The sequence below is a fragment of the Pleurodeles waltl genome, chromosome 3_1 (assembly GCF_031143425.1).
Source record: "Pleurodeles waltl isolate 20211129_DDA chromosome 3_1, aPleWal1.hap1.20221129, whole genome shotgun sequence".
NCBI lineage: Eukaryota > Metazoa > Chordata > Amphibia > Caudata > Salamandridae > Pleurodeles > Pleurodeles waltl.
In genome coordinates this window covers 236,719,057-236,791,145 of record NC_090440.1, presented here as the reverse complement: position 1 = coordinate 236,791,145, position 72,089 = coordinate 236,719,057, and positions in this window count along the sequence as shown.

Here is a 72,089-nt window from a genome sequence, read left to right as displayed (position 1 = left end):
AAAAGGGCAGAAAAACAGAAATATACTGTTAATCAAAGACCGAAGGAAGCAGAGAAAATAGTGGCCAATATAACCAGCGCCCCAGTGTCGTTTAGAGTAAGCCAACGCGAAGATCCCACCCTTGAGCACGCCTGGAGAAGTGCCAAAAATGACTCTACCGGAGAGGTAGGTCCCCACTTTATAGTACATAAGAACCTGTTGTATAGAGTGACCACGACAGTAAATGGCGAGAAGAGACAACTAGTAGTCCCCGAGCCTTACCGGACTCAGGTACTGTTCCTAGCTCACAACCAGCCGGAAGGAGGCCATTGTGGCCGTGAGAAAACAGAGGAATACTTATTGAGGCGGTTTTACTGGCCGGGTGTCTACGCACATATTCGAAGGTACTGTACTCACTGCCCAAAATGTCAACTAGTGGAACCGGGAACCACCAGAAAAGCCCCGTTACATCCACTACCGATTATAGATACGCCCTTCAAAAGAGTAGGCATGGACTTGGTCGGACCACTTTTACCATCTACTAAGGGACATACCCATATCCTCGTTCTGGTTGATTATGCCAGCAGATATCCAGAGGCAATTCCCCTTACTAGTACCACTACCAAAGCCGTTGCACAAGCCATGATTGCATTTTTTTCTCGGGTTGGTTTCCCCGAAGAAATTCTCACCGATCAAGAGACACCATTCATATCTGGGCTTATGAAACAGATATGTAAAACCCTAGGCATTACCCAAATAAAGACGTCGGTATATCATCCGCAAACAGATGGTTTAGTGGAGCAATATAACCGCACCATCAAAACCCTCTTGCGGAAAATAGTGGGCGATTCGGGTAAAGACTGGGATCAGAAACTACCCCTAGTGCTTTATGCAATAAGGACACATGAACAGTCCTCTACTGGGCATAGTCCGTTTGAACTAGTATTCGGGAGACAGCCCCGTAATTTACTGGATATGGCGGCAGAGTTGTGGGAAGAAGAAAACAATGAGGAGAGACCCATCCTAGATTATATCCACAATTTAAAGACCCACCTCCAGACGATCTGGGAGGATGTAAGGCACCATTTAGAAAAAGCACAAGAAACTCAAAAAAATGATTATGACCAGGGCACCAAACTGCGGGTGCTTCAGCCCAACGATAAGGTATTAATCATGCGACCCACCTCTGAACATAAATTACTGGCGAAATGGCAGGGACCGTATCGAGTAGTAAAAGCAGTCACCCCTGTTACATATTTGATTGAACTAAATGATCACCCGAAACGAACCCAAATCTACCACATCAATTTGTTAAAGAAATGGGAGAATCCTGAGAACGATAGTGATCCTCCTGCTAGGGGATACCTGGTAACACCGACAAACTCGCTAGGGTTAGAACTATGTCCCACCCTCCAACCAAAAAAACCAAAAACACCCTGTGTCAATGATTCCCTACCTGATACAGAGAAACAACAATTATTTGAGTTAATTCAGAACCATGCCGAATTCTTCTCAGAACTTCCCGGACGAACGTCTTTGGTCCAACATCATATTCGAACACCTGAGGGCCAAACTGTCCGCCTACGGCCATACCGAATTCCCGAAGCAAGAAAGATTCTTATAGAGGGGGAGATAACAAAGATGTTATCTCTAAAAGTCATTGAACCATCCACAAGTCCGTGGTGTTCCCCGGTCGTTTTAGTACCGAAGCCGGATGGCTCGGTCCGGTTTTGTATCGATTTTAGAAAGCTCAATGAGATATCACTCTTCGATACCTATCCTATTCCCCGAGTAGATGAGGTTCTAGAGAAGATCGGACAGGCGCGTTTTATGTCCACTATTGATCTAACAAAGGGATATTGGCAGATTCCCTTAGCCCCAAAAGACAAAGAAAAGACAGCGTTTGCGACCCCTTCGGGTTTATATCAGTTTACCGTCCTTCCCTTTGGACTTCACGGTGCCCCTGCTACATTCCAACGCTTGATGGACCGATTCCTACGGCCCTTCCAAGCGTTTACGGCCGCCTATCTTGACGACATTGTCATTTTTAGTGCAACCTGGACAGACCATCTCCTACATCTAGAAAAGGTATTCTCTGCCTTAGCAAACGCCGGACTCACCGCCAATCCTACAAAGTGTGTCCTAGGGCAGACCCAAATAGCATATCTCGGATATGTCATTGGTATGGGAGTTTTGCGTCCTCAGAAAGATAAAGTAGACACCATTAGACGGATACCACTCCCCAAAACGAAGAAAGAACTCCGTTCCTTCCTGGGGTTGGTGGGGTATTATCGAAGGTTCATTCCACAATATTCTACCATTACTGCCCCCCTCACTGACCTGCTAAAGAAGCAATATCCTACCACCCTTCCTTCTTTTTCACCTTCACAACTTCAAGGCTTTCAATTACTTAAAGAAGCCCTCTAAACCGAACCCATGTTGAGATGTCCTGATTTCTCCAGGCCCTTTCACCTTTTTGCCGACGCTTCCAACGTCGGCCTGGGAGCTGTCCTAGCACAACCTGACGATCAAGGGTATGACCACCCCATTGTCTACATCAGTCGTAAGTTATTGCCTAGAGAAACTCACTATCCCACTATCGAGAAGGAATGCCTTGCCATTAAATGGGCGATTGAGTGTCTCCAATATTATCTCTTAGGTCGCCCTTTCGTCCTCTATACCGATCATGCGCCGTTGACTTGGTTGGCCTCCCATAAGGATACTAATTCCCAGGTGTTGCGCTGGTTCCTTGAACTACAGCCCTTTACCTTTCAGTTCCGTCACATCCCTGGGTCCAGCCAATGCCCCGCTGACTTTCTCTCCCGCTGCCCGGATTCCACGGTCCTCTACCAGTCCCGTTCATGGGATGGGGTATGTAGGCGGGTGTCGTCCACCTCGCCTACCAACGTACCTTCATGGCGGCGACCGTGCACCTCCTCCGTCCCCATTCCGCGTTGTCAAGGAGACGCGTGGGGGCGGAACATCCGATCGGCACCGGACTTCCGGGTTGCCGCATCGAAAACAAAAGAGGAGACCACAGACAGCGGGGGAGCCGAACCGGAGGAGCAGGAGGCGAGCGGAGGAGCCGAACTGGAGAAGCAGGAGGAGGCGAACGAGGAGACTGAACCAGGGGAAACCACCGGACCTGAACGAAGTGCGACCAAGACGAGGACTGAGGCACGGAAGCCCAGCCCAGGCGCTGGAGCTGAGGAGCAGCCGCGAGGAAGAGAGAAATCCTGCCACGACCCAGGAGGGTCGTGGCTGCACAAGGTACGGGCCATATTCAGAGGCACGCACATTAAAGGGGCAAGAGGGAGGTGGAAGGAAGAACAGAAGACTGGGGAGGGCAGAAAGGGAACAGGGCAGGTTATTTTGGGTGCCGGGGACGTGGGAGCCACAGACCACCCTCCCACCCTATCACTAGCCTGACATAGTCATTGTAACAGCCTGCTTTTCCCCCTCTTCTTTTGACCTAACCCCAGTCAAATCACCACCTCCTGTAATTCTTTTCCTCACACCCCCCCCCGCACTAACAAGATAATAGAGATAATAAGCTACCGTCCTACTTACCTGGGCATATCTTCTTGTTCTTCCGAGAGTCCACGGGAACCCAGAAGAAGCTACCTGGAGATCACCACCTAACAGGAGGAAAGAAAGACCATTAAAGACTCGTATAAGACAACCCACGCCTACAACAGAAAAACCCCAAGAAAGATCAAGAAGACATACAGCCATTATTATTACAATATCTTTCCTATAATAAATAAACCGTGTATATGCCCTTTTAGGGCCCTGAAATCAGAGTCCGAGTCCTCTGTACCACCGAGCCCAACCCCACAATTTCCTAAAATTGTTTACATTTATTTATCATTAATATTTGTTTATAATTTGAATTTTATAATATTTGTTTATATTTTTTTGTTTCTAAATGTTACAATTTTTTGGGTAAATGTCTTTTTTATTTTGTTTAGTAATTTATATAATGTTTTGGAATTGAATTGTTAATTTGTGTATGTTTCGCAGCGGGATATATATATATATATATATATATATATATATACACACACACATATATATATAGATATGTATGTGTGTGTGTGCGCACATTTTATAATAGCAAATTTAAATAATTAAATAAAAAATGTATATAATGTAATAATATTTTGAAATACTTGTGGTTATCTCTCTCTCTCTCTATATATATATAGTATATTTATACATAAATATTTATATGTATGTGTGTTTATATAAGTAGATATTTGTATATAGTATTAAGTATTGGTGAGATTTAATTAACTAACTTCATTTTAATGGTATATATTAAAATATTTACTACTTTAAACTATATATATTAAGAAACATTTTTGTATGTTTTTATTGATAATAGTATGGAAAAATATTTTTTCCAATATTTTTGTACTTACCATTATAAGTACAGGAGAACAATATTTCTGTTAACAATATTTTTGACACAATATTTTTGTTCCACGATATTGTTGGTTACCATATTATGTCACTGATCCCCACCCAGAGTGGAGAATGCAGTTTTCTCTCCGTCTTCCTTGTTTAATGGGATTTGCCAATACCCTTTACACAAATTTAATGTGTTTACGAATCGGCCTATCCCAAGCATTCAATAATTTTGTCAATTTGAGTAATGGGATATGTGTCAAATGTATATATTTTATTAGCTTCACTAAAGTCTATACAGAAATGTACAGACTCGTCTGGTTTTGTAACTAATATTGTAGTGAATCCTACTTTGTTTTAATGGGATAACAGGAGTTAGCTTAGCCTCTGGCTTGCAGACTCGTGCCCCCGTCACCTAGTGACTTTTAACCTACTTAGCTTGCTCTGTCTTAGCCATTTAATTATTTAATTCATCTAAGATGGCTGCCTTGTTTATAGTTAGGCCACTTGTTATGTATTGCATTATCAGTGCCACCGCGCTAAGACGTCAAGATCAAGCAGTAAAGACAAACAAACAGTAGGTGTTCACATTTAGGGATTTTCCCTCTCTATACTTTTGAGGGATTGTTTATAATAATTGCCGTCCCAAGCATGTCTGTTATCTATTGTTTAGGAACACACCTACGTCAGGGGTCCTGGTAGATCTGTATAAATACATTGCACCTTAGACAGATAATCAGAGGGATTCCGACCAGAGGGCATCGTCACCATCGCTGATACCGATGCTGCACATCGTCTTGACGCTGACCCAGTCTTCGTGTCCCTGCGGAGTCTGAGATAAAGACCGCATTCCAAGGTAACGAGGGTTGGGTGCTCCTCTCATGGACCTGGCATTGGCAGATTAGGTTTAGCAAACCCAGCTCTCCTTTAGGTAGGAGGTTAGGCCTATCACATTAGGGTATTAGGGCATATTACATCTCGTATTTCTTTTACATGCATTGCAAGATGGTGGGGGTCTTTGTAGTAATGACTCTCATCTTCACAATTCTGTTCCTTGCATTATTCATTATCCTAATCTTTGCCGCCCATGCAACATATCGCAAATTGCAGTTGTGTTAAATAAAAACGTTTGAAACTTTACTGGATCTTTGTCATCGCCTGTGTTTGTATGAGACATGATATATCTGTGAGAAAGGGGTAATCTCCGTTTAACCACAACACTCCCTGACATGTGTTATTCTCGAGTCCATGCGTAAAGGCTGCCACAAATCACATTTTACTATTGTGTTTCTGGTGAGGTGCTGCTAGTGAGCTGGTAAGGTTAAATTAGGTTGGGACAACAGTTGCAACTTGTAGGTTAGGCATAGTCACCTACAAACAAAAGTACTGTCATCCTTTAACCAGCAATCTTGCCTAGAGCAAGAGTCCAGACTACGACATGCCGCCACCAATGATGGTGTTTAGGCACTAATTTACGGATACCCCGACTATCACCGTCTCACAGACAACAGGTACCCTAAGTACCATTATACAGAGATGTCTGTGGTCTTTGGGAAATTCCTCCTCAGCTGAAAAGGTGTTACCTGATTAAGCTGTAGGTTGTTCGAGCTTGAACTCATAAAAGGACTTATACTCCCCATTTTTGGTGTTCCCTTTTCTAAACAAAAATGGCTGCTGCTATTGATATTCCTGAAAATGCTAGACAAGCTCTAACGCAACATTTATTAACGCGTGGCCTTACAGATGAGGGCGGGGATGTTACTCTTATAATAGAGGCTAATGAAGCATACCAAACAGAAACATTTTACTGTTGGGTCACCTTTCCTGAGGTGGATCAAAGAACACATACATTTCACACATATGAAATTGCAAACGTACCTCAACGGTACCAAGCATACCAGTATCATGAAATATCGCTCACATAACAAGAGCACCAGAACTGGTTTGAAGGCGCCCTAATACATGTACTACAAAGAGTGAGGCTAGGTCCCTTAAGTAATGACGGACCAACGTGGCCTATGTTTGCCACATACACACCTCACCCAGGCATTCAAAATATGACAATAGCAGATCTGCAAGATTTATATAATGAATTAGTGACATTTTAAAGAGGATTAGTTCAGTTCGTAATGAGGACTTTGAACACCACACCAGCGCGTCCAGCACCGCCAGTACCTGGTGGCTACTGGGATTAATACACAAACAGTGCATACTATCATGGGTAAGGTATCCACAGAATGGGAAAAAATACCGTTCTGGATTGCCCAGAAAACTAATCAGCTGGAAGCTGTGTTTCCCCATACGGGACCACAGGAAAAACATAGTCTGCTCACTATGTGCTTGCCCTTTGGGATGGTTCCCTCAGTGGATGACTGCGCCACCTGGGGTACAGTCTTCGCTGCCATATATACTACCACACATGGTACCCTGACACTTGCCAATTTACCGGAAGTGTTAAAACAAATACAGAAAGAACACTGGGCTTGCCCAGCCTTGGATTTGGGGATGAAATTAATGTGTAACTTTGATGCGGTTTCCTCAATAATACTTAGTAATATTAAAGGGGAGGCGGTAGCACTGGCAATACCCCAGCGTCTCCGGGAAACTCCACACCTGGAACAAGAGAGACAGCTGCCGAAAATTATTCCCGACACCTATACTAGTATAGGCCAGGATAGTTTGGGAGCCAAGCCAAAGAAATTGGAGTTACAAGGTACCGCCCATAAGGCAGGCACAAAAAGGCTCTAAGAAGCGCTGGGAAAAACAAAAAGATTTCAAAGATAGAAGAAATAAGAGAGCTGATTCTCCACACCCGAATAACTCCGAACGAAGATACAATCTCAGAAATAGGGAGAACATTAAAACTCCAGACAGATATACTGATTCATGTCACTCTCGTTCCTTTCAGGATGCACCGGATAGACGTAGTGAGAGAGGGGGCCATCCAGACCGACGTCCTGAATACGTGAAACAAAAGAAAGATTCGCCGCAGTCTACCATTAAAAAAGAAGAAAAGACTCCTCAGAAAAAGCCACAGTTTAAAAAGAAAAAGGTGGCAGCACTGACAGCTAAAAATGCCAGTATACTTGAGAACACTGTTGAGGAACAAGACGTGGGCAGTGACTCTGGTAGACAGCGCAGCAGAGGTCACGATATGTTGCCAGATTCTCAAAGATCATCTGGAGGTGACAGCAACTAGCGACTTTATTGCAGTTGAAACTGCGGACGGTCGCGTTCTCCCACCCAACAGGGTTTTTGATTTAAAAATTCAGATAGAAGGAGACATGGAGCGCATGATTAGTGTGATATTTTGGGATGAACTTACAAGTGATATCCTATTGGCCGAAAGAGACTGCCCACCTGAACACGTCCGTAAGCTCCTGCATGGGGAAGATGTCATTTTGCCTTCTTTCTCCGATCTTGTTCCTGAAGCAGAAAAAGAAGCATATGCTGTTGAATGGGCTTTAGAGCAGGCACCTGCGTTATACCGCAATCATGTAGGTTGGGACGAGTCTCCTTGTCATGTCATTCCCGTTAGGTCTACACCCCAACCGCAGCCACAATATCCTGTTAAACATGAAGCGAAAGCTCTGGTGAGGGAGATCATCACCCAGCTTGAATACCAGGGAGTAACTGAGCCCTGTACATCTGCAATGAATAACCTGTTGTTCCCTGTTGCAAAGCCGGACCATTCATACAGAATAGTCATGGATTATAGACTTTTAAATAGTCATACACATACATACGCTATACAAAATTCACATAGCACAACACTAATAAACAATATAGTGCATGAAAAATATAAAACAACATTAGACATATCTAATGGCTTTTTCTGCCAGAACTTAGCACACGAAAGTCGGGACCTGAGTGCATTCTCATTTGGCTCTCAGGAACGCTTTTGTCGTTTACCTCAAGGCTATAAAAACAGCCCGAGGCTGTTTTCAGCCAGTGTAACATCAATATTGCATGATATTGATTCCGAGGCGTTATCCTATGTGGGTGACATATATCTCACAGACGACGACCTCGACATTCATCTTGCAAGGGTCGATCGGATCATTTTGGGATTTGCAGACCTCGGTTACAAATTCAACTTTAAAAAAAGTAAGATTGCCTTTCTCAGTGTATTGTTCCTGGGAAATGAGCTATCAGACGAGGGTAAAAGCCTGGCCCCACACTTTCTAGAGAAATGTGCTCAACTGCGCCCCCCTAACACGCTTAAGAAACTACAGTCATTACTAGGTTTCTTTAATTCTGGTAGAACATACATTCCAGAATATGCACAACGTATCAAGCCACTTTATGACTTGATTGAGCCCAATTTTTCTAGCAGACACTGGACGGTTGAACACACACGCATCCTTAGGGAAATGCAACAGGACATGCTAGAAGCTAAACACTTACACACATGTGATAATAAAACAAACGTGGTCATCAGAATAATTGCTGATGCCATTGGATTTACTTATGTCACCTTCAACGAGGGTGACACGGTACCCATAGCATATAAATAACATTTATACTCGAATGCAGAACATCGTTTTGCACCTACAGAAAAGATTCTGACCGCAGTTCAGATGGCCGTCATAAAAGAGAGGCCACCTGCCCAGGGGAAACGTATTATTGTTGTCTCCCCGGTGCCGTCCTTAGAGGCTGTCACCAAAGCAAGCGTTCCTGACCGCCACTGATGTCGATTACATTTTTGATCCAAAACTTCAGACACAAGAGTTTCTCCAGTACAAACAAGGGTACCCCGCTCCTCTAAATATCTTGCCACTAGACAGATACCATACTGCCATATACACTGATGGTTCAGCACAACCGGCTGTAGGTACTAAACATCAATACTCCGCAGCTTGCGCAGCCGTGAGCGGAGTGATGGAAGATGGAGTCTTCCACCCTCACAATACCTACACGCAGACCCTGGGGGAATGCACAGCCCAGTTGGCTGAACTTAAAGCTCTTATACTAGCGCTCGAACATACTGAGTCAGGAAGACTGACTTTAATAGTCTGTGACTCATACTACTGCGTTCAGTCATACAATGACTATCTCAATCATTGTAAGCTGAACGGGTTTAGAGATTCTAAAGGGAACACCATTAAACACAAAATATTGTGGGGGAGGGTGGCTGATCTTAAGGATAAGCTACTGTGTCTCCATGTAGTACATACATTGGGCCACCAACGTGTAGGAGTACACATTACTGGCAATACATTGGCTGATGAAGCGGCCAAAGGAGCAGTAGCTAAGGCTTCTGTGGCTGCAGTGACTCGTTTACAAACGAGATTGGATAATGAAATACTGATTGCCATGAATGCTTCGGCTGCAGGAAAGCGCCTTCCAAAGGGATACCCTACAAACTATACTTACCATATCAGTGCACAGAATGTTGCCTACGCAACAATTCCAGGGGTTGGAGATCATGTGATCCCCAACGAAGACCAGAGATTAGATCTAGTAAAAGCAGCACATGAGTGTGTCGCTTCAGCACATGCTGGCATATCGGCCACAATAACACTCTTACAGAAACGTTTCTGATGGCCTGGTCTATGCAGACGAACAAAGCAGTATGTCCTTTGCTGTGACATCTGCCAGCAGATAAAGGGCTCTAATATCAAACGCCCACCACAGACATCCCTCCTAGTGTCCAACAGGCCACTACAGTGTGTGTACCTGGATCATTGTGGTCCCTTACAGCCTGGTGGTGCATACAAATATATTCTACTCGCTGTAGATTCTTGTTCTAGATTCCTGTGGGTATGGCCACAGCGGTCGGCTGACGCCCGGACTGTTATGAAAGACTTGCTGATCTTTATCGGTACATATGCGGTTGCAGCATTCCATTCGGACCAGGGCCCTGCATTTGCCTCTAAGGCATTCAGGGACACAATGGGGACGATGGGTGTTGAACTCCATTACCCCTCACCATACCATCCGAGGGAAATTCAGTTGTGGAGAGGCGGAATCGTGATCTAAAGCAGTCCTTAACCCATTGAGTGCGGGCGTCGTAGGCCGCCCCCCCGGTCCATATTTTTTTATTTGAAGGTTTGTGCCCCCTGGTGGGGGGGAAGGTGCGATTGTGCGCGATCGCGCCACCCCCAGGGGCTCATTAAAAAAAAAAAAAAACATTGACTGGGGCGCCCGTGGAGAGGGCAACCCCCTGTGGGGGCAATACTTTTTTTTAGTAGTTGTAGGGTTTCCCTGGGGGCTATTTTGGCCCCCAAGGAAACCCTACAACTACCCAAAAAAATATAGATCTATATATATATATATATATATATATATATATACATATATATATATATATATATATATGTAGATAGATATATCTATCTACATGGATATATCTATAGATAGATCTATATATATATATATATATATAGATCTATATATGTATATATATATATATATTATATATAGATATATCCATGTAGATAGATATATCTATATATATATATATATATATATATGTATATATATATAGATCACTTTTGTCAATGCATGTGTGGTTTCCCTGGGGGCTGCCATTGGCCCCCAGGAAAACCAGACCCACATATAAAAGTGATCTATATATATATATATATATATATATATATTTGCCACCAGTTGTCTTGCAGTTGCAGCTTGCGTCTTCAAAGCAATGCACATACTTCAACTGACGCATTTCAACTGTAGCTTTTAGGCAGCAATAAAAAAGTCAAGTAAGTCTTGTGATTATGTTTCTGCTACAAAAGTATCAGACTTTTGTCTAGTGGCAGTATTAGTGCCATAAAGAAGCGCAGAAGGTTTATATGCCTACTGCAAAGAGCAAATCTGTACTTTATGTAAATAGCTGAGTACATTAGTAAAGTCAGCCACTACCTGCGCTATAATACAAATTAAATGTATGTGCGGGAGGAGGACATGGGAGTGGGAGCACCAATAATGATTGTTGGGCTGGGCGCAGGAGGTGCTAAAGACTGTGATGAATGGTATGTGACAAGGTGTTTGAATGAATGTGCTGATTGGGGGAAGAAGCGCAGGTAAGGTGGCCTCTACTGTTGCACGTATCACACACACACACACCAGCAATTTTGTGACTGTCTATGTAGGCTAGGTTGTCAGTTAATTTTGGAACAGTGTACCTTATATATATTCACTATAGTTGGGAGACTGTACACTGGACCACATAACCTCCCGGTCCCTCCCCCCCTTTTGATTTAGACTAGTGTTTTAGAGTAACAGTTTAGCCAATAGCAGAGATGGCATCTTGATGGATGACTGCTGCTGACGCCGTCACTCGGGGTATCGAGGACAGCTCTGACATAGGATCAGAGACTGAGACAGCAGATACTGAGACAGCATCTGAGGGATATGACAATAGCGCAGACTCTGGGAGTGATCTTTCAGTTGGAGGAGTCCCATTGGATAACTCCTTCCAGTAAGTTGTGAGGGAGGTGATGAGGGCAGTCCTGTTGTCCCTTCACAAGTACAGTCTGTGCAACGGGGCAATAGTGGGTTAGCCCAACCCAGAGAGCAGGTGAATGCGGCGGCAAGCACAGAGAGGGTGCTCTCTTGGGAGCTCCCCAATTTAGTTCAGCCCCAAATTCGACTGCCCAAATTGTATTGTGGAGACATCAATATTATCTATCACAAAACAAACAGGTTTTGTAAGGCAGGCACCTGTGTTTTTGGTCCTGGGTTCGGCGGCCATATAGGGAAACATACTAAACCCAAACATTTCTGGAAACTAGACATCCAGGGGAGTCCACAAAGGTGTGACTTGTGTGGATTCCCCAAAATTTTCTTACCCGGAATACCCTGCAAATCTGAAATCATGAATAAAAACTCTATTTTACATGCATTTCTGTCACACAAACTACAGGAATATGCTGCAATCCACAAAATTCCTACCACCCAGTGATTCCTTACCTGTCCTGATAAAAACACTACCCCACTTGAGTGCCTATACCTAGTGCCTGCGTAAGGAATGGATCACCCCAGGGTCAACAGTTGCCTCATGTAAGTACCAACATTGACCGTTGTGTGATCTATTCCTGTCGCGGGCACTAGGCCTACCCACACAAGTGAGGTACCATTTTTATCGGGAGACTTGGGGGAACGCTGAGTGGAAGGAAATTTGTGGCTCCTCTCAGATTCCAGAACTTTCTGTCACCGAAATGTGAGGAAAAAGTGTTTTTTTGGCCACATTTTGAGGTTTGCAAAGGATTCTGGGTAACAGAACCTGATCAGAGCACCACAAGTCACCTCATTTTGGATTCCCCTAGGTGTCTAGTTTTCAAAACTGTGCAGGTTTGCTAGGTTTCCCTAGGTGCCAGCTGAGCTAGAGGACAAAATTCACAGCTAGACACTTTGCAAAAAACAGCTCTGTTTTCTTTGTGAAAATGTGATGTGTCCACGTTGTGTTTTGGGGCATTTCCTGTCTCAGGCACTAGGCCTACCCACACAAGTGAGGTATCATTTTTATCAGGAGACTTGGGGGAACGTTGGATGGAAGGAAATTTGTGGCTCCTCTCAGATTCCAGAACTTTCTGTCACCGAAATGTGAGGAAAAAGTGTTTTTTTGGCCACATTTTGAGGTTTGCAAAGGAATCTGGGTAACAGAACCTGATCAGAGCCCAACAAGTCAGCCCATCCTGGATTCCCCTAGGTATCTAGTTTTAAAAAATGCGCAGGTTTGGTAGGTTTCCCTAGGTGCCGGCTGAGCTAGAGGCCAACATCTAGAGCTAGGCACTTTGCAAAAAACATGTTAGATTTCAATGTAAAAATGTGATGTGTCCATGTTGCCTTTCCTGTCGCGAGCATTAGGCTTACCCACGCAAGTGAGGTACCATTTTTATCGGGAGACTTGGAGGAACACAGAATAGCACAACAAGTGTTATTGTCCCTTGTCTTTCTCTACATTTTGTCCTTCTAAATGTAAGACAGTGTGTAAAAAAGAGGTCTAGTTGAGAAATGGCCTGCAATTCACCTGCTAGTATGGGCACCCCGGAATTCAGAGATGGGCAAATAACCACTGCTTCTCAATACCTTATCTTATGCCCAATTTGGAAATACAAAGGTTTTCTTGATACCTATTTTACACTCTTTATTTTTCAGCAAATGAATTGCTGTATACCCGGTATAGAATGAAAACCCATTGCAAGGTGCAGCTCATTTATTGGCTCTGGGTACCTAGGGATCTTGATGAACCTACAAGCCCTATATATCCCTGCAACCAGAACAGTCTAGCACACGTAACGGTATATTGCTTTAAAAAATCAGACATTGTAGGAAAAAGTTATAGAGTAAAATGTGGAGAAAAATAGCTGTTTTTTTCAGCTCAATTTCAATATTTTTATTTCAGTTGTTATTTTCTGTAGGAAAACCTTGTAGGATCTACACAAATGATCCCTTGTTGTATTCAGAATTCTGTCTACGTTTCAGAAATACTTAGCTGTCCAAGATCCAGTGTTGGTTTCACACCCATTCCTGTCACTAACTGGAAGGAGGATGAAAGCACCAAAAATAGTAAAAATGAAGTATGTCCCAATAAAATGCCAAAATTGTGTTGAAAAATGTGGTTTTCGGATTCAACTCTGCCTGTTCCTGAAAGCTAGGAAGATGGTGATTTTAGCACTGCAACCCCTTTGTTGGTGCCGTTTTCAGGGGAAAAAACACAAGCCCTTTTTTCCCATTCTTTTGAAAAAAAACTAAATTTTAGGTGTATTTTGGCTACTTTCTTCGTCTCCTCCAGGGGAACCCAGAAACTCTGGGTACCTTTAGGATCCCTAGGATGTTGGAAAAAAAGGACGCAATTTTGGTGTGGATAGCTTATGAGGACAAAAAGTTATGAAGGCCTAAGTGCAAACTACCCCAAATAGCCAAAAAAGGGCTCAGCGCTACTGGGGGGTGGGGGGGCGGGGAGGCCCAGCAGCTAAGAGGTTAACAGCTCGAATATTAGGTTCAGGCTGCAGTTGGTTACATCACCTATATGGGGTCCAGAGAGCACTGAACAATCTGCCAAGACGGTCCTTGGAAGGACGCACTCCTTATGAGGTTCTCTTTGGGATACTTATGTATGTCCCAGATCTTGATGCCTCTGGTATAGTGGCAGCAGAAACACCATTTGACATAAATGAACGTCTCTCTGTCTTACAGGAGCTTCAGCAATTTTGTGATGATAAATCATTTACCAGTGCTGCCACTTTAGGAATAAGGGATTTAGCGAAAACTTTGACTGGCTGGATTCCTAAAGTTGGGGATCTGGTACGTGAGAAGATCGCTGTGAAGAAGGAATTCGGTCCATCATACAGAGCACCTGTACGGGTCTTAGGAATTCAAGGTCCCAGGACTGTCATCTTACCACGCTGTCTGGTTCTCGAACGAACAGATTAATTTCCATTGATGACATCAAACTACACCATGTGGCCGATCCTTCACAATAGACAAAGAGGTCCCTTGGGTGGTTCCCGATCCCCTCTCACTATCCAACAGGACATACTGTCACGACTTAGGTGCTGCTTTACCCTGGAGGCAGCAGAGTGAGTGGCGTGGATCCTGTTCTTGAATGTGCGGCCTTCGCCCAAGTAGGGGCGACTCTTTCTGGTAGCCACGGTGCTGCAGGCAATGGGTACGCCAAGAGGAGGCCGTGTCCCTCAGAAGTAGCGCCAGAGGGAAAAAACCTGTGAAAGGGGAAAAAACCTCCACAAAGATATGTTCCTAAAACAGGAACAAAAAGAAAGAGATTTCAGCAAGCGCAAATACAGGAAAAAGTATTCTGAACTGATGAGAACCAGCACAAGAATACGAGGAAGCAGGAGCGAAGACACCATCCAAACAGAAAGTGTTGCAGCGCAAGGAGAGAAAGAATCACAGCCCTTAAATACCAACAAACAGGAAACGACCAACAGGAAGTAAAAGGACACCATCTTAGATAGGGAAAAGCACATAGAACAGAATGGACTAGGAACCATAGAGAATAGGGAACAAGGAATGCTGGAAAGAGAAAGGTAACATGGGAAGGGGGAAAAGACATAAAGGAAGGCACAACCAGATGTCCCAGAAAAGAAGAAAAGAAGAAAGAAAAGAGAAGAAAGGAACAGGTGAGTGGGGGGTCAGACATGCCTGAAAACGCGGTGCACAGCAAAAGAACGAGGCCCCATGCCCAATTTGGGGCCTCTGACAGCACACAGCAGACTGGGGGCGCGTCGCGTCTGGGAAACGCGTGCTGCGGCACGAGCTGAATGTTCGACTCGTGTCACGTGCAGCGGCGCAACAGTAGGTCCCCCCCGAAGGCCCAGGTTTGTGCGGAAACAAGCGGTGAAAATGACGAATCAGAAGAGGTGCGTGAACAGAAGATGCTTCTTCCTAAGAGCATTCACTGAGAGGGTAACCCTTCCAATGAATCAAGTACTGAAGACGTTTGTGAAAGATACGAGAATCACAAATCTCCTGTACCTCATATTCAGGTACATCATCCACTAACACAGGAGGAGGACAGGGAAACTGACAAGAGTAAGGATCAGGTACATAGGGTTTTAGCTGAGAAACATGAAAGACCGGGTGAATCCTCCAGGTACGAGGCAAGTGAAGACGGACAGTGACAGGATTGATCAGTTGAAGGATTCGGAAAGGACCATAGTAACGAGGTGTGAACTTATTCTGAGAAAGGCGTAAAGGTAGAAATTTTGATGGAAGGCAGACTTTATCTTGAAGGTGATATTCTGGAGCATCCCTCTGTTTCTTGTCTGCTATTCTCTTCATGTATCTCTTGGTGTTCAACAAGTTAGAGCGAATCAATCTATGAATCTGTAAAAGTCGTCTGGAGAATGAAGTAACAGCATGAAGAGAAGAGGTAGACTGAGGAGTAGTAGGAAAAGAGGTAGGATGATAGCGATAAGAACAGAAAAAAGGAGTGACCTTGGAGGCACTATGGACAGAGTTATTGTAGGAGAATTCAGCGATAGGGAGGTAAGTGTTCCAGTTGCTCTGAGTAGAATTACGAAAGCAGCGAAGGTACTGCTCCAATCCTTGGTTGAGACGCTCAGTCTGTCCATTGGTTTGAAGATGGAAACCCGATGAGAGTGCTATGTTGATATTCAGTGTCCTACAAAAAAGTTTCCAAAACCGGGAGATATACTGAGGTCCTCTGTCCATGCTGTGTGGAAGTCCATGGAGACGGAAAATATGATGGATAAATATCTGACTTAGTTCGTGGGAATTGGGTAGTTTTTTCAGAGCAGTGAAGTGAGCCATCTTAGTAAAGGAATCTATGGTGACCATGATAACCCGGTTTCCTGCTGATGGAGGTAATGAACACATAAAATCAGTAGAAATGGTGTGCCAGGGACCCGGTGGAACAGGTAATGGTTGTAGTAATCCTGCAGGTCTGGTACGGGAAATCTTTACTTGAGCACATATGGGACAAGCCTGAATGTATCTTTCGACATCTGATTTCCAGGTAGGTCACCAGAAAGATCGCGAGAGCAGTTCCTGTGTGGCCTTAATGCCTCTATGACCAGCAACCGGTGAATCATGGCAAATTTGTAGTGCCTTTTCTCTGGCTCCATTAGTAGGGAGAAACAACAAGTTCTTATAGTAATAATATCCTTGCATCTTACATATGTTCAGTTTCTTTGCTTCTTGATCAGTCAGATTGGAGTATTCCAGTTGTACCTCATCTAGGAAAGACTGAGCTACTCCAATGATTTTACTGGGCTCAAGAAGATACTGTGATGGGGTAGAAGTACAATCTGGATAACGGCGAGATAGGGCATCAGCCAGAATGTTTTGGGATCCAGGAATATAAGTGACATAAAAGTCAAACTGACTGAAGAAGAAGACCCAACGAGCCTGACGACTGTTCTGGCATAAAAAGTTACGCAAACATTGTAGATTGCGATGGTCTGTTCTTACCTCGAAGGGCTCTTTGGAACCCATAAGAAACTATCTCCACTCATGGCAGGCTGTTTTCAGGGCCAACAACTCCCTTTCAAGTACTGAGTAATGTTGTTCTGACGCCGAAAGAACATGGGACAAATAGAACACAGGATGTTCAAGACCGTCATCTTCTTGCTGTTGGAGTAAGGCAGCTCCGATGGCTCTTTCGGAAGCATCTGTAACAATAATAAATTGTTTGTTGGTATTTGGGTGCCTCAGTATCGGTGCCTGAGTGAAGGCCTTTTTTAGACTCTGAAAAGCTTGTTCAGCCGCCTTGGTCCAGACAAAGCCTTTCTTTAGATTTTCCTTTATTAATGTTTGTGTTATGTGGCTGGTTTGTTCTGCAAAGTCCAAGATAAACTGCCGATAAAAATTAGCCAATCCTAAAAAACATTGTGTTTCCTTAATAGAGGAAGGAGAAGGCCAATTTAGAATGGCTTATACCTTTTCTTGGTCCATAGCTATGCCAGTGGGACTAAGGTAATATCCCAAATATTTGACTTCAGTCTTGTCAAACTCACACTTTTCGGGTTTACAGGACAGTTGATGTTCCCGGAGTCTTTGGAGGACCTGTTTAACGTGAGAGGAGTGAAGTTCAGGACGTTTAGAATAAATAAGAATATTGTCTAAATAGATGACAACCGTATGGTTCAAGAGATCAGAGAATACTGAATCCATAAATCTCTGGAAAATGGAGGGGGCATTAGTAAGACCAAAAGGCATGACTCTGTACTCATAATGACCAAATGGGGTCCGGAAAGCAGTTTTCCACTCGGCTCTTTCTTTAATACGCAAAAGGTGGTAGGCTCCACGAAGATCCAGTTTGGTAAATCGTTGAGACCCTCTGACTGCCTCTAGTAAATCCTTAATGAGAGGCAAAGGATAATGGTCCTTTATAGTTATTTTATTTAGCCCGCGAAAATCCAGGCAGGGACGAAGATCCTTTGTTTTCTTGGGTACAAAAAAGAGAGGAGCCCCAGCCAGAGAGGACGATGGTACAATAAGAATGCTATGTAAGTTTTCTTGCAGATATTCTTTTAGTACTTCTCTTTCAGATTCAGTGAGTGAATACATCCTCCCAAAGGGAACGATAGCTCCGGGTTCCAAGGGAATAGCACAATCGTAATCGCGATGTGGGGGTAACACAGGTCTGGTTGGTTTTTGGAACACATCTTGAAATTCTAGATAGTGATCAGGAACTCCTTGAACTGTATTGATGGAACATCCAGTAATACTTTCAGTAGGCATCAACCTCTTGGGTGACCAATAAGTGTCTGATGCAAAGCAGTTCTCATGACAAAACTGGGAGGACAGTCCGGGTCTCCCAATTTACATAAGGGTTATGTCTTATGAACCACGGAATTCCCAAAATGATAGTTTGACTGGGGGATGATATTAGATCAAAAGAGATGTGTTCTTGATGATTTCCAATTTGTAAACTCAGTGTCATGGTGGTGGTATCAACTGGACCGGAGGATATTAAAGACCCATCCACTGTGTGAACTTGTTCTGGGGTTTCTTTGGGTCGTGTTGGTATTTGTTGAGTCGTGGCCCAAGTCTTATCCATGTATATGCCACTGGCACCACAATCAAGTAAAGCCAGTGTTCTCTCTTGACGGCCGTCCGGTAAATGTCTCGTCACAGGTAACATAAACAAAGTAGTGGTATTGCCCTTGAAGGAACTAATGGAAGGTATAGCTGATGATCCCTTCCCCTCCCTTCTTACAGAGGACGGGAAGTGGCGTTTCCCGATGGCCTTTGAGGACGAACGAGGCAGGTCCAGAGCATGTGGCCGGCAGCACCACAATACAGACATAATCCCCTCCTACGTCTGTCTTCCCGCTCACTAACGGAAAGTGGTCCTCGAGTGGTATCCACCTGCATAGGTTCACCTTTTGCGTCTCTGGCGGGAGGACGAGGTTCCTCGGGACGATGCATAAAGACATGTGAAGTGCTTGGCTGAGGTGATCCTCTACTCTTTCTCTTCTCTATACGTCGCTCTTGGGGATGGTATTCGATGGAAAGAGCCTGATCCATCAGACCACAAAGATCTTCAACTCGGGTGGAGTGTACTAACTCGTCTTTGATTTCTTCTTTAAGTCCTCTACGGAATAAAGTCACCAGAGTTTGTTCCACTCAAGTGGTCTCAGCCGCTAGCTGTCGAAAGTGGGTAATATATTGGAGGACATCTTGTGAGCCTTTTTGGATGTCACATAAGGCTTCTTCCGCAGAGGGCCTCCAATCCTGGACGACTGAACATCTGTTTAAACCGACTCACGAAGGCAGGATAGTCTGATAATACTGGGTCCATTGGGGTTGCCCAGGCCAAGGCAGGACCGGATAAGGCACTGATAAGATATCCCACCTTTGTCTTGTCGTGGGAGAATTGGGTAGGTCGGAAGGCGAAATACACAGTTAATGCATCGATGAACTCTCACAGCTTAGTTGGTTCACGGGAGAAAAGAGGAGTAGAGGTGGAGACGGCCGGAACATCCGCACTGCGAAAGGCCAAAGCTTGTCATAAAGCATCATTCTCATTGCGTAGTTGTTGCAGTTCCTGAGCCTGTTGCTGAATGGTTGCCAGAAGAGATTGATCAGGATCTGCAGCAGCCGCCACTGTATCATCCATGATGTTTGACGACGTCAGGAGTATTGGGCGCTGCAATCTGTCACGACTTACGTGCTGCTTTACCCTGGAGGCCGCAGAGCGAGTGGCGTGAATCCTGCTCTTGAATGTTCGGCCTTGGCCCAAGTAGGGGCGACTCTTTCTGGTAGCCACTGTGCTGCAGGCAATGGGTACGCCAAGAGCAGGCCGTGTCCCTCAGAAGTAGCGCCAGAGGGAAACAACCCCTGAAAGGGGAAAGAACATCCACAAAGATATGTTCCTAAAACAGGAACAAAAAGAAAGAGATTTCAGCAAGCGCAAATACAGGAAAAAGTATTCTGAACTGACGAGAACCAGCACAAGAATACGAGGAAGCAGGAGCGAAGACACCATCCAAACAGAAAGTGTTGCAGCACAAGGAGAGAAAGAATCACAGCCCTTAAATACCCACAAACAGGAAACGACCAACAGGAAGTAAAAGGACACCATCTTAGATAGGGAAAAGCACATAGAACAGAATGGACTAGGAACCATAGAGAATAGGGAACAAGGAATGCTGGAAAGAGAAAGGTAACATGGGAAGGGGCAAAAGTCATAAAGGAAGGCACAACCAGATGTCCCAGAAAAGAAGAAAAGAAGAAAGAAAAGAGAAGAAAGGAACAGGTGAGTGGGGGGTCAGACATGCCTGAAAACGCGGTGCACAGCAAAAGAACGAGGCCCCATGCCCAATTTGGGGCCTCTGACAGCACACAGCAGACTGGGGGCGCGTCGCGTCTGGGAAACGCGTGCTGCAGCACGAGCTGAATGTTCGACTCGTGTCACGTGCAGCGGCGCAACAGTAGGTCCCCCCCGAAGGCCCAGGTTTGTGCGGAAACAAGCGGTGAAAATGACGAATCAGAAGAGGTGCGTGAACAGAAGATGCTTCTTCCTAAGAGCATTCACTGAGAGGGTAACCCTTCCAATGAATCAAGTACTGAAGACGTTTGTGAAAGATACGAGAATCACAAATCTCCTGTACCTCATATTCAGGTACATCATCCACTAACACAGGAGGAGGACAGGGAAACTGACAAGAGTAAGGATCAGGTACATAGGGTTTTAGATGAGAAACATGAAAGACCGGGTGAATCCTCCAGGTACGAGGCAAGTGAAGACGGCAGTGACAGGATTGATCAGCTGAAGGATTCGGAAAGGACCATAGTAACGAGGTGTGAACTTATTCTGAGAAAGGCGTAAAGGTAGAAATTTTGATGGAAGGCAGACTTTATCTTGAAGGTGATATTCTGGAGCATCCCTCTGTTTCTTGTCTGCTATTCTCTTCATGTATCTCTTGGTGTTCAACAAGTTAGAGCGAATCAATCTATGAATCTGTAAAAGTCGTCTGGAGAATGAAGTAACAGCATGAAGAGAAGAGGTAGACTGAGGAGTAGTAGGAAAAGAGGTAGGATGATAGCGATAAGAACAGAAAAAAGGAGTGACCTTGGAGGCACTATGGACAGAGTTATTGTAGGAGAATTCAGCGATAGGGAGGTAAGTGTTCCAGTTGCTCTGAGTAGAATTACAAAAGCAGCGAAGGTACTGCTCCAATCCTTGGTTGAGACGCTCAGTCTGTCCATTGGTTTGAAGATGGAAACCCGATGAGAGTGCTATGTTGATATTCAGTGTCCTACAAAAAAGTTTCCAAAACCGGGAGATGTACTGAGGTCCTCTGTCCATGCTGTGTGGAAGTCCATGGAGACGGAAAATATGATGGATAAATATCTGACTTAGTTCGTGGGAATTGGGTAGTTTTTTCAGAGCAGTGAAGTGAGCCATCTTAGTAAAGGAATCTATGGTGACCATGATAACCCGGTTTCCTGCTGATGGAGGTAATGAACACATAAAATCAGTAGAAATGGTGTGCCAGGGACCCGGTGGAACAGGTAATGGTTGTAGTAATCCTGCAGGTCTGGTACGGGGAATCTTTACTTGAGCACATATGGGACAAGCCTGAATGTATCTTTCGACATCTGATTTCCAGGTAGGTCACCAGAAAGATCGCGAGAGTAGTTCCTGTGTGGCCTTAATGCCTCTATGACCAGCAACCGGTGAATCATGGCAAATTTGTAGTGCCTTTTCTCTGGCTCCATTAGTAGGGAGAAACAACAAGTTCTTATAGTAATAATATCCTTGCATCTTACATATGTTCAGTTTCTTTATTTCTTGATCAGTCAGATTGTGTCGCGGTTTTCAATGGTCTTACCGTCGCAGCTGAGAGGTGAAGGGGAATGGTCCTTGTTCTGACGGGTTCTGCTCTGGCCGAGGTAGGGGCGACCCCTTCCGGTAGCCATGGTGCTGTTTGGTATGAGCGAACCACTACAGTCCGTGCCCTCCAGAAGGAGTCCCAGAGGAAAAACCCCAGTAGGGTAAAAAACCTCCACAGGAACTCCCTGAAACGAAAAGGAGGACACCAGGGTATTAGGACCGTAGATCAGGAAGGCAGGAAAACAAGGCAGATCAGGAACAGACAAGATTCGCAGAAGGAAATCAAATAGGAGCGTGACTACCACCAAGAAGTGTTGCAACGCAATGGACAAGCAGTTGGAATCCCCTTATATACCCCTGGACAGGAAATAGAAAACAGGAAGTAGAACACCACCATCTTGGATTGGGAAAAAGAAAACAATAAAGAATTAGGTATGTGTGTTTAACAATGCATGCTGGGCAGAGAGGAAGTGGTAAGCATGCTGGGAAGAGAAAAAGGCGAGTATAAAGAACCCCAAGTGTAAGGGTTCGGTTTGTCCTAGGAACATCGGTAAGTGGTGGGCAGGAATGACATGCAGGAAAAATAAATGTTAAGCGCATGATGCGCTGTGTGCGGCCATGCCTGAAACCCCCTCGGGGTTTCAGGCTCTGCCGCGTCTGCCTTTATGGCAGAATTTGAAAGAAGGGAAGCGGCAGGCCACGGCAGAATTAACGTGCCGCGGCAACCTGAGCACGCGGCGAGCGCCGCGGCATGACAGTATGCCCCCCCGAGGCCCCGAGTTTGTGAGGGAAGAGCCGAAAAAAGCGGCGGATCAAAAGAGGAGCATGGACTGAAGAGGCATCCTCCCAGGAACACTCACTCAAAGGGTATCCCTTCCAATGAATAAGGTATTGGAGGTGACCATTGAAAAACCGAGAGTCACAGACTTCCTGCACTTCGTATTCAGGCACATTGTCAACCAACAGAGGAGGGGGACAGGGCAACTGCCTGTGAAAAAGATCAGGACGGTAAGGTTTCAGTTGTGAGACATGGAATACTGGGTGGATCTTCCATGTCCGGGGTAGGCGAAGACGCATAGACACTGGGTTGATTTTCTTGAGAAAGGGACCATAAAAGCGGGGTTTGAATTTGTTTTGGGTGAGTCGGTGAGGTAGGAATCTAGAGGAGAGCCAGACCTTATCATGGACCTGATATAGAGGAGCCGCACAGCGTCTCCTATCTGCTATCTTCTTTATGCGGGACTTGGTGGACACAAGGTTGGAATGGATAATTCGTTGTATACCCCGTAGCTGTCGAACGAAGGAGGAGATGGCGGGAAGATTGGAGTTGTCTCTCAGGGGAGTTGGGAAGGCCCTGGGATGGAAACCATAAGAGCCATAGAAAGGAGAGACTTTAGAGGCACTGTGTAGAGAGTTATTATAGGAAAATTCTGCAAGCGGTAAGTAGGAAGCCCAATTACTTTGTGTAGCGTTACAGAAGCTACGTAAGTACTGTTCGAGCCCCTGATTGAATCGTTCCGTTTGTCCATTGGTTTGAGGGTGGAACCCGGATGATAAGGCCACCTGGATCCCCAAGGTCTTGCAGAATTGATTCCAGAAACGGGAGATATATTGAGGACCCCTGTCCGATATAATAACTTGGGGTAACCCATGTAGCCTGAAGATTTCTTGAGTAAAGATCTGACTTAACTCCTTTGCCGTAGGTAACTTTCTCAAGGCCGTGAAGTGGGCCATCTTGGTGAAGGAGTCCACAGTTACCATTATGACGTGGTTCCCATTGAGGAAGTAATGCGCACATAAAATCGGTGGATATGGTATGCCATGGGCCTGGGGGAACAGGTAATGGGCGGAGTAACCCCACAGGTCTGGTTCGGGGTGTCTTGGCTTGAGCACATGTAGGACAGGATAACACATATGCCTCAGTGTCAGCTTTGAGAGTTGGCCACCAGAAAGAGCGAAGCAAAAGATCTTGAGTCACTTTCATTCCTCGATGACCTGCAATAGGGGAATCATGGCACATGCGTAAAGCTTCGATTTGCACTGTTTTAGTGGGTAAAAACAGGGCCTTATCATGATAATAGTAGTCATGATCTATGTGCAGCTGTGGACGTAACTTTTTTAGTTCTGTTTCGTGTAGACTGGCATATTCGGACTTGACTTGATCTAAAAAAGTCTGTGCTACCCCTATGATTTTATTGTTGTCAAATAAATTTTGAACCGCGGAATCACCGCACCCAGGATAACGTCGGGACAGGGCATCCGCCAGGATGTTCTGAGAACCAGGGATGTAGGTGATATAGAAATCATATTGGCTGAAGAAGAAGGCCCATCGAGCCTGCCGGCTATTTTGGCACTGGAAATTTCTTAAGCACTGTAGATTTCTGGGATCGGTCCGGGCTTCAAAGGGCTCCTTTGATCCCATCAAAAAGTGTCTCCATTCGGTGCACGCGACCTTTAAGGCGAGTAATTCGCGTTCTAGCACGGAATAGTTTCGCTCAGAATCAGATAGAATGTGTGATAGATAAAATACAGGGTGTTCTAGGTCATCATCGTCTTGTTTTTGTAACAAGGCAGCCCCAATGGCTCTTTCTGAGGCGTCTGTGACAACAATGAATTGTTTGCTGGTGTCTGGGTGTCGAAGAATAGGGGCTTGAATAAAGGCTTTCTTTAAGTCCTGAAAAGCTGACTCAGCGCCTGGTGTCCAACAAAAACCTTTCTTTAGATGTTCCTTTTTGAGGGTTTGAGTAATGAAGCTGGTTCTCTGGGCAAAGTCTGCTATGAACTGTCGGTAGAAGTTGGCTAGTCCCAGAAAACATTGAGTCTCCTTGATGGAAGAAGGAGATGGCCAATTCAATATAGCCTGTACTTTGTCTGAGTCCATGGCAACTCCGGTTTGGTCTATACAGTATCCCAAGTATTTTACATCTATCTGATCAAACTCGCATTTTTCAGGCTTACAGAACAAATGATGTTGTCGGAGTCTCTCTAAGACTTGGCGAACGTGCTTGGAATGTTCCTCTGGATGAACCGAATAAATTAGGATATCGTCAAGATACACTACCACTGTTTGTTGCAAAAGATCAGAAAAGATAGAATCCATGAATCTTTGAAAGATGGACGGGGCATTAGTTTGTCCGAAGGGCATTACTCTATATTCGTAGTGACCAAAAGGTGTTCTAAAGGCGGTCTTCCACTCATCACCTTCTCTGATTTTTAGTAGATGATAGGCTCCTCGGAGATCCAGTTTGGTGAATCTCTTGGCTCCTCTGACTGCTTCTAAGATGTCCTTGATGAGGGGTAACGGATACCGGTCTTTGATAGTGATCCTGTTTAACCCTCTGAAATCGATACAGGCACGCAGATCTTTGGTTTTCTTTGGTACAAAGAAAAGAGGAGCCCCGGCGGGTGAAGAGGAGGGAGTTATCAACCCACTTTGTAGATTCTCATCTAGGTACTCCTTTAAAACTTGTTTCTCTGGTTCTGTGAGGGAGTACATCCGCCCAAAAGGAACTACGGTGTCTGGTTCTAAAGGAATGGCACAGTCGTATTCTCTGTGGGGTGGCAATTCAGGTCTTTCTGGCATCTGGAATACATCGATATAGTCCTGATAATGTCTGGGAACTCCCTGTAGGACATTAATGGATCCTCCCACCTGAGAAGGTGCTGTTGAGAGACTTTTTGGGGACCAGTAATCCCCGGCCGGATAGCAGTGGTGTTGACAAAAATGGGAGGATAACGAAATGGTTTTTGTTTCCCAGTTGATGTAAGGATTGTGCCGTGTAAGCCATGGAATTCCCAGGATCATGACATGGTGTGGTGATGAGATTAAGTCAAACGAGAGAATTTCCTGATGTTTACCAAACTGTAAACAGAAGGTAGGGGTGGTGTATTGTACAGGTCCAGAGGCCAAGAGTGACCCATCAACGGTATGTACCTGTTCTGGTACTTCTTTGGGTATTTGTGTTATCTGTCGTTCTTTGGCCCAGGTTTCATCTAAATAGAGGCCACTGGCTCCGCAGTCCAATAAGGCCAAAGTTGTTGCTTCGCGGCCATCAGTTAAATGGAGGGTAACTGGTAAGAGAAAAAGAGCAGTTCCTTCCTCCCTGGAAGAGCAAATAGAAGGTATATCACGATATCCCGTCCTCACCCTTCTTACTGGGGACGGGAGTTGGCGTTTCCCAAGGGCTTGGTTGGACGAATGGGGCAGGCACGAATTAGGTGACCAGCTGCACCACAATATAGGCAAAGCCCCTTCCTTCGTCTATGTTCCCTTTCACTGGCAGATAGAGGCCCGCGAGCTGTGTCAATCTGCATGGGCTCTTCCTCGGTATTCCCTTTGGATTCAGGACGGACTTCCTCGGAACGATGGGCGAAGGGACGAGATGGTACTGAGTGAAAAGGCAAACGACTCTTCTTTTTCTCCATTCTTCGTTCATTCAACCGATATTCTATCGTTAGTGCCTGGTCCATCAATCCTTTGAGGTTTTCTATCCTGGCAGAATGTACTAGTTCATCTTTGATGTCCTCTCTGAGACCTCTACGGAAGAGTGTCACTAAGGTACGTTCCACCCAGGTTGTTTCTGCAGCTAATTGTCTGAAACGGGTGATGTATTGTAATACATCTTGACTCCCTTGTTGGACTTCGCAAAGAGCCTCTTCTGCTGACGCCTCGAGTCCAGGGCGTTCAAACATCTGTTTAAAAGTAGTGATAAAGGTGGAATAATTAGATAGACAGGGATCGTTTCTGGTTACTAGAGGTGTGGCCCAGGCCAAGGCTGGTCCTGATAAGGCACTAATCAAATACCCCACCTTGGTCTTATCTTGTACAAATTGCGAGGGGCGAAAGGCAAAGTACACCGTCAAGGCATCCAGGAATTCTTTTAATGTGGTGGGATCCCCGGAAAATCGAGGTGTAGAGGCGGCTACTGCAGGGACATCTGTGGTCCTGGAGGCAAAGGCTTGTCGATAAACAGTATTCTCAGTACGTAATTGCTGGAGTTCTTGAGCCTGTTGTTGTATCGTCGCCAGTAGGTCCTGGTTAGTAGGTTCCGTGTTTGCCACTGGGTTATCCATAGTTCCGGACTGCAACTGGAATTTTTGGCGTTGCAATCTGTCGCGGTTTTCAATGGTCTTACCGTCGCAGCTGAGAGGTGTAGGGGAACGGTCCTTGTTCCGATGGGTTCTGCTCTGGCCGAGGTAGGGGCGACCCCTTCCGGTAGCCACGGTGCTGTTTGGTATGAGCGAACCACTACAGTCCATGCCCTCCAGAAGGAGTCCCAGAGGAAAAACCCCAGTAGGGTAAAAAACCTCCACAGGAACTCCCTGAAACGAAAAGGAGGACACCAGGGTATTAGGACCGTAGATCAGGAAGGCAGGAAAACAAGGCAGATCAGGAACAGACAAGATTCGCAGAAGGAAATCAAATAGGAGCGTGACTACCACCAAGAAGTGTTGCAACGCAATGGACAAGCAGTTGGAATCCCCTTATATACCCCTGGACAGGAAATAGAAAACAGGAAGTAGAACACCACCATCTTGGATTGGGAAAAAGAAAACAATAAAGAATTAGGTATGTGTGTTTAACAATGCATGCTGGGCAGAGAGGAAGTGGTAAGCATGCTGGGAAGAGAAAAAGGCGAGTATAAAGAACCCCAAGTGTAAGGGTTCGGTTTGTCCTAGGAACATCGGTAAGTGGTGGGCAGGAATGACATGCAGGAAAAATAAATGTTAAGCGCATGATGCGCTGTGTGCGGCCATGCCTGAAACCCCCTCTGGGTTTCAGGCTCTGCCGCGTCTGCCTTTATGGCAGAATTTGAAAGAAGGGAAGCGGCGTCTACCGCGACCCGGGCGCCGGCTGCGGCAGAATTAACGTGCCGCGCCGCGGCAACCTGAGCCCGCGGCCGCGGCGAGCGCCGCGGCATGACAGATTGGAGTATTCCAGTTGTACCTCATCTAGGAAAGACTGAGCTACTCCAATGATTTTACTGGGCTCAAGAAGATACTGTGATGGGGTAGAAGTACAAACTGGATAACGGCGAGATAGGGCATCAGCCAGAATGTTTTGGGATCCAGGAATATAAGTGACATAAAAGTCAAACTGACTGAAGAAGAAGACCCAACGAGCCTGACGACTGTTCTGGCATAAACAATTATGCAAACATTGTAGATTGCGATGGTCTGTTCTTACCTCGAAGGGCTCTTTGGAACCCATAAGAAACTATCTCCACTCATGGCAGGCTGTTTTCAGGGCCAACAACTCCCTTTCAAGTACTGAGTAATGTTGTTCTGACGCCGAAAGAACATGGGACAAATAGAACACAGGATGTTCAAGACCGTCATCTTCTTGCTGTTGGAGTAAGGCAGCTCCGATGGCTCTTTCGGAAGCATCTGTAACAATAATAAATTGTTTGTTGGTATTTGGGTGCCTCAGTATCGGTGCCTGAGTGAAGGCCTTTTTTAGACTCTGAAAAGCTTGTTCAGCCGCCTTGGTCCAGACAAAGCCTTTCTTTAGATTTTCCTTTTTTAATGTTTGTGTTATGTGGCTGGTTTGTTCTGCAAAGTCCAAGATAAACTGCCGATAAAAATTAGCCAATCCTAAAAAACATTGTGTTTCCTTAATAGAGGAAGGAGAAGGCCAATTTAGAATGGCTTATACCTTTTCTTGGTCCATAGCTATGCCAGTGGGACTAAGGTAATATCCCAAATATTTGACTTCAGTCTTGTCAAACTCACACTTTTCGGGTTTACAGGACAGTTGATGTTCCCGGAGTCTTTGGAGGACCTGTTTAACGTGAGAGGAGTGAAGTTCAGGACGTTTAGAATAAATAAGAATATTGTCTAAATAGATGACAACCGTATGGTTCAAGAGATCAGAGAATACTGAATCCATAAATCTCTGGAAAATGGAGGGGGCATTAGTAAGACCAAAAGGCATGACTCTGTACTCATAATGACCAAATGGGGTCCGGAAAGCAGTTTTCCACTCGGCTCTTTCTTTAATACGTAAAAGGTGGTAGGCTCCACGAAGATCCAGTTTGGTAAATCGTTGAGACCCTCTGACTGCCTCTAGTAAATCCTTAATGAGAGGCAAAGGATAATGGTCCTTTATAGTTATTTTATTTAGCCCGCGAAAATCCAGGCAGGGACGAAGATCCTTTGTTTTCTTGGGTACAAAAAAGAGAGGAGCCCCAGCCGGAGAGGACGATGGTACAATAAGAATGCTATGTAAGTTTTCTTGCAGATATTCTTTTAGTACTTCTCTTTCAGATTCAGTGAGTGAATACATCCTCCCAAAGGGAACGATAGCTCCGGGTTCCAAGGGAATAGCACAATCGTAATCGCAATGTGGGGGTAACACAGGTCTGGTTGGTTTTTGGAACACATCTTGAAATTCTAGATAGTGATCAGGAACTCCTTGAACTGTATTGATGGAACATCCAGTAATACTTTCAGTAAGCATCAACCTCTTGGGTGACCAATAAGTGTCTGATGCAAAGCTGTTCTCATGACAAAACTGGGAGGACAGTCCGGGTCTCCCAATTTACATAAGGGTTATGTCTTATGAACCACAGAATTCCCAAAATGATAGTTTGACTGGGGGATGATATTAGATCAAAAGAGATGTGTTCTTGATGATTTCCAATTTGTAAACTCAGGGTCATGGTGGTGGTATCAACTGGACCGGAGGATATTAAAGACCCATCCACTGTGTGAACTTGTTCTGGGGTTTCTTTGGGTCGTGTTGGTATTTGTTGAGTCGTGGCCCAAGTCTTATCCATGTATATGCCACTGGCACCACAATCAAGTAAAGCCAGTGTTCTCTCTTGACGGCCGTCCGGTAAATGTATCGTCACAGGTAACATAAACAAAGTAGTGGTATTGCCCTTGAAGGAACTGATGGAAGGTATAGCTGATGATCCCGTCCCCTCCCTTCTTACAGAGGACGGGAAGTGGCGTTTCCCGATGGCCTTTGAGGACGAACGAGGCAGGTCCAGAGCATGTGGCCGGCAGCACCACAATACAGACATAATCCCCTCCTACGTCTGTCTTCCCGCTCACTAACGGAAAGTGGTCCTCGAGTGGTATCCACCTGCATAGGTTCACCTTTTGCGTCTCTGGCGGGAGGACGAGGTTCCTCGGGACGATGCATAAAGACATGTGAAGTGCTTGGCTGAGGTGATCCTCTACTCTTTCTCTTCTCTATACGTCGCTCTTGGTGACGGTATTCGATAGAAAGAGCCTGATCCATCAGACCACAAAGATCTTAAACTCGGGTGGAGTGTACTAACTCGTCTTTGATTTCTTCTTTAAGTCCTCTACGGAATAAAGTCACCAGAGTTTGTTCCACTCAAGTGGTCTCAGCCGCTAGCTGTCGAAAGCGGGTAATATATTGGAGGACATCTTGTGAGCCTTTTTGGATGTCACATAAGGCTTCTTCCGCAGAGGCCTCCAATCCTGGACGACTGAACATCTGTTTAAACCGACTCACGAAGGCAGGATAGTCTGATAATACTGGGTCCATTGGGGTTGCCCAGGCCAAGGCAGGACCGGATAAGGCACTGATAAGATATCCCACCTTTGTCTTGTCGTGGGAGAATTGGGTAGGTTGGAAGGCGAAATACACAGTTAATGCATCGATGAACTCTCACAGCTTAGTTGGTTCACTGGAGAAACGAGGAGTAGAGGTGGAGACGGCCGGAACATCCGCACTGCGAAAGGCCAAAGCTTGTCATAAAGCATCATTCTCATTGCGTAGTTGTTGCAGTTCCTGAGCCTGTTGCTGAATGGTTGCCAGAAGAGATTGATCAGGATCTGCAGCAGCCGCCACTGTATCATCCATGATGTTTGACGACGTCAGGAGTATTGGGCGCTGCAATCTGTCACAACTTACGTGCTGCTTTACCCTGGAGGCCGCAGAGCGAGTGGCGTGAATCCTGCTCTTGAATGTTCGGCCTTGGCCCAAGTAGGCGCGACTCTTTCTGGTAGCCACTGTGCTGCAGGCAATGGGTACGCCAAGAGCAGGCCGTGTCCCTCAGAAGTAGCGCCAGAGGGAAACAACCCCTGAAAGGGGAAAGAACATCCACAAAGATATGTTCCTAAAACAGGAACAAAAAGAAAGAGATTTCAGCAAGCGCAAATACAGGAAAAAGTATTCTGAACTGACGAGAACCAGCACAAGAATACGAGGAAGCAGGAGCGAAGACACCATCCAAACAGAAAGTGTTGCAGCACAAGGAGAGAAAGAATCACAGCCCTTAAATACCCACAAACAGGAAACGACCAACAGGAAGTAAAAGGACACCATCTTAGATAGGGAAAAGCACATAGAACAGAATGGACTAGGAACCATAGACAATAGGGAACAAGGGATGCTGGGAAGAGAAAGGTAACATGGGAAGGGGAAAAGACATAAAGGAAGGCACAACCAGATGTCCTGGAAAAGAAGAAAAGAAAAGAGAAGAAAGGAACAGGTGAGTGGGGGGGTCAGACATGCCTGAAAACGCAGTGCACAGCAAAAGAACGAGGCCCCATGCCCAATTTGGGGCCTCTGACAGCACACAGCAAACTGGGATCGCGTCGCGTCTGGGAAACGTGTGCTGCAGCGCGACACATACATCTACATAGTAGGATGAACAACACTACTACGGACTATGCAACAATGTCCAATGCTGTTCCAGACACCTCCTTGACTATGGGGAGGGCGGAAAATGAACTTTTGCTAGTTTCAGTCACCACTTCGATGACCACTCCTGTCCAAGATTTGGCTGTTTTTTACACAAACACCTCACAGACTAATGACACCGTCTACCAAAAGCCTCCACACGAAGTGGACCAAAGTACAAGTGATGCACCTGCTCCCGTTTTTTCAGAGACTACCTCTGGCTATTTCATTGACATTGATAACTTTTCTTCAGACTCATCCACTACTGTGATTGCAACAAGAATTAAGCTTTTTCAGTGGCTTAAAAATAACTATTTGATATATCCGTGGAACTATTTATGGTTCTGTTTGACATTTTCGGCATTATTTTTATGGATTGATTTTGTGACTGTTTTCTTTCTGCTCATAAATGGTCACTATATTCCTGATCGCTGCTCTGTTGAGCCTGTTGATGAAGTTTTAACTTCATATCATTGCTCACATAAGGTTCGAAGAGACTTGTCCCCTGTAAATGTTACAGCAATACCGATTTCTGATGTAAGTGTGTGGGACAAAGTTCCCTTTGATATATACGGGCCTACAGAGATTATTCAGATACCATACGTGTTAAAAATTTCTATGACAGATGTAATTACACCTGATGTTGTCTCTGATGATTGGGATGTCCAAACTGTTGATTCCATGCTAACTGAAATGAAGGACTATTCCGCATTTGAAAGTGATGATGTATATGAACATACAATGAATTATGGGGAAATGTTCTGCTATAATAATTGGGGACATTACTACCTACACCGTGCCACTAGATACAGGCCAATATTGAACTACACACAGTGGGAACACTGTTCTTCACCACCAGTGGGGAGCCCAAAATACTATAGTAATAAATGTAGATATTTTTCTGGGCATGACACAAACAAAGCAGAGTCGTATTATTTTAAAATACCTCCAGCACAAATTAGGAACATTTTGCTAACTGACACAAAACTGATTTATTCAGATCCCTTCGTTTCCCGGCTTGCAGTTGAAGGTTACGAATACTGGAAGAGCACTATTGACTTGAAAAGTGTAGGGGGAACACAAGATTGGCAGATACAAAGTAGGGAAGCTTTATTTCGAGCATGCCTGATTCCTGTGCAAATGATTTTTTTAAATGACACTATTCAGCAGACATCCTGTCTAGGGTTAGCAAAAATTAAAGACATGAACATGCCCAGTATCCCCACTCCGGCAAGGTTTAAAGATTGGCAATACTTCCTAAATGTCACTGAGGAAAGGCCAGATGCAATGGTCAAGGCTGGTGCCTATAATTCTTCACTTTCCAGTCCAGGCGGGTGGCTAATATGGCCCACTGACACAAATGAGAGTCAAGCGCGTTTCTTGAACTCTTCAGAGTTTTTTTCGATCATCAGGCCAGACCCTCGCTCTATATCTGGTCAACATAGCGGCCGCGGAAATCCGCCACAGCTATTATGACCCACAGCTCGGAATCCGCCAAAATTCAGACACCCACACAAGTCCGCCACACCAAAGGTCAGTGATAAACTGGCGAAAGCAAACCCTCCACTGTCACGACAACAGAAATACGCCCACACTATCACGACCCACGAATCCACGCGGCGGTCTTTCGACCGCGGTATTCCATTGGCGGTACACACCGCCGCGCTCAAAATACACACACATATACAAAACACAGCCACATTGGACAATTCCAAATACACACACCTGATACACATACACACACCACTCCCACACACCCAATACAATATAAAACACACACCCACATCACCCACAAACCCTTACGACTACAATTGTGATAGAAGGTCAGAGAGAGACACCACAACCTATAACCAGGCATCCACAGGCACACAACACCATCACCCACATAACATCCACGCACCCCACACAACACACCACTAAATATCACCCCATATATCATAACACACACCACCCCACACATCACCCACACCACCCCATGGCACGGCAAAGACACCTCAGGTTCTCTGAGGAGGAACTCAGGTTCATGGTGGAGGAAATCATCCGGGTAGAGCCACAGCTATTCAGATCACAAGTGCAGCACACCTCCATAGTTAGGAAGATGGAGCTATGGCGATGAATAGTGGACAGGGTCAACGCAGTGGGACAGCACGCAAGAAATAGGGATGACATCAGGAAGCGGTGGAACGACCTACGGGGGAAGGTGCATTCTGTGGTATCCAGACACCACCTTGCGGACCCCCACCTCCTCCCCCACAACTAACAACATGGGAGGAGCAAGTCTTGGCGATTCTGCATCCTGAGGGCCTCGAAGGAGTAGCTGGAGGAATGGACTCTGGTAAGTCAAACCTTAACTATTACAACCACCACCCTACCTGCATGCCATCACATACCCCCACCCCCATCACTCCAACTCCTCACACATGTCCCACTATCACAAATCACACATCCCAACACCAAGCCCTGCATGCAACACCAGAGCATGGACACCCATCACCAATGCATGGCGACTGCACATACCCATACACGCCCCTAAACCATCATCACACAAGGTCCCACACAGGAATGCAAGCACACGGTCACCCACCCATTGCACACCATGGTACACACAGATGCGATAATCATGCTTTTACACCCCTGCAGGACCCCTACCCAATGTCACTGCACAGGAGGGTCCACACATGTCCACACGACCAACAGAAGAGGCCCACAGTGATGACAGCAGCTCTGTCCAACTGGATCTAGATGACCAGCCTGGCCCATCTGGGACCTCGGGACAGTCGGTTCCCTTCACACTGGCACAGACCACTACAGAGCTCCCCCCCTCTGGAAACACCAGCACAGCACCCACCCAGCGGGCCCATACCTCGGTCCCCAGGACACGTCAATCAGCAGTGTGTCCACCACTACAGGGAACCCAGGCTAACCCACCACCCCAACAACAACAGGGACCTGGGGGCAGTGGTAGTGGGCACACCGTTCAGGGGACAGAGGCCCAGGGAAACAGGGGAACTGGGAGGGCTGCTGTGCGACAGGGGGAGGACAGGCCCAGGGAACCCACTCTCCATGAGCCCTCTCCAACATCATGGGAGCATACCATCATTCCCAGGAGACAATGGCAACGGTACTGGCCAAGTTTCATGAGACCCAGCGGCTGCAGGAGGAACAGTATTTGGCCTTCAGGGAGGAACTCAGATCCATCAACTCCACCCTGGGCACCATCGTAGGGGTGCTGAAGGAAGCCCTCAACACCAGGAGGGACACTGTGGCACAACAAGGGGACCCTGACACTAGCCTGGACGATGAACTGCCCACCACCTTCGCCGTCGCTAGTGGACAGGAGGCACCGCCACAGGACCACCACACCAGCACCCCACTCCCTGCAGATGGAGAACCACACCGCAAATGGTCCCTGAGATCCAGGACAAAGACAGAGAACGATGCCAAGACCCCCGCCAAGAAATGAGACCGCCCTGAATGTCATCCTTTTGTCCCATCTTGTCACCATGTCCATCCTCAAACTGCCCCAGCTCCACTTCCTATGCCCCTTTGGACAATGCACCTGTGAGACTGATAGACTGGACTCTGCCATGGACATTCCTCCACCATCACCCCTCCCCATTTTACAGCACCCTCCAATATTGAGCACTTAAATCAACACCCTTAAGGCACAAAACAATCTGGAGTCTGTCTGTGATTTTGAAATAGTGTATTTGCAATTACAGTGACAAAATGCTCTTACAATTGTAATGTCAACATACCTATGTCACACAGCTCTAGTCCATGAGGAAACAAAGCAGATGTCACACAGTGGGACCCACATCTGTGAAATCGTAAGGGAAAGTGAAAACTCAGTGACCATACACTGGGTGAAAATGACAGACAGTAGAGAGGTAGTAGTGTTAAAGTACATGTAGTAGGCAGGTTTGTCTTCTTACCTGTGTCTCACTGGAAGTATTGCAGGATAACCGAGTTCCTGTTGTTGATGTCCTCTTCTTCTGCTTCCTCGTCTTCACTGTCCACAGGCTCCACAGCTGCCACAACACCTCCATCTGGACCATCCTCCTGCAGAAAAGGCACCTGTCATTGCAAATCTAAGTTGTGAAGCATACAGCAGGCCACGATGATCTGGCACACCTTCTTTGGTGAGTAGAATAGGGAACCACCTGTCATATGGAGGCACCTGAACCTGGCCTTCAGGAGGCCGAAGGTCCACTCTATAATCCTCCCAGTTCGCCCATGGGCCTCATTGTAGCGTCCCTCTGCCCTTGTCCTGGGATTCCTCACTGGGGTCAGTAGCCATGACAGGTTGGGGTAACCAGAGTCACCTGCAAATTTCGGAGGACAACTGTTAGACACACACTAACCTGTAGGGATATCCCCAGACAACTATTCCCACTGATTTGGTTCCATGTGCTCACCTAATAGCCACACCCGGTACCTCTGGAGTTGCCCCATCACATAAGGGATGCTGCTATTCCACAGGATGTAAGCGTCATGCACTGAGCCAGGGAATTTGGCATTCACATGGGAGATGTACTGGTCGGCCAAACACACCATCTGCACATTCATCGAATGATAACTCTTCCGGTTTCTGTACACCTGTTCACTCCTGCGGGGGGGACCAAGGCCACATGTGTCCCATCAATGGCACCTATGATGTTGGGGATATGTCCCAGGGCATAGAAGTCACCTTTCACTGTAGACAAATCCTCCACCTGAGGTAATACGATGTAGCTCCGCATGTGCTTCAGCAGGGCAGACAACACTCTGGACAACACGTTGGAAAACATAGGCTGGGACATCCCTGATGCTATGGCCACTGTTGTTTGAAATGACTCACTTGCAAGGAAATGGAGTACTGACAGCACCTGCACTTGAGGGGGGTTTCCTGTGGGATGGCGGATAGCTGACATCAGGTTTGGCTCCAACTGGGCACACAGTTCCATGATTGTGGCACAATCTAGCCTGTATGTGATGATCACATGTCTTTCCTCCATTGTCGACAGGTCCATCAGCGGTCTGTACACCGGAGGATGCCGCCATATCCACACATGTCCCAGCGGACGGTGCCTATGAAGGACAAGAGCAAGCACAGAGTCAACCAACTCAGAGGTGCAGAGGTACACAGAACACGATTCATAATCCGAAATAAGCATGTATGAGTGTTGAGGCAAGGCCTAGTTATGTGTGATGCAATTAAAAATAGAGCCATGTGGGTCCCTGAAATGGCGTCAGCCTGACCTGTAAAGTGGGACAGGGGGATATGAGGTAACTGCGCTGGCGTTGTACACTGTCGCGGTAGGCGGTCGAAGACCGCGGCGCAATTCTGCATTGGTTAACATTGGACCGTATGGGTCCCAGGAGCCAATGGTGATGTACGCCGGCGGTGACGGTACGCACCGCCGCGGACGTGACCGCCATTTTCTATCTGTTCAGTCACTCGATACCTGATCTTCGACAGGAGAGGACCTACACTGCAAGTGCTGCTGTGACCTCAGTCTGGAAGAGACAATAGCTTGTGCGTCTGGGGAAAGGGCCCCTGCCTTCAAATCGGAGGAGTTGGAGAAACTTGTGGATGGGGTCCTCCCCCAGTTATCCACTTGAGAGACTGTGGCTTTGCACTCCCCAGGATTGAACAGTGGGCAACCCACCCACTGTAGAGACTTGAGAGACTGTGGCTTTTCACTCCCCAGGATTGAACAGTGGGCAAACCACCCACTGTAGAGACTTGAGAGACTGTGGCTTTGCACTTCCCAGGTTTGAACAGTGGGCAACCCACCCACTGAAGAGACTTGAGAGACTGTGGCTTTGCACTCCTCAGGATTGAACAGTGGGCAACCCACCCACTGTAGAGACTTGAGAGACTGTGGCTTTGCACTCCCCAGGATTGAACAGTGGGCAGCCCACCCACTGTAGAGACTTGAGAGACTGTGGCTTTGCACTCCCCGGGATTGAACAGTGGGCATGTGGCCCCCTCGTGGATTTGGCGTCGTGCACTCATCCGGCTGAGGTGCCCCCCCTTTCCCTTCCTCCTGAGGTGCCTGTTTTATTTCTATCTGATGCCCCTGCAGTGTTCTCTCCGTCATGTTCGGGTACCTTGTGTGGGCCTCATCCATGCAGTGTGGGCCCAGTGTTCCACGGACTTAAATGGAGCAATACCTGGACTTCTATTCTTGGTGTATATATTTGTTAATAGTGTATATATATTTTTGCGTACTGGATTTTAATATATTACAACCGTTCACCTCATTTCCTTTTGTCTTTGCATTCTTCCAGTGGGGTTCGGGGGTGTAACTGTGATGTTTCATGATGTATTGGTGTGTGTGTTATTGTGGGTGAGGTTGGGGTGTTGCGTGTGTGTGTCCCTGTTTTTTCCCTCCCCTGTGTCGTAGGTGCAGTACTCACCGTGGTCTTCTCCGCCGGCGTTCGTGCTCTTGGTAGAGGAGCATGAAGATGGAAGCTGGGAAAATGTGAAGCTCTGGTTTCATGGCATCCTGGTTCCTCGTGGGGTATGTAGAGGTGAGCGTTTTCCCTTCGAAGTCCTGTTTCCGCTGTGTTTTTGTTCACGCTGAATCCGCCCCGGAAAAGGTGGCGGATTGGTAGGTTGTGATACTGTGGGCGGTACATTGTCTTCCGCCTGTCTGTTGGCGGTGACCGCCAAGCTGTTTGTTTGTACCGCTGCGGCGGTCGGAGTGTTAAAGTGGCTGTCTATGTTGGCGGTTTCCGCCACGTCGTAATTCAATTTTTTTTACCACCAGCCTGTTGGCGGTCTTACCGCCGCTTTAACACCGACCGCCAGGGTAGTAATGACCACCAACCACAGTGTGGGAAAACTGTGCCAGCAATGAGTACAGTCTAACACGTTAGCCACAGTTAAGAAACATCTGAACACTCTTTCTGAAGATATAGACTTGCAGGATTTTCTGCTGGGTCCTAGAAAAAAGCGCTCAAAAAGGTTCCTATATGCTATGTACAATGAGATCTGGAAACTTTCACAGATTGAGGCTGCTGCGCATTTAAGGCAATTGGATAAGGAAAATTTAGAGAAGGCTTTAGCGGTTGTCGACAACAGCATGAATACTCTGTCCAACAGGATTTATTCACTATCAAATATAGTGTCATCTGCTATTGATATCACTCAGACAGACTTGTCCCGGTTATATCATGGACAGACACAGCTACGTTCCATCATGCAGCTGTGTTGGACTTTACAGACACTGAAAAATGGCTGTATTCCATGGAAGTACATTAATGGGAGTGAATTCTTCACTGCTTTTAATTTTTCCAGAGAACAACAGACGATGGCTAAAAGGGAGGCTAGTTTCACCATGCTTCACGTGGAAAACTAGATAAGTTGCCCTTCACGGTAGCGGAGAGTCCTTCAACTATCTGACTCTTACATGGCATAATTAATTTACCCATTTCGACCTTTCGTTTTTCAAGCTGCCTGAAATATCTTGCAGTGGGAAGGTACGAGCAACTAGGAGATAGCTATATTAAGGAAGAGTGTGAGTTGCCCTTTAATTATAAATGTCTGAACGGCGAAACTGAGGTCTTTCTTGGCAAAATCGAATGTGAAACTGCTGTTAGTCACTCAATGATATGCAAGCAGGTGTCCCTTCATGGTCTTTGCAATGCGGGGGTCGCAAATTTAGCCTGCTTTCTGAAGGGTACTCCCGTCCCTTTGATTCCCACAGTATTTCATGTACTTTCCAATGGAAGTTATGTGGTACTGAACGATCAATGTTGTTGCGGCATGCGACCAGGAACTGTCTACGCAATCTCGGTCTCGAAGGTCGTTACGTGTTGTGGACGTGTTTTATTCCCCCCCACACGAGAGATAAAAGTATCTGACATGTGACCCCACATAGATACTATTAATGTGAACTATGACAGGCTGAGCAGGCTAATGGCGCAATTGTTTAAAATAACAGGTCGCCTTGACATCCGCAAAGGAGACGTATGCTCTCCAGATTGCGAGATCATCAGCCAAGATACAATCCCTATTAAATACCAACTTCCCCAAGCACTTTGGAGAACTGGTATCCAGACTATTCAATGCTTTGAGCACTACTGGGATTGTCCATTTCTTTAAGGCTGTCGGGTCTGGTTTCGTGTCCATCTTCCAGACTGTCTTCGGAGTCATCCCGTCGGCCATCCATTCGCTCTTTTAAAGTGTGTTTGGTGGCTTTCCAATTATTTTGGCTTTAATTGTCAGACTACTACTGCTATTTCTTCTGATTCGCAGTGGTTGTTTCATTCCAGCTACGCAGAGCAATGGAGCCGCTCCCACCAACACCACTGTGCCGTGAACGCATGGTTCGGATCTTCGGTGCACCCTTGCTGGTGGAACTGGAGCATGACTGGTCGTTGTCATTTCGGCCCCTTCTCTGGTGGGTACAACCAGTTTTCCGCTGCATATAGTGCCTCTTTGAACATCTGCCTATGGTCTGTCTTGCTGTTGCACCGACATCTCCTGTGGACCACGAACTGCTGATGTCCCCGATGAGGGTTCATACAAGGTCATGCCCCTTGAGACTGAGGTTGCTCCGCGAGGCCACCTATGAGCCTTCCGTTTTGAGATCTACCATGGACGACGGCACTGCAACAGATGACTTTACACTAGAAAGTACAGCTCACTACTGCTCTGTGGATCAGTTTGTCCACCCAGCACTCGATTTAACATCAGATGATGTTGACTCATTTTTGAGGTCCTTGGTTGGTGACTTCGATGACACTCTTCGAGATCATGCGTACAGCAAATAATTTGATGAATTGGCTTGCCATTCCCGATTAAAGTTATGCATTTAAATTAACTTGCTTTGGCACGCTGTGCTTGTCATGGTTGACATTCCCATCTCTGTATGTATTTTAGCTGAACTGTTTTTATTACCTTTTTAACACATTTTAAAGTTTTTTAGCTAGTTTTTATGCTTTTAGCTTTTTAGTTCAGAGCTATTTTAGCGTTTGGGTTCCTGCACCTTCGTCATACCTGTTACGGCAATCGGGAGGGTGTAGTGAATCCTAGTTTGTTTTAATGGTATAACAGGAGTTAGCTTAGCCTCTGGCTTGCAGACTCATGCCCCCGTCACCTACTGACTTTTATCCTACTTAGCTTGCTCTGTCTTAGCCATTTAATTATTTAATTCATCTAAGATGGCTGCCTTGTTTATAGTTAGGCTACTTGTTATGTATTGCATTATCAGTGCCACCGCGCTAATGCGTCAAGATCAAGCAGTAAAGACAAACAAACAGTAGGTGTTCACACTTAGGGATTTTCCCTCTCTATACTTTTGAGGGATTGTTTATAATAATTGCCATCCCAAGCATGTCTGTTTGGGAACACACCTACGTCAGGGGTCCTGGTAGATCTGTATAAATACATTGCACTTTAGACAGATAATCAGAGGGATTCCGACCAGAGGGCATCGCTGATACCGATGTTGCACGTCGTCTTGACGGTGACCCAGTCTTCATGTCCCTGCGGAGTCTGAGATATAAACCGCATTCCAAGGTAACGAGGGTTGGGGGCTCATGGACCTGGCATTGGCAGATTAGGTTTAGCAAACCCAGCTCTACTTTAGGTAGGAGGTTAGGCCTATCACATTAGGGTATTAGGGCATATTACATCTCGTATGTCTTTTACATGCATTGCAAGATGGTGGGGGTCTTTGTAGTAATGACTCTCATCTTCACAATTCTGTTCCTTGCATTATTCATTATCCTAATCATTGCAGCCCATGCAACATATCGCAAATTGCAGTTGTGTTAAATAAAAACTATTGAAACTTTACTGCATCTTTGTCATCGCCTGTGTTTGTATGAGACATGATATATCTGTGAGAAAGGGGTAATCTCTGTTTAACCACGACACTCCCTGAGATGTCTTATTCTCGAGTCCATGCATAAAGGCTGCCAAAAATCACCTTTTACTATTGTGTTTCTGGTGAGGTGCTGCTGGTGAGCCAGTAAGGTTGGGACAACAGTTGCAACTTGTTTTAGGATAGGCATAGTCACCTACAAACAAAAGTACTGTCATCCTTTAACCAGCAGTCTTGCCTAGAGCAAGAGTCCAAACTACGACAATATCACAGGTGAATTCCTTTTATGTACTGAGGGTTCTATTACTCCTAGTTGTAGCACAACGTGTACATCCTCCTCTATTGCTGCCTGTCTATGTTATTTTCTGTAAATTGTTTTTATTTCAAGTTTGCAAAATAAGAAATGTACAACGTTAACATGCCAACATTGTTACATTGCACCGTTACCCCTACAGATGCAATACACAGTCCCCGTGGACCCCCTGACCAGGAGGCAAAGGGTGATTGTTGTAACATAGTCATTGTAGCACATACAAACTCAGCTCAGGATTGCATGATCTGCATATGTCTCCTTCTACATCTATCATCCATAACTTGCATACTCTTGCTGCTTCCCAACAACTGACCTTAGGACTTCACATACACAATGCAACTCCAGGGGTCTCTAAGCTAGCTCCAGGGGGCACTAGACTAGGTCTTACCCCAAAGCTCTGAGGGGAAGACTTAAGAGCCCCTAGAGCCTCCTGGCGCCACATTAGCATAATTTGTTTTACACTAATGTGGCCCAACGAGGCCAAAATCGCTGTGCCAAATTTACAAACTGGTGCAATACATGCATTGTGCCACTTTGTAACGCTTTAAGCTACGTTATGCCTGTGCCAGGCATAATCTGTGCAAAGGGGGCAAAAAAATGGTGCAAAGAAATCTAAGAGGTTTCTTTGCGTGGTTGTTTTTGGCACTTTTACCGCCTACTCAGAGCAGGCATTAAAAGGATGCACACGATTGTTTACAATGGATCTCAATGGGCTATGCAGGATTAGCATCAACATTTTTGATGCTAATCCTGCAAAGTTTTGAACTAACTTTTTACTGCTAGTTCCCTAACTACCACCACAATGTACTGTATCATTCTGGTGTTAGGGGGTGCTAAGGGCCACAAGAGAAATGGCGCTGCACTGGGTGCAGCGCCACTTTTCTTACTTCTGACCTTAGGTCTCTCTCCACATATTTGTGGACTCACACCCTTTTCAGCTTGCATTCCTCTGCTACAGCCCACTCCTGTAAGTCTGCCAGCCATTTGTAAGGTGGAGGTGGCTTGAGTGTGGTCCACTGGATGGCTATGCATCTCCTAGTTACTATCAGTCCTAGCAAAGCAAATCTAAGTCTCATCTTCCTTCCCTCTGTTATGGTCGGTAGGGGGCTAAGAAGACAGTGACGGACTGTCAGCTCGATGCAGGTGCCCATAATCCTCCAAAGGTCCTGCACTACCTTTCCTTCAACCTGTGAAACCCCTACGTCATCTGCAGGAAGTGAGCCGGGGTCCCTCCACACCTAAAGCTGTCCTGCGACAGGGCTGGAAAGATCCTATGCAGGCGCTGCAGCATAAGATAAGCGTGGTGCAGATACAAAGTACTGCATTACCTTAAAGTGCACATTGCTAGCTGTTTCACGCGGGCACTCACCCGCTTCCTCCCCCCATCTGTAAAATGTTCCTCCAAATCCTCATTCCAAGTGTTAAAAATGCCTGCCATGTCTATATGTCTGTCTCCCTTCAGCGCTGCATATAAACAGGAAATGAGGCCCCTACTAGATTCCGGGTCTAATATTGAGGTGAGCATTTGCAACTCTTACGGCCCCGCCGGGAAAGCCGTCCAGATCTCCCAGAACTTTTGGGAGAGTTTGGCATATTGCAAAAAATGATCTGGTCACCTGGAACAACAAAGGCCTGCCTTATCCATCATAATAAAAGAGCTGTTAAGGTAGAGATCTCCCACCTTCTGACAGCCACCTGCCACCCACTGGGACATGTCCATCAGCCACAGTACACGTTGAAAGGGCTCTAGCCACCAGAGTGGGAGCAATCGAGCATACATGAGCTTCCCCATAACGTGTCTCACCAGCAGTTCCCACAACCGCACCACATATGTTCAGTCCTCTGGCAGACTCGTGCCACTCATCAGGAGTTTGGGAAGGTCATCTTCCTCCACCAGTCCGACCAGGAGCCACTGCTTCCCATTACTGCCTTCTGCACACCATAACACAGCATATTGTAGCAACCCTGCCATGTAGCACAGCTGCAGATCAGAAAGACCCAGCATGTCCTCTTCAGGGTCCAGTTTCAGGATATCCAGTGTGGATCTACTTACTTGCCCATCCACACCAAGGACACAAGGAGGCTAGTCAGGTCTGTGAAAGTGGACTTCAGTATTTCAGGAGAATGATTGAATGTTGAATCACATGAGTGCACTCCAGAGACAACAAAAATATTTCTGGGCATGTTTTAAGACAATGCAGGGGATCCTTTAGTTTATCTTGATCGAGACTGGGATCAAACTTGGCATCACTTCTTCACTGATCCATATGCCACTGTCACATAAAGCAGGGGTGCGCCCTTCCCACTTTTTCAGGAGATTCACATGAAATATTTGAGCATCTTTCTTCACTTGGTTGATCTCCAACTTATATGTGTTGTGTCACCCAGTCGTGGCTCGTGGGAGGGAGAAGGGCGGGGTGGCACACCGCAGGGGGGGGAGGGTGACCAATAAATACATTTTAAAAACGTACCTGTTTCGCAGCGCCAGCTCCGAACCGCTCCTCATCTGCAGGGACAGGCTCCCAGCCTGCCCTGTGTCCAATCCTACCACTACCTTCATGCTGCTTGCAGCATGAAAGCAGTGGTAGAATTGAACGGAGTGCTTGGCTGGGCGATCCGAGGCAAAGTGGGATCCTCCGCCTGCTCTCTCCAATCCGGTTCTGCATTGCCGGGTTGGACAGAGCCTACTGCGCATGTATGTTTGGCTGGCCCGAGGGTGCTGTGCACTCCCCCGCTGTATGCATCACGCCCATGGCCCCGCCCCTTTTGTAGTAAAAACATAATAAACATAGTTTATTATGTTTTAGTGTAAATGTTTCGCAGCTGCTGCTGCAGGCGGGGGGCAACGCTCCTCCACCATAGCAGAGGAGCAGCTCCTGGTGTCACCCCTCGTTCTGCCTGCATGGTGTACTCCAGGTATTTGTCTTCTGGTGCAGGTATGACCCCCTAGACACAGTCCCTTCATGTCCCTTCGCAGGCGATATAGCACACATGTGCATGACCCTTTTCACAGTGAGTAGGTATGCTTGCTTAGGGATGTATGTGGCTCAGTATGTGTTTTGTACATGTTTCATTAATGTTTAAGAGCTCACCTGTGTGCTTGGCCTTCTTCGTGCCCTGGGTTCGTAATGCAAGAGATCTCACAACACTCGGCATTACAAGCTTTCAGGCATCATGTTGTATGGGGGAACAGCTTATATCTAGGGTGTCCTCCATTGCCACGGTGCTTGGCTTTAGATCCTCGTATTGGGACAAGGATCTTTCGTGGCTGGCTCTAGACGCTCTTCCTTCCACCTCGTTGTGTGGCTCATCACTGCACGGCTTCTGTTTGATTTTTGGACACCTCGCTGAGGCTGTGGACTTTGCGGGATTCCCCTGACGCCGCCGCCAGGATTGTTTCCCTGCCTGCATTGTTGGCATCCCGGGGCTATTATCCCAATACCATTTTGGATTCCCTCTTAACCACTGCCAGGACTGTTTCCCTGTCCACATTGCTGGCATCCCATGGCTATTCCTGCATTATCATTTGGATTCCCTCAAACCCCACCACCAGGACTGTTTCCCTGACTGCACTTTTGTTGGCAGCATGAGGCAATTACCTCCCATTTTTTTCCACTACCTGCTACCTGTCTACATTAATGACAAACACCTCCAGCATTATGTTTTCTATTTATCCCTGACAAGGTCAGTGCACTGTACCAAGGGAATATTTTTGGCAAAACACTGTAAAAACCTTTTCTTGTTGGAAAAACCCATTGTTGTCCTCATTCAGGGCCAGATTTAGATTTTGGTGGTAAGGGGCCCGCTGCCACTTTTTCAACGAAAAACCCGTCTGCTGCCTGGCAGTCTGTCAACCTGACTTAGATGTTGGTGGTCCCATAGACGAAAGACTGCCCAAGTCTTGCTGACTCTGCCAAGAATTCCCATCAGCGTCGGCAGCGCCACTGGAATTAGTGGCTGCCAGTGGGACTCCAGCCGCCCTTCTGCAGTGGAGATTTGGAGGTGCCTTACTGTCAAGCCAACTGTGGCGGTCCGACCACCATATCCGAGTTGGTGGTTTAGTGGTGGGGAAATGAGGTAAAAACACACCTTTTTTCACAATTCCACTTCCATCACTGCTGCCACTGGACCACGGATGAAACATGACCCTCCCATCGCCAGACTCAAAGGTAGGGAACCCCCCGCAATACATGTGTCCATTGTGTGGTCACTGCACATGTGCTCGGGCCACTGCAGTTATATACATGACACAGTACCTTTTAAAAATTACAGTGACATGGATATGTAGGGGAAACACTGGTGTCTGACATGGATGGGGACACACTGGTACAAGACACATATCACACACATATACAAATGTCATTCTGGTGTCAGTATTATTGCCACATGAATGCTGACACCATAATGACAATACAGTCACACTTGTCAACTTGTGAACCCGTAATGTTGTGCTGCCAGTCGTGTATGTGAGTCAGTACGTGTATGTGTGTGTGAGATTGGATTGGCTGCTTGAGGTGGAAGGAGCTGGAGTCGGTGGTGTGGTTGTGTCAGTATGTGTGCAACTTGCATATGGGTCTGATGTTGTTGTGTATGTTGTGTTGCTGTGTACAACATCCATGTGAGTGTTGTTGTGTGGCGGTTGTTGTCATGATATGTGGACTTTCCTGATCGTGCTTCACATACAGGACAAGTTTGGAGACCTCTATCTCCGTGGGCTCAGGTTTCTGGGGACAGAATCTAGCTATGTGATGCATCCATTACAATGATAGCACTAGGGACCGGTGACAATAAGGTTGATATTTCCACTATTTGAGTGTGACCTTACCCCCTTCTTAGCCCCTATAGGCCCATATGTAACAAAAATGGTGCACAAATGTGCTAGAGCAGTTCTGCGCTAAAAATATTACAGCTAGCTAATGCCATTCCTTAGCGCCACTGTATGCACATCCCTTCCAGCTCTGCATGAACATTAACCACCAATGCATGCACAACATGGAGAACTAACAATCCCACAATCCATCACCATGCAGTACCATAGGTGGGAGGACAACTACTCAGACATTGGGAAAGCTAGGAATGCGGAATATGTCACAGACATGTACCATAACACATCACTTGCATCCCCACAGGTGTTCCAGCCAGTCTCAGCGGCGAGGAGGTGCCGCGGCTACCTAGTCCCCAACCAGAAGATGCCCCCAGTGATGACAGCAGCTCAGGAGCTCTGGATCCGGATGAACTCCCTGGCCCCTCAGGGACCACTGGTCAGTCGGCTACCCTATTCCACAGCCAGTCCACCACAGAGCCTCCCCCTCAGAATCTAACACCACAGTAGGCAGCCAATGCCCACAGACCTCTGTCCCAAGGACACGCCAATCAGTAGTGTGCCCACCTGTACAGGGACCTAAGTCCACACCACACAGGCAAGACAATGAGGGTCCTGTTGTCAGTGGGAGTGGGCACACTGTTCAAAGGACACAGGCACAGGGGGCCAGGGACAGTCAGAGGACAGCTGTGCACCAGGAGGAGGACAGGCCCAAGGAACCCACTGCCCAGGAGGCACTTACAAATGTCCTGGGGGCATACCAACAATTCCCAGGACAGGATGGGTCAGGTGATCAACATCATGCAGGAGAACCAGCGGCTGCAGATGGTGCACCACAAGGAGGTCATGCAGCAGCTGCAGGGCCTAAACGCCAACATAACCTCCACTGTAGGGGTGCTGGGTGACATTGCCAACACCATGCAAGAGAATAGAGCACACCAACAGGGTACGTCCACTAGCCACTCCACCCAGCAGCCATCAACATCTGCTGCAGCTAGTGGACAGGAGGCCCTGCCACAGGACCCAAAGGCCACCAGCACCCCTCCCCCTGTAGAAGGTGAACCACTCCGCAAATGTTCCCTGTGACCCAGACAGACACCAGAGACAGTTGCCAAGACCAAGACCACCGCCAGGAAATGAGCCCCTCTAGAATGTCCCCCTTGTGTTCCACTGTGTCACCATGTCCACTTTGAACTGCCATTGCTCCCCTTCCTATGGCTCCTTGGACACTGGAGCTGTGCAACAAACAGACAGGCCCACTACACTGGACCTTTACCAACCATCACTTCACTCTACTGCACTTTCCATTTTTTTCTGTAATTCAAATAAAGACCCTTGAACCCAGCCTGATTAATAGTGCTTTATCTGAAGGAGATGTACAATGTATTGAACTGTATTGAACTACATGATCCTGAGCAAATGTCCTGTAATATGTTGATCCATCCTACATATGTGTCTCAGCAGTCTGTACATATCACAGCATTACACTGTTGTAACCACACCAACATCTGCAATAAGGGAAGGCATAGGTGGCAGTTAGCTGGGATTCAAAGGTAGTGACTGGCATTATGCTACAGTCACACATCACAACACATAAATGGTGAAATGTAAAGTTCAACAGTCTTACCTGAGTGTCATTGGAAGTACTGCTGTATTATATGTGTCCCGTTGTCCACATCCTCCTCCTCTTCTTCCTCACTGTCCTCACTGTCCACTGCTGCCACAGGTGCATTGTCACCCACTCCTACTGCAGATAGGGCACATGGCGTCCGAGGGCCAAATTGTGCAACATGCAGCACACAACAACAATCTTGCAGACCTTCTCAGGGGAGTAGCATAGGGATCCACCTGTCAGATGGCGGCCCCTGGACCTGGCCTTCAGGAGACCGAAGGTCATTTCAACAATCCTCCTGGTACACCCATGAGCATCATTGTACCTATTCTCAGCCCCTGTTCTTGGATGCCTAACAGGGGTCAACAGCCAGGACAGGTTTGGGTATCCGGAGTCACCTGGAAGAAGTGAGGGACACACATTAGCCTTACACAATGGCATGGGATATGACACCTGAAGGCATACACTGACATACATTGGGTGGGGACTCAGGCTCACCTATAAGCCACACTCTGTGCCTCTGTAGTTGTGCCATCAGCTGTGGGGCGCTGCTATTCCTCAGGACAAAGGCATCATGCACTGACCCAGGATACTTGGCAGTAACGTGGGAGATGTACTGGTCAGCAAGGCACACCATCTGGACATTGAGTGAGTGGAAACTCTTCTTATTCCTGTACACCTGTTCATTGGCCCATGGGGATGGGGGGGGGACTAAGGCAATATGGGTCCCGTAAATGGACCCAATCACATGTGGTATGTGTCCCATTGCATAGAATCCAGCCTTCACAGTGGGCAAATCATCTACCTGGGGGAATGCGATGTAGCTGCACATGTGTTTGAGCAAGGCAGCCAAAACCCTTGGAAGCACAATTGAGAACATTGGCTGTGACATTCCTGCAGCCAAGCCGGGGCATTACTGTGGTGCAACAGATAGCAGGAAGCAGATCAGGCACCAATTGTGCACACAGCTCTGTGATTGTGGCCCTGTCCAGACGATAGGTGAAAATGATGTGCTGGTCCTCCAGTGTAGCCAAGTCCACTAGAGGTCTGTACACGGGTGCTTGCCTCCTTCTCCTATTCCCCCGCAGTGGATGGTACCTAAGGGACTCAAAAGTAAGAAGGGAGTGACAACAGGAACTATGGACACACAACATCAGTGTACATAGAGCATGTTTGTATGTTGGACACTGGAATTTCATAGGTGTGTACAGTGGACACCAATGATGCACATTTAAATCAATATATGTGTACTAGCATTAGAAAATGGCAACCGCCTGTCCTGTATGCATGGACAGGTGGAAGTGAACACACTCCGCCGGCGTTAGGCATCATGGCGGGAGGCAGTCTGCACCGCCATGCAATTCCTCAGTGGCTAACATGGTGCTCTATGGAGTACAGGAACCAATGATGAACAACGCCGGCGATGACAGTGTTCACTGCTGTGGACTTGACCGCCATTTTCTTAACACTTTCTTCACTTGATTCCTGACTTTCCACAGGACTACATTTCCACTGTGTGTGCTGCTGTGATCTGTGTCTGGTACCTGCCATGGCCTGAGCTACAGGCCAAAGGCCCCCACCAGCCTTCACGTTAGAGAAGTTGGAGAGGTTCATGGATGGGGTCCTACCCCTGTATGGACAGTTGTATGAGCTTCCAGACCAACAGATGGGTACATCATGGGTACCATGGGTACATTGCATGCAGCATTGCTGCATGTAGATGTGTGTGTGTTCTGGCAGTGTGTGATTTGGGGGGTATGGCTGGTGGTAGTGTTCATGCAGAGGTACAGGTCATGTGTGTGCCTGATGAGGGGCAAATGCAGTATGTAGGCCGTATGTGTGACAGGCTGGATTGTCTGGTTCATGGTGTCCCTCTGTCTGTGTTTCCTCGGCAGGTCAGCACCCATCAGAAGAAGAGGCTGGGGCGTGCCATCGCCAAGGACGTGCGGACCCTGGGGTCCCTAGCTGGTGGGGTACCCACTGCAGGAAACAGTGGGAGGACCTGAGACTCTGGGCCCAGAAGACCACAGAGGCCCAGCTGGGGACGGCCTCCCAACGAGGGAGGGGTGCCCGTCAGAACCTGACCCCCCTCATGGCCCGCATACTGGCGGTGGTCTACCCAGAGCTGGATGGGCGTTGGAGGGCATCATGGCAGCCACAAGGGGGGGTGTAGAGTGTGTGTGAGAACCATCATTTGTTGCCTGGCATGGGATTTGGGTGCAGGGTTCTAGTCAGTGGATGCCCCAATATGCCAGACATTGATGTGTGGTCCAGCTTAGGTATTTTGGGTGTAATGCATATTTTTGATAGCTAGGTAGCTGGCTTTCCATGTCAGACAGGGTTTGGTTGGTCCTAGTTGGTGTGTAGATGGCAGTGTTTAGCTCCTACCTGCTGTAGTACCTAGCCAATGGTATGCAACTGTGGTCCCTCCTGCCCATTCTTAGTCCCAGTGAGTGACAGTGATGTGTATGCCATCTGTGCTGTTGGTGCTTTGATTGACCCTGTACTCCCTTTCTTTCTCCCCCCCCCTTTTGTCATCCTGTCCATGGGTGCATTAGCATCATCTGGCAAAGGAGCAGGGGCACCGGCAAGTGAGGGAGCTCCAGCCCACGGGACCCAGGAGGCAAAGTCCACTGACGCCGAGGGGAACAGTGGGACGGAGAGCAAGGGGAGCACCACAGGGGGGGACAGAAGCTGATACAACTGACTCTGATTCCTCCTCCGATGGGAACTCCCTGGTGGTGGACCCCTCTGGGACTTCAGTGAGGAAGCTATTGACCTTCTGAGATCCATCTCTGTAAGGCAGTCAACCCTAGTGAATGCCATCCAAGGGCTGGCATCCCAGATGCAGCAATGCAGTGCCCTCCTGGCGGGCATTCACGGTGGCTTGGCGGCCCTACAGGGCCCTACAGGGATCGTTTCAGGCTCTGGCCTCCTCTCTGACGGCAGCCAGTGTCCCTGTTTTTTACGTCCCCCCTCCAACTACCACTTCCCAGTCCCAGTCGCCTCTCCCCAAACCAATTCCACGCACACATTCTGACAAGCATGCACACAAAACAACAGACAAGACTCGCACAGACAAACACAGGCACCACACTTCAGTCCACAAGCACTCACACAGCCAACAAACACACAGATGCACACACAACATCATCCACTGACTCCACTGTCTCCCCCTCCTCCTCCTTCCTCACAGTCACATAAGCACTCACACCTACATTTACAGTATCAACAGTCCCAGAACCTGCCACCGGCACACCCTTGCCGTGAGTCACCACTACAGCAGACCCGCAGACATGCACCCCATATGTCCAATCACCAGCACAACCACCATCACCACCTCATGAGGCACACCCACCTCACTTGCAGACACCACCACAACATACATACACATGTCCTGTTTGCCTTCCCCCTCCCTATCTGCCCCTCCAAAGACACAAACGCTCGCACTCATCCCCACAACAGCCATCCACCTCACACACACACACTATCCATTCACCTGCACCCAATTCTAGCATACCTCTTTCTCCTACAGCCACTCCCTCTACTGCTACTCCCAATCCTCCTCCCACAACCCGCCCCCTTGGTCCTAAGAAGCTTTTCCTTTCCCACCTTGACCTCTTCCCACTCCCTCCCCCCCTTCCTGCGCGTAAGAGAAAAGTACCCCCCCCCCCAGGGCCAGTACCTCCAGCACCAAATTTAGCACTGTTCCATCTCTAAGACTTCAGCTGCCACTAAGGGGCACATGAGTGGCACTCTGGTCCCCCGCCCCAAGCCCACTCTTCCGCCCCCAACACGGAAGAGTAGCGAATCGCCCCCCGCAAAACCCAAACCCAAGGACCCCCTCCCAAAAAGAAGTACAGCATCGGGAAGACTTCCAGTTCTGGTTCCATGGCGGCCGTGGACTCCTCTGTGTCCCCCGAGGTGAGTGTCTCCTTTTATGTGATGTATTTCTATCAGGCTCTTGGTGGCGTTGCTACCGCCCCGGAAATCCTGGCAGTGTGCTAGGTCATAATACAGTGGGCAGATCCTTGTCTTCCGCTTGCCTGTAGGTGGCTACCGCTGTGTTCAGTGGTCGTACCGCACTGGCAGTTGGGGTGGTACATTGGCTGTATATGGGAGGTATCATTGCCATGGTCATTATTTGAGTCTTTACTGCCCTCCTGGCGGCAGTACTACCTCCATCGCTGGTGTGGTGGTCACCTGACCGCCAATGTCACAATGACCACCTAAATGTGTTAGCTCCATATTTAATAGCATTAGCGTAAAAAAAAAAACCATGCAAGCAAGAAACTATTTTTTTGAGACAAGATAGAGAATACAGGCCAGGAGAGACCCCAGAGAGATCCCAATCAGCCCAGTACCCCACAGGAGAGACCAGCAAAGTCCCAGGAGAAGGAGAAGAGGAAATGTCGCTTTAGTGAGGAGGAGAATGACATCTTAGAGAGCTGACAGAGCACCAATACCAGCTCTTCTTCACCTCCAAATTGCCAACAGGTAGGAGAGAAGCTATATGGCAGGCAATAGTAAAAGTCAACAGCCTGGCAGAGGTGAAGAGGAATGTCACTGATTATAGAAATCGCTGGCACGATTGCAAGTGCAGAACTAAGGAGAAACTGTCCAGGAACCGAAAGGCAGCACTGCAGACTGGAGGTAGAAGTCCTGCACTCCAGGAGGACCTGGATATGCTGGAGGAGATGGTGGCAGCTGTCATCTCAGAGGAGCTGATCACTGGAATTGCAGGACAGCACAGACTACGAAGAACTACCACAAATGCATGATAAGCTGCAGGGGGGACAATCTGGAATTTCACAAATGGCAGAAGAGGAGGCACATAGGACACACTGAATGCATGAAAATGGGTTGCTGTGGGACACACAGGGCTAGAATCAAAAGGCCCATTGCTACCGGAGCCTCACTTTTAGTGCCACTCTGGTGGGGCTCTGCACTCCGACATATACACAATGTGGTCTCAAGCCACTCACAGTGGCTTAACACCACCTTGTAAATATGACCGCTACTCACGCAGCACTTTGCCTGGAAGGGGTGTGCAATTAGTGTGGCTGTGGGTGTGCCACAACAACACCCATTGTATATAGTTGTTGCACCAAATCCAAGACTATGGGGGTCATTCTAACCCTGGCGGTCAGTGATAAAGCGTCGGCCAACCCGCCAACAGGCAGGCGGTCCGAAAAATGGAATTCTGACCCTGGCGGGAACCGCCAACACAGCCCGCCACATTAACACTCCGCCGCCACGGCGGGACCGACAAACAGCGCGGCGGTCACCGCCAACAGGCAGGCGGCAGACAATGTACCGCCCACCCTATTACAACTCACCAATCCGCCACCTTTTCCGGGGCTGGAGCCCCGCCGATAAAAACACGGCGGAAACAGACTACGAACGGGAAAACGCTCACCTAGACACACTCCACGAGGAAGGAGGACAGCATGGAGCCCGAATTACACATCCTACCGGCTATTGTCTACCTGCTCATCTACCAGGAGTACGAACGCCGGCGCAGACGACAACGGTGAGTACTGCACCTACGACACAGGGGAGGGGGGAGGAGGAAAGCTTACGGGCACACACATACGCGATACACCCACCCCCCCAATACCTACACACCAATGCAGAGCAACAAGTCAGAGTGACACCCCCCAAACCCCCTGGAAGAATGCAAAGACATAATTCAAATGAAGTTTAAAATTTATGTATAAAATAGGTTCATTTAAGTCATGGTAAATATGCCATATGAAATATACAAAAGTAATAATGAACATAGTGCAAAGTATAAACATAGTCAACAAGTCCTGCACAGTCCGTTCAATATCCATAGTCCGTGGGCCAATGTGTACAAACACATGGGCCAAGCCCACACAGGAGACCGGAAACCATTGGAGAGAATACTGCTGGGGCATCAGATGAGAAAACAACAGGCACCTCAGGGGGAAGGGAAAGGGGGGCACCTCAGCCACATGAGTCCACGATGCCAGATCCACGAGGGGCCTCCAGGCCCACTGTACCATCCTCGGGAGTGCAAAGCCACAGTCCATCAGATGGATAACCGACTCCACTGGTATTGGAGGAGGCATGGTGCCCAGAGTGCTTCGTGAACACCTGCTCGACACATAACCGGCACTGCCAATGGACCAGCGGTGCTTGAGACGGCGGTGCCCAGCGGAGCGGTGCTTGAGATGAAGGGCCCAGCGGAGCGGTGCTTGAGAGGAAGGGCCCAGCGGAGCGGTGCTTGAGAGGAAGGGCCCAGCGGAGCGGTGCTTGAGACGGCGGGGCCCAGCGGAGCGGTGCTTGAGATGAAGGCCCCAGCGGAGCGGTGCTTGAGATGAAGGGCCCAGCGGAGCGGTGCTTGAGAGGAAGGGCCCAGCGGAGCGGTGCTTCAGAGGAAGGGCCCAGCGGAGCGGTGCTTGAGATGAAGGCCCCAGCGGAGCGGTGCTTGACAGGAAGGGCCCCGCGGAGCAGTGCTTGACAGGAAGGGCCAAGCGGAGCGGTGCTTGAGACGGCGGGGCCCAGCGGAGCGGTGCTTGAGATGAAGGCCCCAGCGGAGCGGTTCTTGACAGGAAGGGCCCAGCGGAGCGGTGCTTGACAGGAAGGGCCCAGCGGAGCGGTGCTTGAGACGGCGGTGCCCAGCGGAGCGGTGCTTGAGATGAAGGGCCCAGCGGAGCGGTGCTTGAGATGAAGGGCCCAGCGGAGCGGTGCTTGAGAGGAAGGGCCCAGCGGAGCGGTGCTTGAGATGAAGGCCCCAGCGGAGCGGTGCTTGACAGGAAGGGCCCAGCGGAGCGGTGCTTGAGACGGCGGGGCCCAGCGGAGCGGTGCTTGAGATGAAGGCCCCAGCGGAGCGGTGCTTGACAGGAAGGGCCCAGCGGAGCGGTGCTTGAGACGGCGGTGCCCAGCGGAGTGGTGCTTGAGATGAAGGGCCCAGCGGAGCGGTGCTTGAGAGGAAGGGCCCAGCGGAGCGGTGCTTGAGATGAAGGCCCCAGCGGAGCGGTGCTTGACAGGAAGGGCCCAGCGGAGCGGTGCTTGACAGGAAGGGCCCAGCGGAGCGGTGCTTGAGAGGAAGGGCCCAGCGGAGCGGTGCTTGAGACGGCGGGGCCCAGCGGAGCGGTGCTTGAGATGAAGGCCCCAGCGGAGCGGTGCTTGACAGGAAGGGCCCAGCGGAGCGGTGCTTGAGATGAAGGCCCCAGCGGAGCGGTGCTTGACAGGAAGGGCCCAGCGGAGCGGTGCTTGAGACGGCGGGGCCCTGGTCAGCGGTGCTCTTCACGGCGGGGCCCTGTTCAGCGGTGCTCTTCACGGCGGGGCCCTGTTCAGCGGTGCCTGTCTTGGCGGGGCCCTCTTCAGCGGTGCTCCTCACGGGGGGCCCTGTTCAGCGGTGCCTGTCTTGGTGGGGCCCTCTTCAGCGGTGCTCCTCACGGCGGGGCCCTGTTCAGCGGTGCCTGTCTTGGCGGGGCCCTGTTCAGCGGTGCTCCTCACGGCGGGGCCCTGTTCAGCGGTGCTCCTCACGGCGGGGCCCTGTTCAGCGGTGCCTGTCTTGGCGGGGCCCTCTTCAGCGGTGCTCCTCACGGCGGGGCCCTGTTCAGCAGTGCCTGTCTTGGCGGGGCCCTGTTCAGCGGTGCTCCTCACGGCGGGCCCTGTTCAGCGGTGCTCCTCACCGCAGGGCCCTGTTCAGCGGTGCCTGTCTTGGCGGGGCCCTCTTCAGCGGTGCTCCTCACGGCGGGGCCCTGTTCAGCGGTGCCTGTCTTGGCGGGGGCCCTGTTCAGCGGTGCTCCTCACGGCGGGCCCTGTTCAGCGGTGCTCCTCACGGCGGGGCCCTGTTCAGCGGTGCCTGTCTTGGCGGGCCCCTCTTCAGCGGTGCTTGTCCGGTCTTTCAAGGGAGCCAGACCTGGCCAAGACTCCCCGCTTAGTCGCCCTCCGACCTTGCGGTTGCGGGGCCCTCCTGTGATGGGGTCTTGTGCCCGTGGGTGTCGTCCATCACACCCGGTATGGGGCTGGTGGGGCCCTCCTGATGCGCTCGGCTGCTGCATGTCTTCTCCGCCGTGCTGCCCTTGCCCTCCTTTGCTGCAGCTCTCGGGCCCTTGCCTCCCTTAGTTGATGTGGCAGGTGACGTGGCAAGGCCACTCTCCGTGGTGGCAGCCATCTCAGGCTTTTCGCGCCGGCCCTTAAGTTTTCTTGTCCTCTTCCCAGGGGGTGGGCTGGCTGTCCCCTTGCTGCTGGCCGATGTTCCTTCCCTAGGAGCTGGTGGACTCCAATAGCCCTGCACTATGGTGATACTAGATGCAGGGCTGGTGGTGGCTGAGGTGCTCTTTGGACTCTTACCAGATGGAGGGGGTGGGTCAGGTGATGTAAAGAGGTTAATTTTGGAGAGGAAAAGTTTCTTAGGAGCAATGGGAACGGTAGGTGCAGTGGGTATGGGAGTGGAGGAAGAGGATGTGGTTGTAGGAGAGTCAAGTGTGATGTCTTTGGGTGCAGGTGCTTGGGCTGGAGGCTGTCGTGAGGTGGATGGCTGTTGGGTGGGTGGCTGCCTGCGTTTGTGTGGTTTGGAAGAGGGGGTGACAGACACAGTGGGAGAGGACACAGGGGACGTGTAAATGGCAGTGGGGGTGGTGACTGCACGTGTGCTGACTGTAATGGAGGGTGTGCTGGTGTTGGAAGTACTGGCTGATGGTGGTGTGCATGCAGGTGTGAGTGGAGACGTCAGAGGGAGGGAGGAGGGAGACGAGGAGGAGGGGGACACAGAGGTGGTAGTGACTGTTGGCATGTCTGCATCTGGATGTTGTTTGTGTGAATGCTTGTGGGATCTGTGGTGCTTATGTCTGGATGAGCTTGCCTTGGGTGTTGAGGTGTGTGCAGGCTGGTCTGATGGTGTGGATGGGATAGGCTGAGGAACAGGAGACTGGGACTGGGTGGAGGGAGTTAGAAGAGGGAGGCTGGAGACAGGGACAATGGCTGCCGTCAGTGCTGAGGCCAGAGCGTTGAACGATCGCTGATGGGCAGCCTGACCCGAATGAATGCCCTCCAGGTATGCATTGCTCAGATGCACCTCCCTTTCCACCCCCTGGATGGCATTCAAAAGGGTAGACTGCCCAACAATGAGCGTCCGGAGGAGGTCAATGACCTCCTCACTGAGGGCAGCAGGGGTAACTGGGGCAGGGCCTGAGGTGCCTGGGGCGAAGGAGATGCCCGCCTTGGTGTGCGAGCGGGCACGGGGTGAACGCTGAGGGGCTGCTTGGAGGGCGGAGCTGGTGCGCTGGGTAGTTGCGGTGGGCACAGATGTTGCCGCCACTGCAAGGGAGCTCCCTTCCGAGGACGTGTCGGTGTCGCTGACGTCTCCACGGGTCCCCGTTGTGGAGTTCCCCTCGCCCTCCGTCTCACTGCTGAACTCGGAGTCCGTTGCATGGCCCTCCGGGGCCATGTGAGATGCAGCTCCCTCGTGCGCTGATGCCACTTCTCCTCCGCCTGATGATGCTAATGCACACATGCACAGGAAGAAAAAGAAAATGGGTGGGGGGGAAAAATGAAGACAGGTTGAGTGCATGCATTGGCAACACCGTTGGCGGAGAGGACAGACACAGAAGCCCCCTGAACTACGCTGCGCAATCGGGGTACACTACTCAGTTCTTGTGACTAGGCCTACAGGTCTATGGACGACAAATGCACACATGGGTGATGCAGGACCATGGATAGCTGTACTTGGCACCCTACAGAGGTGGGGGGCGGGGGCACAGGGCCATGGCTAACGGAGGGGACTAGCCTACAGAAAGCGCCCTGCCCTTGACTTACCCACAGCCCTCCTCCCCCACCCAGACACCTCCACTGCGCGCAAAGATAGCAGAATGTGCTGATACTCACCCCCTTGTGTCTGCTGTGATGTCCTCACGCGCCCATCCAAATCGGGGTAGGCCACCGCCAGGATCCGGGACATCAGGGGGGTCAATTGGCGGCTGGCACCCCTCCTACGTTGGGTGGCCATCCACAGCAGAGACTCGGCGGTCTTTCTGGTCCCGCGGCGGATGTCCTCCCACCTCTTTCGGCAGTAGGTGCCCCGTCTGTTGTGGACCCCCAGGGCCCGGACGTCCTTGGCGATGGCACGCCAAATGTCGAGCTTCTGATGGGCGCTGACCTATTTGACATGTACAGGGTGGGAAAGGAAATATCATCACTTTTCAGCATGGTAGATGTGAGTGGCCCCCCCTCCCCAACCTTGCCATGTGGCACATGTTCCCATCTGTCGTGCGTTGCACTCCTCATTCGCTCCCCTCCCCACCATCTTACATACACCCCACTCAACACAGGCATAGCCCATTCAGCGTGCACCCTGTGTACTAACCTGTTGGTCTGGAGGACCGTAGAGTAGCGCATACTGGGGGAGGACCCCATCAACAAGTTTCTCCAATTCTTCGGAAGTGAAGGCAGGGGCCCTTTCCCCAGTCGCAGCAGCCATTGTATCTCCCAGACCGAGGTCACAGCAGCACTTACAGTATAGGTTCTTTCCTGTGGATGATCAGGTCTCGAGTGATTAATCAGATAGAAAATGGCGGTCACGCCCGCGGCGGTGCGTACCGCGGCGGTGCGTACCGCGACCGCCGGCGCACATCGTCATTGGCTCCTGAGACCCATAGGGTTCAATGTTAACCAATGCTGCTTTGCGCCGCGGTCTTCGACCGCCTACCCCCACGGTGTGCCACGCCAGCACAGTGACCTCACAACCCACTGTCACACTTCACAGGTCAGGCAGCCGCCATTTCAAGGGCCCACCTGGCATGATTTCTACTGCGTCACACAGGCCTAGGCCTTGCATTGCCACTCATACAAGCCGTTCCATGCATAGGGATTTGTGTACTGTGCAAGCTGTGTGAACGAACCTGTGGGTTGGTTGACTCTGTGCTCCATGTTGTCCTTCCTAGGCACCGTCCGCTGGGACTTGCGAGGAGAAGGATGAATCCTCGCGTGTACCGACCGCTGGTGGACCTGTCGACAATGGAAGAACGACATATCATACTTACATACCGGCTTGACAGAGCAACTATACATGAACTATGTGCCCAGCTGGAGCCAGACCTGATGTCCCCCATCCGCCAACCCACAGGGATTCCCCCTCTGGTGCAGGTTCTGTTAGTACTCCATTTTTTGGCAAGTGGGTCGTTTCAGACAACAGTGGTCATATCATCTGGGATGTCTCAGCCTATGTTTTCTAAGGTTTTGTCCAGGGTGTTGTCTGCCCTGATGAAATACATGCAGAGCTACATTATTTTCCCTGAGGGGGCGAATTGGCTACAGTGAAGGGTGATTTCTATGCCCTTGGACATATCCCCAACATCATTGGGGCCATTGATGGGACCCATGTGGCTTTGGTTCCCCCCAAAGACAGTGAGCAGGTGTACCGAAACAGAAAAAGTTATCATTCGATGAATGTCCAGGTGGTCTGTTTGGCTGACCAGTACATCTCCCATGTAAATGCCAAGTTCCCTGGGTCAGTGCATGACGCGTATGTCATGCGAAATAGCAGCATCCCTTATGTGATGGAACAGCTACAGAGACACCGTGTGTGGCTAATTGGTGACTCTGGTTACCCCAACCTGTCGTGGCTACTGACCCCAGTGAGGAATCCCAGGACAAGGGCAGAGGAACGCTACAATGAGGCCCATGGGCGAACTAGGAGGATCATAGAAAGGACCTTCGGGGTCCTGAAGGCCAGGTTTAGGTGCCTGCATATGACAGGGGGATCCCTAATGTACTCACCAAAGAAGGTGTGCCAGATCATCGTGGCCTGCTGTATGCTTCACAATCTTGCATTGCGACGCCAGGTGCCTTTTCTGCAGGAGGATGGTCCAGATGGTGGTGTTGTTGCAGCTGTGGAGCCTGTGGAGAGTGAAGAAGAGGAAGACGACGGGGACGACACGGACAACAGGGATACAGTCATACAACAATACTTTCAGTAGCACACAGGTAAGAAACAGCCACCCCAATTTACATTTACTTGAGGCCTCATGCGTCTCCACTGTCTGTGTTTCCCCCAGTTCCTGTTAACTGATTTGTGACTTTCCCTTCCCTTTTCAGAACTGTATGACCCACTGCCTGACTTCAGCTTTGTTTGCCCATGGACTAAAGCTTATTGAAATTGGTATGTTGTCATCACAAAGTAACTGGACAATATTGAACCGTTATGCGTAATACATTTGTTAAGAATACAAGCAGACTCCTGTTTATTTAAGTGGAATAAGTGATTTATTTTAAGTGCTAGATATAGGTAAATGATTGGGAAGCGGGGATGGGTGGGGGTGGAGTAATGTCCATGGCAGAGTCCAGTTCTCAGTCGCACAGGTGCATTGTCCATATGCCTGTGGAAGGATGGAGCAGGGGCAGTTCAAGGTTGGACAGGGTGACAATGTGGGACAGTGGGATGACATCAGGGGGTATCTTAGACTGGCGGGGGTCTTGCAATCCTACTCTGTCTTCTTGTGAGATCTCAGGTTCCGCTTGCGGGGTGGTTCTTCTTCTGCAGGAGATGGGGTTCTGGGGGCCTGTCGTTGTGTGGGGGCCTCCTGTCCACTAGCGCCGGAGGAGGTGGTAGGCTGTTCCTGGCCTGGGCTAGTGACAGGGGTCCTTTGGGGTGCCACATGGTCCCGCAATGTGGTGACGATCTGGGTAAAGGCCAGGACGATGGTCCCCATTGCGGAACCGATGTTCCTCAGTTCCTCCCTGAACCCCATGTACCGTTCCTCCTGCAGTTCCTGGATCTCCTGGAACCGGGCCAGTACCGTCGCCATCGTCTCCTGGGAGCGGTGGTATGCTCCCATGATGGTGGAGAGGGCCTCTTGGAGAGTCGGTTCCCCGGGCCTGTCCCCCCCCTGTCACACAGCAGCCCTCCCAGTTCCCCTGCGTTCCTGGGCCTCTGTCCCCTGGCCGGTGTGCCCACTACCACTGCCCCCAGGTCCCTGTTGTTGTTGGGGTGGTGGGTCAACCTAGGTGCCCTGTAGTGGTGGACACACAGCTGATTTACGTGCCCTGGAGACAGAGGCATGGGCCCGCTGGGTGGGAGCTGTGCTGGTGTTCCCAGAGGGGGTTGGGTCTGGTGTAGCCTGTGGCTGTCTGTGGGGAACCGAATGTCCAGAGGTCCCCGATGGGCCGGGCTGGTCGTCTGGCTCCAGGGAAACAGAGCTGCTGTCATCGCTGGGGGCCTCTTCTGGGGGTGGGATGGACATCTCTGGACCCTCCGTGGCGGTGTGGTGGCGTTCGGGTCCTGCAGGGGTATAAAGGTATGGTTATTGCTTCTGTGTGTGGCATTTCGTGTGATGGGTGGGTGTCCGTGTACCCATGTGCAGGCATTTCCTTGTGGGGGCTTTTGTGAGGGTGGCTTGTGAGGATGATGTGTGTGTGCAGTGGGCATGCTTTGGTGATGGGTGTCCATGCTTTGGGGTCGCATGCAGGGCTTGGTGTTGGGATGGGTGGATTGTGATGGTGAGGCTTTTGCTAGGGGTTGGTGTGATGGGGGAGGGGGTGAGGGTGGGGGTATGATTTGGCATGCAGGTGGGGTGGGGGTGGGAAGCAGTAGTGAAGATTTGCCTTACCAGAGTCCATTCCTCCGCCTACTCCTGCGAGGCCCTCAGGATGCAGGATGTGCAAGACTTCCTCCTCCCACGCGGTAAATTCTGGGGGAGTAGGTGGGGGTCCGCCGCCAGTCTTCTGCACCGCTATGTTGTGCCTTGATACCATGGAACGCACCTTCCCCCGTAGGTCGTTCCATCTCTTCCTGATGTCCTCCCGATTGCGTGGATGCTGTCCCACCGCGTTAACCCTGTCCACTATCCTTTGCCATAGCTCCATCTTCCTGGCAATTGTGGTGTGCTGCACCTGTGCCCCGAAGAGCTGGGGCTCTACACAGACTATTTCCTCCACCATGACCCTGAGTTCGGTGTCACTGAACCTGGGGTGTCTTTGGGGTGCCATGGGGTGCTGTGGTTGAGGTGTGGGGTGGCGTTTGTGGTGATGAGTGTGGTGCGTGTGGTGGTGTGTGGTGTTTGGTTCGTGGATTCTGTGTGGGTGATGGTGTTGTGTGCCTCTGTGTTGTGGGATTCTCTATTCTGTGCTCTGTCTCTAGCCTTCGTCAATGATTTCGGGTGGTAGAGGCTTGTGGGTGATGTGGGTGTGTGTTTTATATTGTGTTGGGTGTGTGGGAGTGGTGTTAGTATGTGTATCAGGTGTGTGTATTTCGAACTGACCAATGTGGCTGAGTTTTCTATGGGTGTGTGTATTTTGACCACGGCGGTGTGTACCGCCAATGGAATACCGCGTTTGAAAGACCGCCGCGTGGATTTGTGGGTCGGAATGGTATGGGTGTATTTCTGTTGGCGTGACGGTGGAGGTTTGGTCAGCGCCATTTTTTCGCTGACCTTTGGTGTGGCGGATTATTGAGGATGTCGGGTTTTTGGCGGTTTGCCAGTTGCGGGTCAGAATGACCGTGGCGGTTTACTGCGGCCGCGGCGGTGTTATGGCGGTCTTCTGACCGGCAGTAAGCGCCTTTTACCGCCGAGGTCAGAATGACCCCCTATATGTTAACCTGAGCCTGTGACTAAAGTCAATACCACCCAAGGGGTGGTGTTAGGATGGCGAAACAAGTCAAAATGCTTTCCTTCCTCTTCGTGTCATTGCCCATCTTATGTGTGCTGCATCCTGCAGCACACATGGACATGCCAAATCGCCATAATAGATTGTTTATGTGCAGGAAGTACACCTCCTGCATATAAACAATCTATCCCCTCAACATAGGCACCCTCACACTATGGTGCAAGGATGCCTGGGGCAGACAGTGCAGACAGTGAAAATCGCGATGGGTGCCACTGCACCCGTCGCACCCCTGCAACTCCGCCGGCTCCATTCGGAGCCGGCTTCCTCGTTGCAGGGGCTTTCCCGCTGGGCCGGCGGGCGGCCTATTGGCGGTCGCCCGCCGGCCGAGCGGGAATGTTGGAATGGCCGCCACGGTCTTTTGACCGCGGGGCGGTCATTCGGCGGTAACCGCATGGCGGGCGGCGACCGCCGCCAGCCGCGGTCAGAATGACCGCCACAGTGTTGCGGGGTCTCCACATGAACCACCCAGTTACCAACACTCAGCACCAACCAGTCTTGCCACAGCCCTGGACTCTGAGGACCCAGACATCACCACCAAGAGGACAGTGGAAGGAATCCAGCAGGAGCTGGCCTAGCAGGTGCGGGTGGGTATGGAGACCATGGCAGGCAGCCTAGAGGGAGTGCAGAGGTGCTTCAGTCCAAATAAGGGCAACTCAGCTGCCATCAGAGCCACCCACGTCCTGCTACATGGACGCCAGGAGTCCCTAGCCGATATAGCTGCTGTCATGAGGCAGAGGCTTCAATAATTGCCCTCCCAAAGTGGCAGCAGCATGATAGCTAACAGGCTGGGGGCAATACAAAATGCCCTGGAGTCCATACAGCAGGAAGTGGCCTCCCTCAGGGAAACATGGCTGCCTACCACCGTGATGTATCTGCGGTGTTGAGAAATCAGCAGTTCCTCCTTGCTGCACTGATGCCTTATGTGTTCCCACAAATGGCAGCTGCCGGGACCTTTGATTCCACATATCTATCCCCTGATGTGTATGTGGCCCCCTCAACTTCAACAACAGCACCACCCATGGCACAGGTGGCACCACACACATCAGAGGAAGAAGACGTGGAAAGGACAACATTCACACTTAAAACCACCCAGTAGCACAAGTCTGTGCCACTTGGACAGTATCTCCTTAGTTCTGTGCTTAAGATTATGCCAGTGTTGTGACAGCTGGCAATGTGCCCTCTTCATTCAACCACTGTTGACTTATCTGCTATGGACTGCCATTGTCTCCATTCCTACCTATTGTCAATTTGGACACTTCCTCACTAATGTACACTTCTCCTGCCCATGTCTAATGACGTGTCCCTCAGCCTTATACTCTGAATGTACCATCAAAAGGCTCAGGTTCTCTCATGGGGTCAGTGAACTGGACATTTTACTGCATTGAAGAATAAACTTGCACAGGCAAATAAATCTCCAAATTCACATGTATCATGCCATCTTTTACTGTGATCCATCAACTAATCTAAATGTATACATTGTGTGAAGCTATGTCAATAAGAACAGAACCTAATTACATGTGTAGGTTACTGTCAGGCACAAAGTCACACACTAGGACTCCAACATGAAAAGGTGACTGATAGTGTTGTGGACTACAAAAAACTTACATAGCCTTAAAAAACATGTATTGAGCAGATATCCATGCAAGTTGACATATTGCAAGTATGGGTCACAACTCAAGTATCTGGAATTTTCCCTGATAATAGCACTAGTTCAACAAAGATGTGTGGAACAGAAGAAGCAAAATTGATCAGTGATGGGCAGCTGTCAGTGTGCCAGGATACATACCCCAAATAAGGTGAAGTAAAATGTGCTATACATACAAGAATCATTGTGACAGACCTCAGGGATTCCAGTTGATGTTCCATTCTTACCTGTAAAATATTTTGTATTCATACACAATGTGATTGTCAGGAACTGGGGATGAACAATGTTTTGAGTAGCTGATATCATATTGCAGCCAATCAGACAGCTCCTTGGTCATAGGAATACACATAGTCATACATACAAAAAGCATACCCTAAGGCATTAATCTAACTTGGCCAGTGCACACATGAGAACACTCAGACACTCAATCATCATAGATACCTAATTGTCTAGAACTAACAGGATTTATTTGAACTTAAAAACAACACCTTACAAAAACCTAAACTAAACACTTTTCTACACTAAGCTAACCTATACTAACTTATTTAAACTTAGCTCTACAACTATCTATCCTAATCTAAACTTATCTTATACATGTAACGCAACACTAAACATTGTCTCCCTAACCCCTTTAAGAGACAATAAATGAGCAGGACAACATAAACTAAAGCTACACATATAGGGGGTCATTCTGACCCTGGCGGCCGGTGACCGCCAGGGTCACCGACCACGGGAGCACCGCCAACAGGCTGGCAGTGCTCCCTCGAGCATTCTGACCGCGGCGGTTCAGCCGCGGTCAGAAACGGAAAGTCGGCGGTCTCCCGCCGACTTTCCGCTGCTCGGGTGAATCCTCCATGGCTGCGGAGCACGCTCCGCAGCCATGGGGATTCTGACACCCCCTACCGCCATCCTGTTCCTGGCTGGTCTCCCGCCAGGAACAGGATGGCGGTAGGGGGTGCCGCGGGGCCCCCGTAAGAGGGCCCCACTGTGTATTTCAGTGTCTGCAAAGCAGACACTGAAATACGCGACGGGTGCAACTGCACCCGTCGCACCTTCCCACTACGCCGGCTCCATTCGGAGCCGGCGTCCTCGTGGGAAGGCAGATTTGCCCTGGGCTGGCGGGCGGCCTTTTGGCGGCCGCCCGCCAGCCCAGGGCAAATCTCAAAATACCCTCAGCGGTCTTGTGACCGCGGAGCGGTATTTTGACGGGGGAACATTGGCGGGCGGCCTCCGCCGCCCGCCAATGTTAGAATGACCCCCATAGTAACTTAATCTATAGCCTAAACAAATATATATTTTTTGTAAATGTTTTAATGGATTTGTTTATATTGTTTTGTATTTTTTATTTTTTTGGAACATCGAGCCACATACATAACCCCCCACCCAACCCACCAAAACATAAAATTAAACGAAAACCCACCCCCAACTATACTTACTTGATCCTACAACCAACCTAATTCATGCTATCTAACCTATTGCTACCCACCCAAACCCCACTAAACTAATTACAAAATAGAACAGGAGAAGGGAAGGAAATGGGAGGCTGTCCATATCCTGGATTACAACTTCTTCAGCTTCTTTTTACAGTACTGTAGGAGATTAAAATTGCAAGCATTGTTCTGCTCTAGCCTGTCCAACCTGGCCATAAAAGCTGCCATGTCCCTCCTCATGTCTGCCTCAAAGCTGGAGGATATGTCTGCTGCAGGTGGCTGTTGCGGTGCTTGTGTTGCCATTGGTGCTGTGGATGTGGAGGGGGTTGGACCAGCTGAGGCACTCCTGACCCTTGATGTGGTGCCTGATGTGCGCTGCCCAGTTGTGGCCTATTTAGGAGGTCCCCCATGTGGGAAGGCAAGCCAAACACCTGATGACTTCTCCCACTTATATCTCCTGGACATCTTCCTGTACCATGCTTGTACCTCCATGATGTGGCAAAAAGGCTTGGCCCTCTTATCAAAAGCACACTTCTGTGCTAGGGTCATATTGGCAGCTAAAACGTGAGGCGAACATGTCATCAACTACTGCATTGGGTAGAGGTTGATCAACCATCCAATGCACACAGCATCATCAGATGACACATGCTGTCCACCAGACATTCCAGAACAATGTCAATTACCACACCAAGACTAAACTTCCTAACAGCTATCTTTGGTGTCATGTTCATGTCACAGGGATTACGGCTATCCATTCTTGCCCATTAGGGTCCAGAGGTAAGTTGGACTAGGGCCTCCTTGCGCCACATTTGCATCATCATACTTGTGAGGATCAAGTGGCCCAACAAGTCCCAAATCCCTGTGCCATAGTCACAAAGTGATCCAATGCATGCATTCTGCCACTTTGACACCCTTTGTGCTACCTTATGCCTTGGCCATGCATCATGCGTGCAAGGTGGGGTTCACTCGGTAGGGGGGGCAGGAAAAATGACCCCAGGAATTCTAAGAGATGCCAATGCATCAGCTATGTTTCTTCGGTTAACACCTGTTCAGAGCAGGCGTTACAAGGGGGCACATGTTCTGCTTTCCTACATATCTCACATCAGAGCTTACAGAACCTCTCTGGAATGCACTTCTGATTTCAAAGAAGACCTTTATTGTTGTTAATTCTCCCCACACACAAGTTCCTGAGAGATGAATTAGTAGATTTCAAGCACAAAGTAGTCGCAGCAAGAAAACAAAATATATCACAGTACTTCTCAGTTGCAATGTACACAGCAAATATATAATATATTCAAAGCAAAGCATAAAAGTCTAAATTCATCACCGTATGAGTAGGACCTATCTTCAGCTTCATCTTTCTGGGGTCTGCAAGTTGATGACTCTGGTCAACTGCAAGAAAGAGATTATATACCCACAGGGGAGACTGGCAACTGACGTCTAGCTCCAGCCTGAAGTCAAGAAGATTCAAATCTAAATCACTGTAGCCCAGAGTCATCCTTATAAAAGCGTGCCCCCTCCTCTCAGACTCGGGAAAACTACGCAAGCCTTTGGAGACTGGCCAGATCTCCTAGACTTCTCCTATTCCCAAGGCTGAGCAGAAAGGAAAACACCAAATGTACTCTCTCTTATCAGGTCTAGTCTGGTGTGAAGAAAACAGCTTCGTTCATCTTGTGGAAAAAGACAGCTTGGAAGAATACAGACATCTGCGATGTTTCAACTGCAATGTCTAACTCCACGTTAAAGCCAATAGGCAGCTAACCTAAATATCAAATGTAATGTCTAGTGTCATGTCAAAGCCAATAGGCAGCTAACCTAAATATCAAATGTAATGTCTAATATCATGTCAAAGCCAATAGGCAGCTGAGCTGAATACAAAATGTAATGTCTAATATCATGTCAAAGCCAATAGGCAGCTGAACTGAATACAGAATGGAATGTCTAATATCATGTCAAAGCCAATAGGCAGCTGAACTGAATACAGCATGTCAAAGCCAATAGGCAGAATACAGAATGTAATGGCTAATGCAATGTCAAAGCCAATAGGCGGCTAAACTGAATACAGAAAGTAATGGCTAATGCCATGTCAAAGCCAATAGGCAGCTAAACTGAATACAGAATGTAATGGCTAACTCCATGTTAAAGCCAATAGGCAGCTAAACTGAACAAAACATATAGGTGGTCATTCCGACTCTGGCGGTTTCAAACCGCCAGGGCCGGGGACCACGGAAGCACCGCCAACAGGCTGGCGGTGCTTCCAGAGCCATTCTGACCGTGGCGGTAAAGCTGCGGTCAGAAAAGGGGAACCGGCGGTTTCCCGCCGGTTTTCCCCTGGCCCAGGGAATCCTCCATGGCGGCGCTGCTTGCAGCGCCGCCATGGGGATTCCGACCCCCTTCCAGCCAGCCTGTTCCTGGCGGTTTTTACCGCCAGGAACAGGATGGCGGGAACGGGTGTCGTGGGGCCCCTGGGGGCCCCTGCACTGCCCATGCCACTGGCATGGGCAGTGCAGGGGCCCCCTAACAGGGCCCCACAAAGATTTTCCATGTCTGCTTAGCAGACAGTGAAAATCGCGACGGGTGCCACTGCACCCGTCGCACCCCTGCAACTCCGCCGGCTCCATTCGGAGCCGGCTTCATTGTTGCAGGGGCTTTCCCGCTGGGTCGGCGGGCGCTCTTTTGGAGGGCGCCCGCCGGCCCAGCGGGAAAGTTGGAATGGCCGCCGCGGTCTTTTGACCGCGGGGCGGTCATTCGGCGGCCAGATATTGGCGGGCGGCGACCGCCGCCCGCCAATATCAGAATGAGGGCCATAATGTGCTACTGGTGAACATTGAGCAACTAATATGCGCAGTGGTGAAACACAAAGTCATTGGTCAAACACAATTAATAGCATCACAGCACACCATTGTTTACATTGGGCCCCTATGTAGAGTTCAAGGTTAGTGCCAATATCGTTTGCCCTAAGCCTGAACAGAACATCTATATTGTCAAAAATGAGTTCCATCTGCCTCAGCGCCATGTTTCCCTACCTTATATACCTTAAACAAACCCAAAAGGAAGGTTCTGGTAACCTTCACCCTCCCTTCAAGTAAGTTGTGCAATTCAAGCGCTGGCTGTACTTGATCTGTGTTGAAAACACACAAAAGAATTGGCCAGATCCCAATGTGCATTTCCAAGACAGAGTCGTACCCTTATCTGCTATAAACATTCTTATCCTGGTACACTCTTATCACTGTCACATCCCCCACAATATATTCCTTTCTCTGGTGAGAAGAGAGAAAACATGTTCAATGTAGAAAACAAGCTGTGTGTGTAAAAATACCTGTGCCAACAATGTGACGGCATTTGAAACTAAGCTAAGCACAAAATTGATTCAGCGGTCAAGATGGAATCGGTGGTTAAATACAGATAACATTACAACACGGATGTTGGCAACCCTGTCAGTATGGTTGCACTTGCCATGTTGGTAATGAACTAGCTTGAGGCTGAAATAAAGTTGCCTCTAATAAAGGTGTTAAGGCTATATGTTTTGGGTCCCATCTGCGGAAGGAATACACAGTTTGCATTCTTCAGGCCTGGTTTTGCTCTCATGTGGCATCAGCCTTTCACACTGCCACAATGCTTGTACTTGTCAAAAATGTACGTATGGTTAGGTAGTAGTTGTCTCAATCGGCAACATCACCTTTAAAAAATTGGACACAGATGTTGCATCATGAGGCAATCACTCCTTCTTAAATTTGTGTAACTATCATGTCACTCAGCACATACATAACTCTCGGCCCACACACACCCATGACTGAAAATACTCCTGCATCATGTTTCCCATCACTTTAACATTACTTACTCCATTCACACAGTTGTAATTACCATGATGGACATGTCATTTTGTGCATGTGAAACATGTACCCTTGCACCATTGTTCATGTGTGTCGAATATTTGACACTTTATGGTGTATATGTGAAACTTAGGGGCATATTTATACTCCGTTTGCGCCGAATTTGCGTCGTTTTTTTCGACGCAAATTCGACGCAAAACTAACTCCATATTTATACTTTGGCGTTAGACGCGTCTAGCGCCAAAGTTCATGGAGTTAGCGTCATTTTTTTGCGTGAACACCTTCCTTGCGTTAATGATATGCAAGGTAGGCGTTCCCGTCTTAAAAAATGACTCCGATGCATATGCGTCGTATTTATACTCCCGGGCAAAAATGACGCCCGGGAGTGGGCGGGTCTAAAAAACCCGCATTTGCGCCGGATTTTAGTGCCTGGGTCAGGGCAGGCGTTAAGGGACCTGTGGGCTCAGAATGAGCACAGAGGTGCCCTCCCCTGCCCCCAGGGACACCCCCTGCCTCCCTTTCCCACCCCAGGAGGACACCCAAGGATGGAGGAACCCACCCCAGGGACATTAAGGTAAGTCCAGGTAAGTATTTTTTTTTTTAAAAAATTGTGGCATAGGGGGGCCTGATTTGTGCCCCCCTACATGCCACTATGCCCAATGACCATGCCCAGGGGACATAAGTCCCCTGGGCATGGCCATTGGGCAAGGGGGCATGACTCCTGTCTTTGCTAAGACAGGAGTCATTTCAATGGGGGATGGGCGTCGTAAAAAAATGGCGCAAATCGGGTTGTGGCGATTTTTTTGCCTCAGCCTGACTTGCACCATTTGTGGACGCCCATACGCCATTTTCCCCCTACGCCGGCGCTGCCTGGTGTATGTCGTTTTTTTTAACGCACACCAGGCAGCGCCGGCGGCTAACGCTGGCTAACGTCATTGAATAAATACGGCGCCCGCATGGTGCTTCAGAATGGCGTTAGCCGGCGCTAATTTTTTTGACGCAAAACTGCGTTGGCGCAGTTTTGCGTTAAAAAGTATAAATATGGGCCTTAATATACACAAAGAGGAATGTGCAATTTGCCTTCAACTGGTGCATTGCTAAGTTCTCTTAAATGCAGTTTGGTTTAGACACTAAACTTCCTGTCCTGAACCTTCGCAAAACATGCTGTAGTCAACCTTATGACCTCCTATCATGCACATGCAAATGAGGATGTTGCAATGCAAAAGGGGTACGTACCAACTGGTCCACCAATCCAAATCACCAAGTGATCCAGGAGATCTCCCTCTCGTGCAATGAGGCCTGCCCACCGGTGTTTGACTGGGTTGTCCGTCCGCACAACACTAACACTTTCTATGTAGATGGTGGAGCACCTTGCCCCACCGCAGATTCCGTGCCTCCATTGGGTGGCCCTTGATGGCCCGGCCATCCATATTCAACATCATGGAGAGGTAGTGCTTCACCAACCAGATGAACCCTCCCAGTTCATCTCCACTCATGTGTTGGGCTCTCCCCTTGCCCGGCATATTGCACTTTCCCTCTACTGCAAATATGTTACCCCCAAAAATAATGTAACACTACCCAACCTAACCCAAAATCCCCCAACAGACTACGCTACCCCAAGACAAACACCCCACAAAACTAAATTGTGGGGTAAATGACAAAATTGACAGGACAGGGCAGCAATAGGACACAGCACAAAACTCTGCAAAACCACCACTCTTCAAACAGCACCAGTTCCACACAACTTCTCACAATCACAGACAAAAAGACTGTAAAGTAAAAGTGAAAGTGAAATCACTGTACCATGTTTGCAGAAAGGAAGTCCTGTTTTATCACTTCCTGGCCGTGGGCATCACCTTTTCTGATATGCGTTGTTTTTTTCTTGACGTATGACGGTCGTGGTTTTTTTTCCCTGAAGGCTGACAAGGCCTGTTGACTTAAGATTGACACGAAGGGCCCAGACGTCATTTTCTTGATTTGTGATGTATGAAGAATTGCTGTTTGCGTCAAAATGTTTGAGGCATAACGGGAATGCGTGGATTTTGTAGGAAAGACTGACAGTGCACCCAGATTCACATTCCTTGTTACAGGGGCTATGCATCTATGTAGTCAGTATGTTATGTGTGTGTGCATGTGCATTCATATAT